At 43.4% G+C, this 64,692-nt stretch overlaps 2 protein-coding genes across 4 annotated transcripts; both read right to left on the reverse strand.

Moving 5' to 3' along the window:
- Positions 1–8,506: 8,506 nt before the first annotated feature.
- Positions 8,507–22,317, reverse strand: Cplx4 (complexin 4). The gene is made up of 3 exons (XM_005356212.2): positions 22,151–22,317; positions 19,384–19,471; positions 8,507–8,734 (listed from the first exon to the last, which is right to left on the reverse strand). Exons 1-3 carry the CDS (start codon positions 22,315–22,317, stop codon positions 8,507–8,509), a joined length of 483 nt encoding a protein of 160 aa, XP_005356269.1.
- Positions 22,318–27,890: 5,573 nt separating this feature from the next.
- Lman1 (lectin, mannose binding 1) lies at positions 27,891–45,901 on the reverse strand. Of its 3 annotated transcripts, none has more exons than XM_013349551.2 (14): positions 45,650–45,901; positions 41,815–41,969; positions 41,627–41,734; positions 40,909–40,970; positions 40,009–40,108; positions 38,414–38,537; positions 37,207–37,265; positions 36,705–36,837; positions 35,300–35,493; positions 35,135–35,205; positions 33,443–33,593; positions 31,276–31,397; positions 30,962–31,011; positions 27,891–29,845 (listed from the first exon to the last, which is right to left on the reverse strand). In XM_013349551.2, the coding sequence occupies exons 1-13, from the start codon at positions 45,885–45,887 to the stop codon at positions 30,975–30,977; spliced, it is 1,554 nt and encodes a 517-aa protein (XP_013205005.1). In that variant the 5' UTR covers positions 45,888–45,901; the 3' UTR covers positions 27,891–29,845; positions 30,962–30,974. The 3 variants fall into 3 exon arrangements, with proteins under 3 accessions (XP_013205005.1, XP_005356271.1, XP_026639289.1); XM_005356214.2 differs by having other exon boundaries at positions 30,949–31,011; XM_026783488.1 differs by having other exon boundaries at positions 27,891–31,011.
- Positions 45,902–64,692: the final 18,791 nt, after the last annotated feature.

Raw genomic sequence — 64,692 nt, forward strand, 5'->3', positions numbered from 1 at the left:
ACCTTAGTATGAGTGATAAACATGCTTCTTATATCTCTATTAACACTTTAAAACTACATTGAACTGAATGTTGGCATAAGAACATTGAAATGAATAATAATCCCTTCACATAATTGTGCCCAAATCATTCTGAATCAACTAGCGAAGCACTCCATGGAGGTGTTTCTGGCTCACACAGAGCAGAACGTAAGGGAGCAGCATCATCAGAGCAAAAGACAATTGGTAACTGCAGTGCTGCCCAGGGGAGGTAACAGCCTGCCTCAAACATTTTCCTTAAGCAAAAACAAAGACCATAGGTTTTTGCAGAGCACCTGGCAAGAGGCAAGAAACTTGTCCCGCTCAGCCGCTTCCTTGGCTTCCCAGATGCAATCATTTCAGAGCCAGGAGCAATTAGAGCTGATTTCTCATCTAAACACCTGTATTTCAGACCACACTATGTGGATGGCATGCTAGGTAGAAAGGACACCCTGGTGATTCTTTTGCTCTGTTCTCTCTCATCTGACACGTTCCTGTCTAGATGTGAAAATGAAATGGTTTACCAAGGTGATTTCGAACTTGGTAGTCAGGGTCAGAGTAGGAGGCATGAGACCCAAGGTCTCCAGGAATTCCCGTGGACTGGGGCTCTCCCTGAGGTAGCTCATGCTTACGTCAAGGGCATATCTGTATTGAGTCCTCAAGGTATAGATCTGTTGTGCAAACACAATTACATAGTCATTCACACTACACCTCGATTATTTACCAACTCAATTGTTTTAGTTCTGAGCTGGCTTTTATAACTCATGCAAGACCAAGGAGCTTCTGTGGAATAAAAATTCTCCTGGCAATAGTTTTACATGGCATTAGTGTGTTGGAACCAGTGCCCCCTGTCCTGTGAGAGGTGGAGGCAAGTTTTTCTGAGTTCTGATGTCACATTAGTAGTTCAAGATAAGCATTTTTACCTCAGAAATGGGCAAACATCCAAAGTCAGGGTGCCCCACCACCTGCTAGCACATCACAGTTCCTGTCCCTCTAAAGAATGAAGAAATCAGAGATGCCTATTAATATGTTTTAAAAGTAGAACAAAAGCATGATCTGATACATAAGAATGTTCTTTGAAAACGTAAATTTATATTCTCTCAGAACATGTGAATAAAAGGGAGGAATTCAACTATCTACCAAAGAAAGGACCTTTCGGGGCTGCGGGAGCAAAGCTACATTAAGGTAATGCCTCTTTGCTTGTTTTCTAATTAAACTAATTGAATTCAGAGTGTCTGGGGGAAGCACTAGAGACATTTATCTTGAGGGGATGATGATCCCGGAGCTCAGCAATCCTCTTAGAACACTAAGAAGGCAAATCCTAGGACATCGGGCCGGTTTGCAGCAGCCCTGACCACACCTACGGCCGGGTTTTTGTCCTCCCTTCTTGGTTTGGGAAGCCTGTTCCACTCACTGCCAGTCTCTGATCCGACACCCAGGAATATACTCAGACTTTATTCCCCCAGGGTCCCTTTTCAGACAAGAGGCGAACACATTCAGTTTTATTTGTTTAACTTGAAGTGTGAAGACAGACTCAGGACACAGCTAGTGTATGGGCCCATCACAAATGCAAACTTTCAAACATCAAGGCTGTCTTTTACCTCTTTCTTTGTAAACATGTAATGACATCAACTGCACCTTCTCAACCATTTTAAGTCTATAGTTTGTTGGTGTTAAGAACACACACACTTTTGTGCTATCATCTCCACTTTCCAGCTCTTCAGCCTTTTCATTTTCCCCAATCTGGGCCCACTAAATAATAACACCCCACTGTCCTCACAGCCCAGTGCCTAGTAACCACCATCCTACCTTCTGCTTCTATAATTTGACTCTAAATAAATCACGTAAGAGGAATTATATCTTATTTGTCTTTCCATGATTGATTTATGTCAGGTAGCATAATGTCTTCGAGGTTTAGCTATATTGTAGCACATATCAGAATTTACCTATTTTGGAAAGGCAAGATAGTATCATCTCCCATTGTTTATTATTACCCCCTCTTGTCTCTCTGTTCACGCACTGACAGACTCTGTGTTGCTTCCATCTTTTGCCTGTTGTGAATGATGCTGCTGCGAACATTAATTGCTATGAGTGTTTAAATCTCTACTTTGAAGCAGAATGTGGTGGCACACACCTAATCCCAGCACTCGGGAGGCAGAGGCAGGCAGATCTCTGTGAGTTCAAGGCCAGCCTGGTCTACAGAGTGAGTTCCAGGACAGAGAAATCCTGTCTGGAAAAAACAAAAGACAAAAACCAACAACAACAAAACAAAACAAAAAAAACCCCTTCTACTTTGAATTATTCTGAGGCTCTACCCCAAAGCAGAATTACTAGACCACATGACTGTCTAAGTTTTTGAGGAGCAACCAAATTGTTTCCTTCAGTACAGTCTTACATTCTTGTGAAAAAGAGTGCCAACTTCTCCACATTCCTTTCTTCAAAAAGGGACATCCTAATAAGTGCGAGGTGGTGTCTTATTGTGACTTTGATATGTACGTCCCTAATGACGAGTGATTCTGGACACTTTTAACATCCCCATTGGGCATTTTAATGTCCTCTTTGGAAAAAAATATTTCTTTAGATCCTTTGCTGACTATACAAATCTGTTAATACTTTAAAAAAATGATCTAGTTGTATGTTTCTTTATATTTGTTATATAGTAATCCTTTATCTGAAAAACATGTTTTGCAAATGTTTTTCTGTTTCTGTAAAAATTACCACTAGGCTCTTGGTTTGGATTGAATTGAAATACAATGTATCCTAAGAGACTACTACAGATAATTATAGACCAACAATTGGGAAGCCTAGAAAACATAGACACATTCATAGAAATATACAATCTACCAAACCAAGACTGAATTATGAAAACTAAACTATCTGAACAGACCAATATTACTAAAGGAGATGTAACCAGTGATTAAAAACATTCTCCCAACAATGAAAAGCCCAAGACCAGATGGCTTCATGGGTGAATTCTGTCAATTGATTAAAGCAGAATAAATGCCAATGCATCTGAAACTCTTTCAAAGAAATGGAGCCCCCCCAAAAAGGGGAGGCAGCTTACAGAACCAACATTTACTCTTAGATCAATCCAGAGAAACAAAGTGAAAGATGTTCATCAAAGATATTATATGCTGATATTTTGAGAAATATGGGTGAAAAAATTGTAACATCCTGGCAAACCCAATATAGCATAACACTACAAGTATCATCACCATGATCTAGAGGAGTTTATCTCTTGGATGCAAGGATGGCTTGACCCTCGTCAAGCATAAGATGTGATATAGCACATCTATACACTGAAAGATAAAAACGCAAGATCCTCTCAATGTACATAGAAAAGACAGCTAACAAAATCCAACATCCCGTTATTCTTCTTTCTCCAATTTAGTGTGGAAATGCCCTGTTTTCTAGATTAGGTCAATTTTCACCACCTTACGGTCAGGTCAAAAGTTCCTGCCCACTCTGTCTTTGGTCTTAAAGAATGGACCAGCCACAGCCCCTTCCTCCTGCTCGTGGCTTTAGTCCTGTCAACGTCATGGACACCTGGATAACACCGTTGACCCAGTGCATGTGTCACCTTCCATGTCCTGTCTTATTCCATTCTCACAGCACCCCATCAAGTCAGCACCCCATCAAGTCAGCACCCCATCAAGTCAGCATTATTGCAGTCTCTTCTTCCCCACGGCCCTAGCTCCAGTGTCTCTGCGAGCCCGTCTGCCTCTTCTTCTCTAACACAGTGCAGAACACCGTCCTTCTGAGGCCTCCTTCCTGTTGCTGTTCTTTCCTCCTTGCCACTCAGCAGCCAGCCAACTATTCAGAAACATAAATCAAAGCTGTGTGTGGTGGCATACACTTGTAATCCCAGCACTCGGGAGTCAGGGGCAGAAAGATCACGGTTTCAAAGTCAACCTCAGACACAAGTTCCAGATCAGTCAGAGCAACATAGTAAGACCATGTCTCAAGACAAAAACAAATTTAAAAAAAAATAAGACAGGTGAATACATTCCTTGACTAAAACGCAAATCAACTGTTATACTTAGGATCAAAGCAAAACCCCCTTGCACTGCTCTCTGAGACCAAACCTTTCCCAGATCCGGAATCCTCTCCTTTGGTACTTAGGGCCTCTCACATCCTCCCTGCCGCAGGATTTTTGCACTAACAGAGGAGTCCTCTTTCTAATTTTCTTATGTTCTTTATTGCCATTCTATTTTTCCTATAGCGTCAACCACCCTTCAAACCTGTGCTCCATGTCGTGGATATACCAGTTTGATGCCCAACTCTCACTGGAACCTACGCTATATGAAAATGTTGCCTATGTGACAGATGATTTAATGCGGTTATGAGGAACTCTATTTTATATGTGAGGAAACTATTAAGCAATGTGTCTCTCTCACACAGCTGCTAATGACGCAGGCATACTTTTTTTTTTTTTTACATTCTTATACTCAGTTATCTGGAGTTTTCTAAAATATTGTTTCCTGTGTGTTTGAAAATGTCAGACTTCTTTGCTTTCTCTCTCAAAGAGCCCACAGGATCCATCTGATCACTTTCAAAGGGCATCAATTCAGTCTACTCTTGTCTTGCTAGCACTAGTGCTGGCTGAGTTTCCCTCACAGCCTTTGGTGTGAACCTTTGTTAACAGAGGAGACAGGGCTTCCCTTGCAGGGCCACTGCCACCTTGCTGTAAGACCATGCCATCTCAGGGATGCTATTCTCTGTCCTCGGTGACTCTGACAACTCTACGGCGCTCTACTTGGGTAGTTAACTTATTTGGTTTACTGCAATTTTGTGGACGATTTTTTTTTTTTGGTCCATTTTCTTGTGCTTTCTCCTTTGACCCCTTAAGCCCTAAAAGTGCTGATCCTATATGTCCTGATGAAGCTAATTAGGCCCAGACGCTTTCACTAGCGGCTCGGAGGCTGCCCAGGAGTGTCTTCATTCAAGTGGAGGGGTTTGGGCACTCACTGAAGGCCTTGTGAGTTAAATGAAGGATCTTCAGTAAAATGCAGCTTGGAAGTCTGACAGGTTTCTGAAATGACTTACAAAAGCAAGCAAACATCAGTTGGCAAACACACTCCATCTTTCCATAGCTTGGAAATCACACAGCCTAAGAATGATCCTCTTTAGATTTAAGTGGAGCTGTGTAAATACAGTTTTCCAAGGCCAACAGCACTTTAGAGGTAAGTAAAGAAGCAAGAGTTCAGAATCTGTGGCTTTGTTACACTGTTCTATTTTGGATTAGGTTTGAATTTTTCATAACCAAGTTTTTTTTAAAAGATAATTTTAGAAAGTTTCTGAATCTGAATTTAATCTGTGATTCCACATTTTTATACCACTTCTCTTTCTAATGTTAAAAATCTGTCAATTATTCTGTTTGTGCAGATGTACTCAAAACAGAAATGAGTGGTTTGGAAAATAGCCCAGTTGGTAAAATATTTGTCATGCAAGTATAAGGATCAGGATTTAGTCCCCAAAATCCATATAAAAAAGCAGGAATTTTGGTAGACATTTGTCATTCCAGCGCTGGAGACGGACTCTGAGGCCTTGCTGGCAAGGCACTCAAGTCAATCAGAGAGTTTCAAGTGATGAATGACATCATCTCAAAGCAAATCAAAATAAAACAAAACATTGAACCAGATGGAGTTCTGAGGGATGATACCCAAGTTTTATCTGTGGCCTGCATATGCAAGCACACACATGCAACATACACAAACACACAGGGAGGAACTGGCAGCAGGCATTCAAGAAGACACATGGACACCCACATTCTTAGGACACTATTTGCAAAAGTCACAATTTAGAGAGGCATGAAGCGTTCCCTAGTACAAAACACCACACAGGACAGGAACATAGTAGAATATTACTCAGTCTTTAAGAGTGAGGTAAATCTCAGCTCAACTCTTCCAATCCACGTCCTGAAAGGGAGAACTGACTCCTGAAGGTTGTCTTCGGTCCACACACACAAAGCTACTGAGTGAGGATGAGACAGCAAAATCTAGGTAGACACCCCTCCAGCCAGAGGGAGGGCTTGGCTGTTTCTCATTGGCTGGAGGTACCCCCCATATCATAAGCTAACACAGTAATAAACGGAGTTCCTGCTTTGACTTGACTCCCTATCGTGTCTGATTGCCCCACGTTGTGGGGCTGCAAAACAGGCAGACAGTGTACTCCCCTTTCCCTGGGGAATAAGGCTAAGGAGGCCTGCCAAGTGTGATCTGGCATGGTATGCTGGGGTGTGGTCAAAGATGGTGCTTGGCATCTGTCCTGCTGATACTCAACATGAATACTCTTGTGTGGGGTGGTATGATGTGATGATTCTATTACGGGTTGTGTGATGCCGTGCTGTGATGTGGTGCGATGTTGTGGTGTTGTGGCATGGCACAGTGCAGTGGTGCCGTGTTGTGGTGTGATGCGGTATTATGCTGATGTAGTGTGGCATGTCGTGGCAGCGTGGTGTGGTGCTGTGCAGTGCTGTGCTGTGGTACATTGTCACTCATGTGGAATCATGCTCCGTCCTCTGCAGAGTATGCAGCTCCACTGGGACAATGACCAAATGGTACTGAGGTAGTTTGGGCTGTCAAGATGAAGTGATGTTCTTGGGCATGTTGGCTTCATATTTTATAAGAAAGCAAATCTTTGTGCCAGCCTGCAGCTGCTCTATTGAGTAATTAGACATATGCTTTATGACCCAACAAAATGTACAAATCTCAGGCTGACACGAAACCTGTCACCCAGCCCAGCCCACCCACCATGCTATTGATTATAGGACAGAGAGAGACATCATATGAGCATGCCATTTAGAACTATATTTTAAAGTTTCTTATATAAAATGAATCACAACTCATATTAATTCTGATAGGAGATGGGCATGGTTTTAGAGCGTGTGAGTGGCTGTGGCTGGCGACAAGGTGAATCAGCCTCAAATACCCATATTCCCCAGGAATGTCTGAGCAGAAGCTAAACACGGCAATCAGTTCTGAACTTTACTACTTGGATTAATTTGCATGCTTTTATAATATGACGCTGCATCTTATACACTGTATCCATGAATCCAGGTATGTACCCATGTTTTCATCTTATTACCCTCTAACAGAGAATTCCTCCTTGATAAAATTGTTCTCTACCTACCCCTACTCATGTCCTATGAAGAGATTCACTAAAAAGCTCCTTTTGTTTTGTTTTGGTTGGTGTCGGCTACACCGCTCCAAGTGTATCGGAGGCAAATCTTTGATTCGTTGTCTTTGGAAGAGTGGATATTAGAAAAAAGACACTGGTGTCAACCCAGAAAACTAGCTCAGAATGTCAGTGTAATTAATGTCCTAGAAAGCAGGCTGAAGGGTAGAATTTAGAACAACAGGAAAAGAGACAGGGAGGGGGAAGCTAAACGATAGTTTGGCTGAAGTTCTTAGTTCTTCAGTACTGTTTGTCTACCCAGGGCTCCCACTGCTATCAGAGTTCAGACAGAAGGAACCATGATCCCCTCACGGGTAGCACTAGTTGTCCTAGCATCCCTCCACCTTGAACTTTGCCTCTTTCAAGGTCATTCTGCACCTGCTGATGATTTTTTGTTCTTAACCACATCCCTAGCCACCGCTGCCATTGCTGAAATCATGCCTGTTATAGCTTAGACGAGTAATGTTCCCTCAAAGGGTCATGTGTCGGGGGCTTCTCCTCCAGCCAGTAGTCTTCACTGGGACAACAACAAATGGTTATTGTGAAATTTTGGGTTGTCTATATGAAGTGTTCCTTTAGTGATATTGTTGTTGAGGTTCTGGAAACCTTAGATGGTTCTCCACGCCATCCTCTCTCCTCCCTGCTCAATCCCATGGAACCAAGCAATCATGGACTGGACCTTCTAAACTGTGAGCACAAAGAAGTCTTTCTTCTCTTTACTGTGTTTATTTATGTCAAGTATCTGATCACAGAGGTGAAGTGCACAGTGTCTAAGAGGCAAATTTAAGAAAAAACATAGATATCCAGGATGCTGGGAGCAAGAGGTGGTGTGATGTTTGATTTCTCCGTTGCCTGTAGTCTTGGTACTAAGTGACCACACTTTATCCTGAGCCTTTCTCAGTAGGTAACTGGCATCACTCTTACGGTTGGACACCGTGAGACCCTGCTCACTAAGGAAGAAAGCTGGAGAGGAAAAGCTACTTGCTTTGGTTTGGCTCCTTCTGGTTGTCCTACAGATTTTGAACCAGATGGCTCTGCACCATAATTTATAGCTGGTATTTCTTAGTAACTTGTGGCTATAACAGAAAGGAAAGTATGTTCCTTGCAGCAAGGGCTAGTTAGTGCTCAAGTTAGTGCTAGTTAGACATCAAGATTGACTGAATTGTTGTCCACATGTTTGTAGATACCTTTCTCATCACGGTTTCCCTACATATATTTGCTATGTTATGATACATTATTGTCATCCCCCACCCCCAGGAGACCTGTCTTGCTGCAGGTGGCCTCCCTCTCTCTTCCCACACCCTCCCACCACCCCTCACATGACAGAACACTTCTGTTCCGCCGACTGCTTGATTTCTGTGAAGGTGGCTTGTGCCTTTTCTTTAATGGCATCCAGGTCCATGTTCTGGAGGTTCTGCAGCTGCCCCAGGATAGAGTCCTTCTCCTCTTCCTCATCTTGGTCTTCATCCACCATCTTTCGGAGATCTTCTGGCAAGTCCACATCATCCCCAGCCAATTGGATTTGCGTTTCATCCATTTCACTCTATGTGAAAAAATATAAAAAAAATAATACAGAGAAATAACCCTGAAACTGGCCAGCTGGATAACTAGCTGAACAAACTGTAAATTGCAGCATAAAAATAGAGGCCTGTCAGGAATGAGGCTTGGCTGTTGTGTTGTGGCCCTGAACCTGGAGGCAGCGACAGAGACTCCAGCTCCATGGTGGAAGGTCCTTCCCTCTGACTAGATCCTTCTATCCCCCAAGTTTTCCTGTTGGGAATATTATGTTCAGGTTGTTGTTTTTGTTTATGTTGCATTTGTTCAACTCTGTGAGCTCTTCTGCTTTGACTGTCTAGAACACCTGATGGTCTGAATGACCAACAGAGAGGCAGGAGAAAGGAGAGGCGAGGCTAACAGGCAGAGGGAATATACAGAAAAAGAGATCTGGGAGGAAGGCTAAGGAGAAGTCCAGAGAAGGAGAAGGGCATCAGGGGCCAGACATCCAGCCACACAGCAATCCATGGAGTAAGAGTAAGATTCACAGAAGTAAGAGAACCGGAAAAGCTCAAGGGAGAGGTAGATGGGATAATATAAGATAATCTAAGAAAAGTTGGCAAGAAACAAGCCAAGCTAAGGCCAGGCATTCATAACTAAGAATAAGCCCCGTGTGTGTGATTTATTTGGGAGCTGGGTGGCAGGTCCCTCAAAAGAGCCAAAAAGAGTAAAAAAACATCATACTACTATTGTGTTTTCATCTGTGCTCCCAGAGCAAACAGCACTGGCATAATCTAGAAGACTGTTAGAAATTCTGTGATCTTATTTATCCCAGACCTACTGGATTAGAAACCCTGGCAACAGAACCCATACATGGAAGTCCAGAAGTGCTCTAGCATTTTCCCCACCCTCTCTCTTTCTCTCTGACTCTATTTTTATTTTACGTGTGTGGGTTTTTGTTTCATGTATTTGGATCATGCACATGCGGTGCCTGGGACTGCAGTTACAGATGTTTCTGAGCCATCACATGGCCTCCACAGACGCATTCATGCCATGGTGACCCTGGAAGCCAGAACAGGACATTGGATCCCCAGGAGCCAAAGCTACAGACTGTTCTGAGTCACCATGCCAGGTGGGTGCTGGGAACTGAGCACAGGTGTTCTGGAAGAGCAACCAATGCTCTTAACCATGAGCCACATCTCCAGTCCCAGAAGCCCTCTCTGTCTGCACACAGAAGCTGGAGGTCCATCCCAGCTCTTTCTCAGAGCAGAACTACAAATTCTGCACAGCCTGTCAGCCTCATGCCATGACTCGCGAGTCTTGCTGACCCTCACTCTAGGGATGGCATTTGAGTTGGCAGTGACCACCCATGACCTTTTATATTTTAGCGGCAACTCCTGCTTAACCATTGCTCCTTCCTTTCCTGCTGCTGTCCTGGGCCCCCCTCAGGGACACAGAATAAGGTGTGTTATAGGTGTGGTTCCGTGTTGGCACTCTGCGTGACTGGCTCTATTGCCAAGTAACCTGGATGCAGCAGGATTTTCTAGTGTGCTGTCCCTAGGCTCCTGCCCTTTATGTTGCGGAGCTCTTATTAATGAGAAAAAGCTAAGGAAAATCAAAGTTCCCTTGGGAAAGGTTCAGAGTAGCTTGTGTCCCAGATGACAGCTTTCAGCCAGTTTTCTATCGCGTTGTAACGTATAGTGAACTTTATTTCAGGACGACAGAAGGGAAGTAAAGGGTATTAAAATGGGGATGATAGAAAAGGCCAATGTTAGTGCCCACCCTGTAGATTTTGCTCAGCCTTATATTTACTATTAAAGCTCATCAAGTCACTCATGGGGACATATGACTTTTAATCAGGTCACACTGATTTGAATCAAGACAGATTAGTGTCTGCTGAGCTCCTTGATAAAGTCACTACCTAAGGAGATGAAAGCGCCCCTCGCCTGGGTACCCAGCAGAGATGATCAGAAACCAATTGTCGCAAGATCTGGGAGGTACATTAGATAACACATACACTATCCTCTATCTCTAAATGGGCTTGAAGTCATCCCACACCTCTGATGTTCTTCTCTAGGGGAGCCTTGGGGATATAGAGCCCAGCAACCTTTCCCTCGGGTCCCAGTTATCTGGATCCAAGTAGAGTGACTGGCGAGTCTGGCCCCAGAATGAGCTTGGGAGACAGGTGCTGGATGCTTTGGGGGAGATGATCCTCCCGTAGGCCCTCTCTATAAACCTCCAACTCAGCCCCTGGAGATGACTTAGCCCAGTCCTGCACTTGGCAGGTGACTTAGCCCCTCCCACTGCTTAAGAGATTAATTAGTTCCTACTCAAAGCATTGTGAGAGTAATTAGTAAATCCCCAGGGGCTCCCAGCCAATTCTGCATTTCCATTTGTTTTTATTTACCTATTCGCTTTCCTTGTAGATTATCCTCTGGGCATTTCTGCTGGAGTAGTGAGAAAAAGACTTCATTCAATTCTCTTTGAGTTCCTGCAAAACAGGAACAGCGCACCCCTAATCAAATGTAAATGATTTAAAAGACAATCCTGGGGGTCCTGGCCTTTCCCCTGTGGTCAGGAGTAAAATCTCTGTACAGGGCAGCAGCAGCTCGGACTCTGGAAAGAATGCCTCTGGGCAGAGTGACCACTGTGAGCCTAGAGTTCAGGCACTGGAAGGCAGGGGGAACCATATGTGTGCCAGCCAGCCCGTGAAACACAGAACCAACACTCCTACAAAGGACAGGAATCTCGCAGCTCCATCTGCTTGGATGACCTAGCACAAAGCATTCCTCTTAAGCATCCAAGAAAGTGTCTTCATGGCTTCCTCCCTCATCTGCTTGTCCAGGGAAGATGGAATGTTGGGATCCACCCTGCCTGACAAGGTGGAGGAGGGGTCTCCATCACCCAACTTCCACAAAAGTTGCTCCCACAATGGGACTCCCTCTGGCAGCAACAGCATCACTGAGCCCTTCCTAAAAGTGAATTCTGGGATCCTACCCAGAGCTGCTGATCCAAACACTTAGGGCAGACTAAATTTGAACTAGCCCCGGTATTTCTGGTGCTACTACTCAAGCCTGGGGCCTTCCACTTTACAGTTTTTGAAGGTGGATGCAGCTTGCTCGCCTTTCTTCTGAGTTCAGCAGAATCTGATATGGGGACACAGATCATACCTGTTATTTGCTCAGAGATCCTACAGCGTCCTCATCACTATGACGGGTTCTGTCCTCAGGGCTATCTGCCAGGATGAGTTCTGTCCTCAAAGCTACCCAATAATCCTTATACTCACTTTGGGGGTCAAGTCATTGGCTGAAGAGTCCAGTTGCCCAATGAGACTGCAAGATACCCACTTACAGGGTGTGTGAGCTGCTCCACCATTCCCAACCTTTCAGAACTTTATTTCCTTCTATACAAACTGAAGTTCATATGGAATGGGATTGTTGGATGATCTCTGAGCTGGTCTTAGAGCTAAGGCTGGCTTAGTGGGTGTCATTTGTGAAATCTGTAGCCTCCAACTGTCTTCCTGCAAGGTGGCCTGCGGTATTCTGGAGGCTGAAGGGAAGCCAGAAGACCTGGGGTCAAGTCCCAAATCTGTCAATCACTCTGTTACCAGGGGAACCTTATTCTCCATGTCCAAAACTGAGTGGGAGGGTCACTCAGAGTATACCAATTAAGACTTGCCTTGAAAACTCCCTGCCCCAAGTTCCCAGCTCTGGAGAAAGGGTAGCTGTGGTTAGGAATACTTCAGAGGAAGGCGAGAAGCTGTGTTTAAGCTCCTGCTGAAAGGGTCCTTGGGAAAGAGAAGGCCTGAGGCAGACTAAAGCAAAAGCAAACAGGAGAGTGGGCAGGGTGGATGGAGCAGACAAGGAAGCTTTGTTTCCACCTCCCCTAAGGAACAGCCTGCCACTGGGACCTTGTCTACTCAAGGATCATGACTGTTTTATCCAGACTTCCTACTGCCCAGTGACAAAATGAAGGCTGGGAGCCCACGAACATCCTGACACTGTTCACACTCCAGGAAAGGCAGGCATGCCCATTACAGCCCCCTTTACACAAACAAGCACAAGTATAGATAAGAGCCAGGATTGCTGTGAGGCTTGGAAACAGCTCTGGGAGGGGACAGGATCTAGTCTAAAGGGGTTGACAAGAAAGTCAGTATACAACCAGAGGACACAGGGGCCATGCTTCATTCTTAGAGTGAGCCTAACCCTCGATCTCCAATTTCCTTTTCTCTGGTTTTGCCCCTTTATTTCTGATCACACTTGAGATGAGGTAATGTCATTGTACATGCTTCTGTCTTCATGAAGCCAAGTGTGACTAAGCCAATACCTGCTTGATGTGAGGGGGATCTGGTTCCACTTGAGACTCATCTGCTTATTTTGGGTGTGTGATATATCAAACAGCTGGATGGTAGATGTTTCCTGATATATGCCATCATCACCTTCACTAATCATTTCTTGCCACAGGTCCTATAAGGCAGATGCTTGCAAAAGCCTCATTTCCTGTGGGTGTGATGGTTTATGCCTCTAATTCCAGCACTTGGAGGGCTGAGTACAGAAGGATTGCCAACAATTCAAGACCAACCTGAGATACCCAACAAGACCAGCAACACAGGCCATCATTTTCCTTGTTAGGGATGTTTTTCGGGACTGTTAATCCAGCAGAGTGGCCCAGCAGGGCAGTATGGTCTGTAGGGTTAAGTCAGTTTAGGTTCTCACCATCCGTGTACAGACTGTAATTCTGAGGAGTTGCTTTGCCTCTCTGAGTTGGTATTTTATCTGACACCGATAGGCGTTTCAAGGCTTCAGTGAGAAGCTGCTGTGAATAAGAAAATCCTGCCTCTGTGTCTCAGGATGTCACGTCCCTCTGGATATCCAGACCACTGCTGCTCAGGGGGCTGGGGAGGAGGAGCAAAGGGAACCAGGGCAGGCAGAGGAGAGGGGCGGGGGAGGAGGGAGAGGAGGGAGGCAAGAGGAGGGGACTTCACAAGGCCTCCCTGAGAAAAGACTGCTGTAGAAGCCTTGAGCCATCTTTATTATTATAATTTGTTAAAACGAAGCAGACTTTAAATTAAATTCTAGTGGAGATTTCAACGGGACACATTTAAAGACCGCCTTGTTGAGAGACTTGCATAATGAGCCACGCCCTTCACGGGGCAGACAAACACCAGGTGTAACTAAGTCTCCCAGCTCAGCAGGGGGACAGCATGCTCTCCAGTGACTGACCCAGATTGACAATTCTGTTAATAGGATTGGGGCACACTGTGGAACTCTTTTCTCTTATTAATTTGCCCTGACTCACACATACAATCTGAGTCGACTGGGGACAGGGTTCACTTACTTTTAGAAAGACTCTTGTAGCTTTATGTTAAACATGTGGCTTACTGAATTAGAAAAATATGACATTTTAATTATAAGATCAAGTAGCCCTTTGTTGTGTACAACATTGTGGTGCCCAATCCAGTCCTATTCTTTGCATGGAAATGTATTTATATACTTCTTATGGCAGGTTCTTTCTGATGTTTCTAATATATTGTTCTTTGGGTATGGAGTATTATATTCTTTTCTTTTTCTGTTAGCCCAATCACAATCATTCAATCAGTAGTAGTATATTCTCTCGCTCTCTCTTTCTCTTTCTCTCTGCATATTAAAGGGTCACAGCATTAGGAAATTTGAGAACCACCGAGTTAAAGGAAGATGGAGCCTGCAGGCAGGAACCAAGCCAGGGAAGGCATGCATGTTCAGGTGAAAAGTGCTGCCTGCCTGTTTTAGATGGGATGGAGGCATTTCCCCCAGGGAGTCCATAGAGAAAGAGACACTGAAGGTGCCAAGCAAGGGATAACTAAGTGGTACAGGGGATCCCACCTAACATGAGCATGGATGACATACGCCATCATAAATGCTCCAGTGGTCTCTAGCCAAAAACTAGAGGAACCCAACACAGGCGGTGTGTACAACAATGAGCATCATGACAACTGGTATAGATGTACATATACATCAAGAACTGCAACATGCATCCCTTCGAGAGCTGCAACGTGGTTATCGCATTTATTATTTATTATTTATCTAACCACTGCAATTAACAATGGCCATCCAAAAAAAGCCTAAGCCGCTCCAGTTTTAAGAATCACTATTGTTTTTCCCAGCCAGTAACAGAGTAAAACCCTCTTTCCTAAGAAACGCCAGGCAAGTAACCTCTTTAGAAAGCACGGTTCTAATTCCTAAACACGACACAGCTGCCCTCATTAAACCTGACAGCTCCCGGGAAGGCATTTTTCTCAGATTTGTTCCTTGTTTGGTTTTGGTCAAGGGGACAAGTCTAAACTGATTCCTGCAGTTATGTAACTGCGGTGTTGGTGACCCTAGGGTATTGTGAGCGGAGAGACTGGGACATGTCGAATTCGTCCAGTTCCGTTTGGACTGCTAGCACTCGGCTCTGCCTGGTGACCTTGCGTAGATGTCATCAGATGACAGGGCTGCAGGAGCTACAAATGTTGTGTGGGAGGGGTGGCTGCTAGGAGTTCACGAGAGTCCAGCCGTTCTCTTCCAGGGGCCAATTTCCTTGTTAGCCCACCTGCTCTAAACTGTGGAGGAGACAGTTTAGAGAGCGCATGAGGAGATGGGGGCATGGAAGAGCACCGAATGAAGAGTGATTGTCCCAGTAGGCTTTGCAATCTCTCATAAACATCTCCATTTACGTGTCCTTCAGGATTGTGTATTGAGTGTGCATGCATGGCATGGCACGTGCTTCCCTGGAAGTAAAAAATAAATATATAAAAAAGTAAAAAGCTCTCAGGGGAGGGTGCCAAGGAGCTGAAGCCAGTTGGCCATCCTGGAACCCAGATCTATTCTAGGAAGAGAATAGTGATTGTTGGGGGCTGTCCATGATGGTGTGTTCTTCAGATGGTCTTGCATAGGAAGCATGCAGTGACTAGGTTCCTAGGGGCCTTGGGAGCTCCCTATCAGATAGCCAGTGACTGGAGGGCAAGTGACAAGGGAGTGACACTTGTTGGCAGTCCGGGGTCTCTGGCTTTTAAGTGCAGTGTCTACACATCTCCAGCTCAGATGCTGACTGTGGTATTCTGAAAATGCACCAAAGGTGCCAGTGAAAAGGGCCTTGAGGCACAGTCCAAGGAAAACTACAAGGATTTGCCTGTAGAGTGTCAAGCCCAGCAAGGTGGCCACTGGGACAACTTGACTGGAGACGATGTTGGAACAAAAGGGTAGCCTTTGTACCTACCTTATTCCCCCATTTTCTCTTGCAGTTGAATATTCCAGTCTGTCAGTTCACCCCCAATTAATGTCACTGCAGAATCTTACCATCCTAGCTGTTAAAACGGAGAGAGTTGTTGCTAGGACTCTCCCCCAGTATGCCACAGGAGGATTTAAAACGCACGCTCTCATCCTCGACAGCAAAGAGATGCACGTCCAGAAGGGAAACTGCCATCCAGACAGTTATTTTGCAGAGTCCTAACGCTGCTACCACCCAGGTCAGGGCTCTGCTTATAAAACAGGGAGAGCCCTTCATATGACTACCACTAGGGGGCACCTGGCATGGGGATCGTCTATGCAACCACACTCTGGGGTGAGCTCCGTGGTCAAGCCTGTAGGTGGCGCTATCCAGAGCTGCCATACTTGGAGAGAGCAAGCCATTGTTCCAGTGCTGATCTCGGCCAGTCTGTCTCCAGAGCTGCATTTGACCCTCTCGGGCTCTTGTAACTTTTGCTCCCTGAACCTCATCAGTGAGTGGGAAAGGGAACATGTAACTCAGGAGGCAGAGGAGGCCCCCAAGAGTGTGGCTAAATGGCATACCCAAGGTGCCACGCATTGAGGTTGGGGAAGTCGGTTACATCTGGTGCTACATAGACTAAGTGGAATATGACCTGATTAATTTTTTTTTAAATTGCAGTTTTAAGTCCTGTTTTCACAGAGAGCCATGCTGGATCCCAGTTCTACATACTTTACAAAAAGCAGGCAATCCTATCTATCACAAGCAGCGATTTCAGTGTTTCTCACACCATTGGGAATTTCTTAAAACACGGTATAGAATCAATTCTACAAAACAGAACCATAATCTAACAACACCACAGGGAGGGGAAGGCAGCTTGCCAATGAGCAGTGGGTGTACTTGAATGAAATTCTCATCTGTGTATTTGGAGCTGAGGCAGCCAGGGAGGCCTTTGCAAACCATCAGAACTTATGAAGGCAGAGGAACCTCTGGTGCTCATGGGAGTGGGACTCAGTGACTTGTCCCCCAAAGAGTCTGGTGCAGATTACCTGAATGTTTTAGTGCTGTTTTAAGACAGAGTTCCGAAATTGCCCTCAATTGTTTAGAGACTGGAAGGACAGACGCCAATACCATAGGTACAGGGACCTGAGTTCAAATCCTTTCGTGTTTCATTCTTGCATGTGGTCAGGAAGCCTGGGGCACAACCTGTTTTGTAACTCACTAGGCATACTTCAGACTTGGTTTTCCTGAGCTCCCTTAACTCTTCCAAACTATGAAAGTATTTTTCCCTTGGGTGTTCAGGGAGGTGACAGCATGCAGTTAGATGACCTTCCAGGCCTCCTTTTCAGGACTCATGAAAACAATCAGGAGCTCACTGGGAGAAATGGCTCAATGGCTAAAGCACTTGCCACACCAGTGTGAGGACATGAGTTCAGATCCCCAGAGCCCATGGAAAGCTAGATGCAGGTGTATATGCTGGGAGGTGGACACTTTCTACATGCTCACAAGCTAGCTAGCCTGGCATCTGTGGAGATAAGTGAGACACTGTCTCAAACAAGTGGAGGTGACAAGCAGCAAGCGAGGTTATCTTCAGACCTCCATACAGACCTGCGGCGCATATGCATACACACAGACCCGCGGCGCATATGCATACACATAGACCTGCGGCGCATATGCATACACACAGACCCGCACATATGCATATACAAAGACCCGTGGCACATATGCATATACAAAGACCCGTGGCACATATGCATATACAAAGACCCGTGGCACATATGCATACGCCTTTCCCTAGAGCCCCAGTGATGATGACAGAATGACTGTCAAAAATGAAGCTTCCAAAAGTCCAACCTTTGTGGAAGATACATGCCTGGGTTAGTGTGTGAGTGAGTGTGTATGCGCGCACGCGCGCACGCGCGCGCGTGTGTGTGTGTGTGTGTGTGTGTGTGTGTGTGTGTGTGTGTATGCATGTGGTGTTCGAGCTGTGTTCTTTCTGCTCCATTCCAAACAATGTTTGTACTGTTTTAATCCAACAGCCCCAAGGAAGATTGCTGGGGGTTTCTTTTGAGTATTGTACTTCACACACAGCCTGCCTAAACAGAACAGGTCACACGCAGCCCCTGCCAGCCCCAAGATCTCAGGAAATCCACCAGATGATGAGAGAGGAAGGGCAGGGGTTTAACAGTCCCCTCCTTTCTAAATGCAAGCCCGGTGGAGGAAAGTAAAGCTGAATGAGGCAGGGGTACTCGTCCTGATTCACTAGATGTCTGGGAAAACGAATTTCAATTTCATTGGCATTTTCTTCTCTTGCTGGGAGCACAGCTTTGTTCTGTGGGCATCTTGGGGATCTGCCATGGGATGGACTCTAACCTGCTGGCCTGAGCAGCTTTGACCTTGCCTCAGCAGTGGGCTTTGCTTTGACTAGTGCTCATGCTTTCTCTGGAACTAGCTTTTCCGGAGACCTCCAGGGAACCCACTGAAGGAAAGATTCTCTTTGTACTTTTTGACTCATGCAGACGTGGTCGTGGCTCATCTTTGGATGCACATAGGAGGACTTTTATGTTGGTTGTTCTGCACCTATGGCAGTCTGGAATAGACAATGCACTTTCAGAATGCAATCTTGTATACTCCCTGCATGGGGTGAAGGCAGGGCAGTTAACAGAATTGGGTAGTGCCTCAGGAAGTACTAAGGCTGGGTGGGAACACAAGAGATGGGTGGGAATAGCCAAGCGCTGGACCCTCTGCCACTAGAAAACAAATCCTGGATTGACATTATCTGAGCCAAGTGCCATAGCATGTCAATACATCCTCTCTCCACTAGCCAGGGACACACTGGACCACAGGGACTGCTCAAAAGGTTTGAGATGGAGCAGGTGATGCCAAGTGAGAGTCCCCACTACTCTATCATCTTCCAAAGTGAGAGACTGTTGTCCTTTTCAAGAGAGGCAGGAAGCTAAGGGAGTAAGACCCTGAGTGAGGGTACGAAGACTTTTCTTTGTCTTGTGCCTGTATCTTCTGCCAGAAGGTAGGGGTAATGAATTGATCCATGTGAAATACACTGCCCAACACCTAGAAGAACTTAACAAATGTCAGCTGTGACATTGTCCTCATTGCGTACGGATGTTCTATAATAACAAGGAGACCCTGCCTCAAATAAGGACCAGTTCCAATGCTGTTTTCTGGCCACATTTGAGCCGTCTCATGTGCATGCCCATATTCATACACAAATGCACACACATGAGTCTCACACACACCTACACACATACATGATCCTCATTTATCAGTAGTCATGCTTTTTGAGTCAAACAGGAAATTGATAGAAATTAGGCCATTTACATGAACTCCTAGTTCAATGCTCTTTTTACAATAGCACGTATGTAAATCAGGACATACACTTAATCATCAACGTGATCTTGCTGATAATCAAACATTCTCCATTTTTTATTTAGGCACAATGAGACCCTTTCTTACCTTTGGGAGCCTGTATTTGTCCCTGAGGTGGACTCGGAGGCATGCCCTCTCTGCCTTTTTCTGAGTAAATGCAGCATCTCTCTCCATCCTAAAAAACAGGTAAAGAATAGGAGACAGGGTCATAGGAGATAGAGAGCCCCATACCTTCCAGCTGCTACTCAGGGAGCAAGACCTTGGGTCATACTTGATTGCCACTGACCACTGACATTTGGAAAAATGTAGACTTCCCCCTCCAAGTCCCCAGTATCTGATTCTCTCTTGCTATCATCACGACACTCCAGCACTCCAGACCTCTAGGTCCTCAGGTAACCAGGGCCTGGGACTGTCTTCATGAAGCAGGCAAAGAGCATCAGAAGGATGGCTGTAGATAGGCCGCATGGTCCTGGACCCTAAGCCTCAGCATCCCTCCCGCCCCAGGGACGGCAGATTCCACACGTGCTCCTCCTCTGCTGCCTCAGAATGGGGAGGCTGCGTTTCTAATAAACCTCTCCCTGGGCATTTAGAGAAGCAAAACAAACAAACAAAAATCATCAATCAACCAAACAACAACAAAGCAAGGTGTCCTATTCTGGGACTGAGACGTTCTTTGGAGGTGCTTGTGCTATTTGGAGACATGACGCCAGGTTGTTTCCCATCATTGTCACTGATGCCAGGGCCCAGTGACAGTGTTCAGGCAGTGTTAGCTTCCCTAGTAGGAAGCGCTATCTACAAATGAAGGAGCCTTGATTCGCATCACACCAGTCTGGGCGCCTGCTCAATGGACGACCTAATTCAGAGGTTCTCATCCTGTGGGTCCCGACAGGACGGTACTACTCCTGTATTGTGGTGCCTGCACTACAGGACCACCATTCCTGAGCTGGGCAAGAGCCTGGAGATTTAAACACACAAAGACACACAGACAGAGGCACGAGTCATCCTTGAAACAGGAACGTCCCAAGGATATGCTCCCTTTATTGTATCCAGGGGCAGCTTATATAGGGATCCTTAACTGATAGCCACGCCCCAGCCAAACCCACCAGAAACCACTCTCCTGCCATCAGGAACTCCTGAGAGTCTCGTGCTCAGAGCAGCTGTAAGCATAACATGTTGTTTACAAGAAATTCAGGATCTGGGGATTCACAGCTCCCAACAGTGTCACATATCAGACATCCTGCATATCAGACATTTACATTTTGATTCATAACAATAGCAGCATTACAGTTATGAAGTAGCAATGAAAATACTTTTATGGGTGGGGATCACCATGAGGAACTGTATTAAAGGATCACAGCATTAGGAAGGTTGAGAACCACTGACCTAATTGGACCCATGATTAGGCCAATTTGAAATGGATTTCCTGGGTCATGATGACCTATATAAAAGCATAAAGCTTTGGGAAATGGGTGTGAAGCTCACACGAATTGCTTCCTTCCCTGGTTACCCCGAGAAGTGCATGATTAACGCTGAATTTGCCCAAAGGCACGGTCAACTGGCTGTATTGAAATGGACCAAGTTGGATAAAAAGAAGTTTCTTTGGGAAGCTGGGATTGAGACTGAGAAAGGCTGAGACTTGAATCATGGTTTGGAGAATAACAAGGGAGCTTGAAAGCAATTGGCTGGCCCTTTCCACTGCCCTGTGCTCTTAGTCTTCAAGTAAGGAGACAGAAAAGCAGCACCATGGGAACAGGACAATGGCAGGGATGGAAAGAGTGCTTGTGGCCCCAGTCAGCAGGCATTTGGGTCTCCCTGTGTGCCAAAGGCAGGCCTGGTAAGTGTTCTGCTTATAGACACTGTGGGGCATCTTTGCACAAAGCACTATTTGCAGGAAAATAAATCCTGTTTTCATTTTTATAGGTGAAAATTGCCTTTTTTTTTTTAAACTTGAAGATGTGAAGTAATTCCAAGCATTACACATAAGGCTGACTTTGAAGACAAGTTACATCTGAAGCAAACACTCAGACTAAATGTGCCTGGGACTCAAGTGGTCTTGCCTCAATTCTACCTCCAGAACGTTCTGGAATAGTCTTGCGACAACATTCTGTTCAACCTTCTAAGTTTTAGAGAATTAGGAAACAGTGATTTATCCCAGGAGTTAATGCCCTGCCGTGTGGGTAAGAAGCAGATCCTTCCCACTCAACATTTTATTAGGAGAACTTTCAGACAGACAGGAAACCTGAGAGAACCTTAGATTGGAAGCCACATTTCGATGACCTTGCTTCTCCATTTCGAATCCCATGTTTTGAAACACATACCTACCATTCTATCCATTTCTTCTTCTTACTTTTTGATATATTTAAAGATGAAAATATCAGAACACCTCCCCAGAACACTTCAGCGTGATATTATTATCCTGAGTTACGTGCTTTTATTTTGAAGAAAATACTGCATGCAACTCAGTTTCCCAAACGTTCAAGTGTACCATTTAGTGATGCCCCCAAAATGCCCACACCTGTGCAACCCAAGGCCTTTAATCCGAAAGATTAAAAAGCCACACTCACTGTTTTTTTTTTTACTTGACCAATTAATCAAGGCCAATTACAATTACGTGCCTAAACCAGGAAGTGCTAAGCTGCGTTAAGCGTGGTGAACAGACTCACTTAGCGTGGCTCACGCCCATCTCCATCGGTAGCGTGCAGAGGCAGCAAGCTGCAGGGGTCTCCTTAAGCAGAACCAATTGTTCTGTGGGCTAGAGGTGAAGGTCAAAGGGAAAGCAGCCTTGGAAGGCAAGAGCCACCAGCCTGGGCCGGGGTGGAGCTGTTCTACAGGGGATGGATGTCCCGGTACTCACTTCTCTTCAATCATCTGCTTCTGGTACTCCTCATACTCCTCTCTAGTCATCCCTTGAGCTGCTGCGGGGTCCGAGGTCCCTCCTTCTTCTTTCTTTTCTTCAGACCCACCTCCAAATCCTAAATTCTTTACCTGGTTACTTATCATGCTTTTCACAAAGAAAGCCATGGTGTCTCTGCCCGAGAGAACTGAAACCCAGGCAAAGCCTCACAGTAAACAGACGAAAGCAAACCCTCCAAATGTTCTCAACCACAGCCTCACATTTGGAAGCGCAGGATTTGCGCAGCCTTCTGTCCAAGGGCACAGTGGTAGAGAGAGGGCTTTTGCTAGCCGTAAGCTGGATTAGAGGGTGAACTCTTAGCGTAGAGGCAGATGGTTCCGATTACTAAAACCGGCAGTCAGATTCAACCTTCTGCCTTATGATTAATACACTCAGCTAATTTTATGGGGCAGAAACCCCACCCATTCCCTGCTCTGCTTTCCTTAGGCATCTAAATTTATTATTATTATGATGATGATTATTATGATTATTATTATTTGGGCAGAGATGGAGATTGAGCGCAGGACCTAGCAAGTGTCAGGCCAGAATACTGACTTTGAGCAACACTCCCATTCCCTAAAGTTCAAATTATATAGACAACAGGGCTTCATCAAGAGGCCCATTTCAATTATATTAATTGGAGCCAAGTGATTAGATGGCTGCTGTGGAATTTCCACATCCCAGCCCTGGAGTACAGCATCCTGTTGGAGACAGTCCAGTGAGATTCAAACCCCAGAATGCTTTATTAAGCAAAAATAACGCTTTTGATCCACATCTGATCTCACGGGACTCTAAGTCTCAGGCAAGCGTTGCTTTGGGGTTCCATTCAGTTTGGTCCAGCTTCACTGGGAATGGTGTCTCACACAGAATACACAAACCGGGCAAGAGAGTTCAAGGGGTGAGCCATGGTCTTTGGTTCACCCAGGGAGAGTTGCTTAGCTTCTTCTGCTGTATGGAAGTGCCATTCATCTTCCTGAGAAGCTGGCTTTGACACTCTAAGAGACAGGACCCCCGGTGAGTCAAGCCCTCGGTATGCATTGCCATTCCTTATCATTTGCACACAGCGCTCTTCCTGGGTGATGTGCTTTAGCTCGGCTACAACCTCCACACTGTGTTGTAACAGTGCATTCTCTCTGGCTAGGGCTTTCTTCAGCTAAGCCATGACTCTAGCAGTTCTCAACCTGGGGGTCATGACCCCTATGGGGGGTGTGTTGTATTAGGAGTGGTGGGGCTGCATCCCCGGCACCCGGCAGCCCACATGGCTAGCTTATGCCCCGAAATAATTACACAGAAACTGTATTCTTTTAAACACTGCCTGGCCCATTAGTTCCAGCCTCTTATTAGCTAGCTCTTACATATCAATCTAACCCATTTCTAATATCCCTGTAACACCACAAGGTGTCTTACCAGGGAAGATCTTAACCTGCATCTGTGTCCGGTAGGAGAATCATGGCGACTCCTTGACTCAGCTTCTTTCTCCCAGCATTCTGTTCTGTTTATTCCACCTACATAATTTTATGTCCTATTAAAGGGCCAAGGCAGTTTCTTTATTTAACCAATGAAATTAACACAAAACAGAAGACTCTCCCCCATCAGGGGTGGGGGGGGGTTGGAAGACCCTTTCACACAGGGGTCACATATCAGATGTCCTGCACATCAGGTATTTACATTACAATTCATAAGAGTAGCAAATTTACAGTTATGAAGTAGCAACAAAAATAATTTTATGGTTGGGAGTTATCATATGAAGAACTGTATTAAAGGGTCACAGCATTAGGAAGGTTGAGAACTACTGCTTTAATCTATGTTCAAATGATTCTGGTTAAAGAGCTGGGGGAGGGGGATGGACAGGAGCCTTATTTGTAATTAATGCTCATTATTTTCTCAACAGGAACAATCCTCCAGACATAGGCCACTCCTCCTAAGAGACACAGAAATAGATAACCTGGGTTTTTTGGTTTTTTTATATGTTTACTGTATATATTTCATGGCCTATTTTCCCTTCTACTAATCTGTTTTAAATGCTGCTCAAATAGCTTCAGCATTAAAGACCAAAATAGATAACGTGGAGTGAATTAGAAATTCATTGAAGACAAGTATTAACCCTTGCCCCCACTTTTGTTTTCAGAGAGGTTGCTGGGAACTTAGCACACTCAAACACTATCTCTAAACTCTGCTAAAGGTGAGCTATGTATTTCATCTCCCTGAGGGATCTCACAGAGCCTCTAAGGCTGTAAATTCTAAGTCTTAACCTTTAGACCTTGTGGGGTTTCCCCCTCTTACAGTTTAGTGCAAAGAAATCCTCTCTTAGAAAGAATTGCACATCCAAACACATTAGTGTTCTATAGCAAAGGACAGCCGGCTGAAGTTCTGTCCTCTGTGAGAGGTACAGTCAGAGAGTGAAGCCCCAGAGCTACGCCAACAGCCAATCTGGATCTGATGGGTCTGAATCAGAGAGTAGGTACTATACCTTAGCAAAACAAAAGTCCAAAATAATGAAAATTAAAACCCATTGTGTTAATACTGTTAATGAGGAAGGCATCCATTCTAAACTCCAAACTAGCCTGTTAAACATTTTCTCCTTCTTTCTCTGTTTCTGTCTGTCTCTGTCTCTCTGTCTTTGTGTATGTGTGTGTACTTACACCCAGCCTTCAAAAACTCTTAGGTGTCATCTCACCAGTGTGGAAATGGGATATCTCTTTCCAGCACTTTGCTTTGGGATATGGAATTCTCACTTGCTCCCCAGCCAACACTCCCACTGGCTGTATTGCAGCAGTGATTTTATTTGACACCCAGTGACTATGTTCTGCTGTGTGCAGGATCTTTGTAGAGATGGTTGGAGAATATTCTGTTCCTCCAGGAAAGGGAAATAAATTCTACAGGATGCACAAAGTGAGACAGATAGGTATTGCTGGTCCCATGGCTCCTTCTGCCCCTGGGTCCCTAAACCTCACTGTGGCCTGTGAGGCCTTACATTCTAGAAAGCTTCTGCTGTATTAGGTTTTCATACTAGCCCTCAAGTGACTTTAATTTTCACTGTCTGCTCCTATATTTCCTCCCTCGTCCCCCTCTTAGCTACCCCTCCACACTTGATCCTCCGCCCCAGTACCCCATCCATCCATCCATCCATCCATCCATCCATCCATCCATCCATCCATCCATCCATAGCTTTCTATTCTTTTTCCCTTTCCTAGGGAGAGCTATCTGTCCACTATAGTCCCTTACTCCATACCTAATCTCTGTGGTTCTATGGATTGTAGCTTGTTTATCATGGACTCAACAGCTAATATATAAGTGAATGCATATCATATTTGTCTTTCTGAGTCTTGAGTTACTTCACTCAGAGTGATTTTTTTTCTAGTTCCACCCATTTCCCTGTGAATTTTATGTTTTCTTTTTAACAGCTGAATAATATTCCATTGTGTAAATGTACCATATTTATCTGTTCATCTGTTGAGAGATAGCTAGGTTGTCTCCAATTTCTGGCTATTATGAATAGAGAAGCAATGAACATGATTGAGTAAATGCCCTCTGGTAGGATGAAGCATCCCTTGGGTATATGCCCAAGAGTGGTGTAGCTGGGCCTTGAGGTTGATTGATTTCCAGCTTCCTGAGGAACCGCTACACTGATTTCCATAGTGGCTGTACAAGTTTGCCCTCCCACCAGCAATTAATGAATGTCCCCTTACTCCATATCCTTGTCAATATGAGCTGTCATTTGTTTTACTGATTTTGACCATTCTGACTGATATAAGATGAAATCTCAAAGTAGTTTTGATTTGCATTTCCCTGATGAAAAGGATGCTGAATATTTTTTGATGTGTTCTTGGATTCAGTTTGCACTTTTTAAAATTTTTTTTAAGATTTATTTTATGTATGAGTGCTTTATCTGTATGTAGCCTTTTTATGCCAGAAGAAGACACCAGATCTCATTACAGGTGGTTGTGAGCCACCATGTGGTTGCTGGGAATTGAACTCAGGACCTCTGGAAGAACTGCCAGTGCTCTTAATCACTGAGTCATCCCTCCAGCCCCAGTTTGCAAGTATTTTATTGAGAATTTCTGCATCTGTGCTCTTAAGGAAACATGATCTGTAATTGTCTTCCTTTGTTGGGTCTTTATGTGGTCTTAGTATCAGTCTGTGGCCCTATAAAATGAACTGGGCAAGGTTCTTACTGTTTCGATTTTGTGTAATAATTTGAGGAATACTGGCATTAACTCTTCTTTGAAAGTCTGTTAGAATTCTGAGCTAAAACTATCTGGTCCTGGGGTTTTTCTGGTTGGGAGACTTTTAATGACTGCTTCTATTTTGGTAGCAGTTTTAGGTCTGTTTATATTGTTTATTTCATTTTGATTTAACTTTGGTAAGTGTATGTCAAAAATTTATCCATTTCTTTTAGGTTTTCCAATGTGGGTGAAGTAGAAGTTTTTAAAGTATGTCCTTTTGATTCTCTGGATTTCCTTGGTGTGTGTTGTATGTCTCCTTTTTCATCTCTAATTTTTTAAATTTGGGTCATCTCTCTCTCTGCCTTCCAATTTGTTTGGTTATTTTAATCATATTGCTTTTTCTCATAAAATCAATTCTTTGTTTCATTACTTCTTTATAAACAAATATATATATATGCATTTTATGTATATGAATTTTATTGGTTTCAGCCTCCGTTTGATTATTTCTTGCTACCAACTCTTTTGGGGTGTGATTTCCATTTGTTCTAGAGCTTTCATTTCAGGTATGATGTTAAGTTGCTAGTATGAGGTCTATTTTAATTAAATAATTAAAAAAATTTATGTAGGCACTTAGTGCTACGAACCTGCTTCACAGAACAGCCTTCATTATGTCCCATACGTTTGAGTATGTTGTGTTTTCATTTTCATTCATTCTAGAAAGACTTTCTTAATTTCTGTCTTGGTCCATTATTCATGATTTGTGAGTTTTTCAATTTCCATGTGTTTGTAAGCTTGCTCTTATTTTTGTTGATATCCAGCTTTAATCTGTGGTGTTCAGATAAGGTATTTCAATTTTCTTGTATTTGTTGAGCCTTGCTTTGTGTTTGAGTATGTAGTAAATTTTAGAGAAATTTTGAAGAGGTGCTGAGAAGAAAGTATATTCTTTTGTGTTTGGGTGTAATATTCTATAAATATCTGCTAGGTCCATTTGGTTTATAATGTCAGTTAGCTCCAACATTTCTGTTTAGTTTTTGTCTGGATGGCCCATCTATTGTCAAGAGTGGGGTATTGATGCCACCTCCTTTATCACTGTTTGAGGGGCAATATGTGATATATAAACTATAGTAATATTTCAAGAACGGGGTGTCTTTATGTTTGGTGCATAGAAGGAAAGAATTGCAGTGTTCCCTTGGTGGGTTTTTCCATTATTATGTAATATCCTTCTCTATCTTTTTCAAGTAGTTTTTGTTTTAAGCCTATTTTGTTAGATTACTAAAATGGGTACACCATCTTGCTCCTGACTGAATGTGACTAGCTGCTTCAAGTGCCTGCCATGACTTCCCCAAATGATGTGTTCTAGCTGGCTATTACAAGCCGAATGAATAACCCATCTTCTCTTAAAGCTGCTTGTGGGCAACTGGGAACAGAACGGCAGGGTGCAGATCACAGATAAATAAAATACAGCTGCAAAACAGGGCCTATTTGGAAAATAGCTACGTAGGCCCCAACATCATATCAATGAAGGAAAAAGTCAGTTTACTAAAATATTTCTTTTATTTGAATAAGGTCATTGACATTTCCTGAATTCCAGCTAGCATCAAGTAACAATCAGAAAAGCAAAACAGAAACAAACAAACAACAACAACAAAAAAAACCTTGACAAAATGTTATATAATTGAAACTGACAGTGGATAGAAGACCCTTTTAAACTTTAACATCATAAAGGAAATATCTTAAAACGGGCAACATACAGATTTAAAAGAGTTGCAAGAGCTGATCTCACCCTAAATCTTACAAATACAAAATTCCCATGACTAATTTGTTCATCACCTTTCTCCAGCCAGCACGTGGGCACTGCCAGGGCCTCAGACCCCGGCGACCAATCAGTTCTTTAGAGACCGATTCTCAGCAGAGCAGCAGGTGAGCGAGCCCTGATTCAAGTCTTTTCCACTGTTCTCAAGTTATCACATGTGCAGCTGTCTGAGATAAAACCTGGAGACAATCAGAAGGCCACAGCTCCAGCAGGCTTCCTGATGAGCACGCTTATGCTTCGCCATGAGCCAATGATTCTACAAGGTTCAAAGTCATCACTGAAGAGCCAAGAGGTCAGCTAACAACCAACCTGCGGTTAGTTTGTAGTTTCTGATGAGCAAAGAGCTTTAACAAAACAAACAGTAGCAAACACAGAAGAACCAGCAGAGTTGCTGATCTCATGACAGCGAAAACGTGGGTAGCTCAGCTTCGAGCCAACAAAGACCCACCACACATACGCCTTTCCTACTCCTCATTTTAGTGGTTCTCAGCTGTCAGTGTGCTATGTCTGTGGTGTCTGTGGAACGGACACTCTGAAGCCCCACATGCTTAGTGATGTGGCTAGATTGGAATGGAGCCTTGGAATCTGTATTCCTCGTAAGCATTCCAGGAACTGAATGGCTGGTACACAGGCCATGTCCTGAAAAACACTGATGTGCCTTCAATACGTGACAAAACAAACACTGCTATTGTCTATGACTTCATGGGAAGTTTTACGCTAAAGAAAGCATTCAAATAATTGTAACAGAAACAGCGCATTACACAAATCTATCAGCAATTACATAATTGAGATTTCTTTTAAAAGTGGCATCATAAAATTACATTAACGTTTTAAAATAAATTTTGTTTTAATCCAAGGCACCTGTAAAATACTTGCTGGTGTGAGAAGTGAACTATTCCAGTTACACAGAACACTACAGAACGGAGGAACTCTGGCAGTGATAATTTCCTCCAGAGCAGGGTTTTGCTCAGAAGATTCAGATTTAATGATCTTGAGGAAAACAAAGACAGACATACTGTGTGAACAATCTCGCTGAGTGATTTTTAAGCAATTAACAAGTAAATGATTCCTGCTCCTGCTTCAAGGGCTAGCTGCAATCACGTCAGGAATAATCGGTGCGCTTCCCCTGGACTTGAGCCTGAAAAGTGTACCCTGCCCTGATCTGGGGTTCCTTTAACGTTCAGGCACACACGACTGTGGACTTTGTAATGTTGGCTTTGGCAGCCTTTTATCTCAAGAAGATACCCCAATGCCTACAATTTGGCTTTTTTTTTCTGAAAGTTTTTTTAAGAATATAAGTAAATTCTGGAAGATGACACTTGTGGAGCATGACTTTCAGAACGTCAGTTGCAGAGGGGAAAGAGAGAAATAAGTGCGCATGCTGCAGTTTCTGCAGCCACTGCAAGGGCACGGTCTGAGATCTAGGAGGAACGCCAGCAGAAAAGGCAAGGCGAGATTGCACACACGGTGCCACAACAGAGTGCTCGTCATAAAGTCTTCACACAGATTTTAGGCTGTTAGCCCAATCTGCAAATAGCATTTGAGGGAAAACTTACGAAGGCTTAGAACAATTTAGTTGCATATCTTAAACAGTGTTGTTCTGGATCCCATAGCAAACGAGATCATTACTTTAATAAGAGGTAAATTGTCTTGAAGCCAGCAGAAGTCCTAGCTCAGCTGTGAAAAGAAAAGTGAAATCTGCACTTGAAAATGTCACAGGTGGTTCCTCAAATACCTACAACTAACTGTGCGCTGCTATCAGCTCTTGAAGCCTAATGTTTCCTGGTTAATTCACCAATGGACACTTCACGGCATCCTTATAGCCAGCATTTAAAGGAGAAACAGGGAAGTATTTACTTTACAAATTTGTTTTCAAATAGCGCAGAGCTGCTTCTGCTATAGCCCCCTCAATTTACATTTGAAAGTCACAAACCAGAGTAATATAAACCAGAATGTATTGTAACTCTTGTGAATTTAAAATAGCTGTAGAACATGCAATTAGAACTAACTACATGTTTGACAGATTGGGAGAAATGAATTCCATAGATTAAAAGTATAAAAATTATTTCTGTAATATCAAATTGACATTATTGGAACAAAGATATTTAAGAAAATGGACATCATGAATGATTATACCAACAGGCAAAATATCCATTAAAAATCATCATCATAAGACTGTTCTCACCTAAATGATGTAGGCAAAAAGTAGTTATTCACTTCCCACAAAAATTTTTTTTAAAAGTGAAATACACATCCAAGATTGAGGGGGAAATCATTTCATTAAATGCTTCAACGCCTGGCATCTAGCCTCAAGCTCTCAGACCAATCATTGATCCCAGAGGGAGATGTGTTGGGACCAAAGGACTCTAGAACTCACTCTTGTATTGGGAATTCTCACTTCTAAAAATGACTTTGGTTACAAGAGTCACATGAACAGCATGCTCTTGTTTAGATCTCATATTCTGGGAAAAAAGGCAAGTGTTTATATAAATATAGAACCCTCCGATAGCGGAGCTGGAGAGGGAATGCCCACAGCCAGTGGCTGCCCCTGTTTTATGTCTTGACCTGCCATTATTCTCTTCAGTGGTTACACTCTGCCTACCGGAAGCTCGCTGACATGTAAGGACATATAGTACTATGAACAAAAATGTGGTTGTCTTGAAGATTTATTCTTACTGAAAAATGAATGTTATTTTATACAAAATTTAATAACTTAGACTATGGATCAATTTAAATACTAAATCCCCTCGAAAAGACAACATTTGCACATTCATACATACATGATGTACATACAGGAAAATGAAGGTCAAAAGAATTTTTTGGCAGCTGCTTCTTGCTGAGTCCTAAAAAAAGAAAAGGAAAATCAACAGATGCTCTATATACTTAACTTGGGAAAGAAACAGGATTGTTTAAATTAAGCTATCAATGCCCCCTGAAGTAGAAAATACTGAGATAAACACACTCTAAACATGCACACCCAAGAGACTAGTGAACAAGTTTGCTTTACCCTGAATTGTCTGTTAGTGAAAGATGCATTAAGGTCCTAGTTAATTCCACAAGTATTTTATCCCTAAAGATGTGGGGTCAAATGTCATCAAGAGACTTACCTGTACATGATATAGCCAATGAACAACACTGTCTGCACGACTACAAATATCACAAAGTGGACTGTGGATAAACATGACGGAAATGGTGGCAGTTCTGGGCATTTGGGTTTGTCATTAGACGGCTGCAAAGCAAACAGTCTGTATTACAGTTAGTCAGACATGAATGTGTAATTGTATAGAACGCACAGTCTGTTAAATAAGCAAGTATTTCATTTACTCATTCCCCTAAACATTTTCTACCTATTTAACTTTTACTATCTTTTAAAAATTCTTTTTCTTTCAAAGAGCAACTGACCTAAGAAGGACCCTGTGCCAACTTGGTACCACCTGCCCCGCCCCAGCTTCACTACAGACCATGATTTCAGTGCCCTTCAAGGCTCCAGAGAGCAGGGCTCCCACAAACTCCTACAGCTCTGGATGCTTCCAGTTCACAGGCTCTGTACTGGCACAGTAATCAACAGCACAGACCTCATGCTCAGTAACGTTCCAGTCCATATGAGAAATTACATGCACCCTACTAACAAACTACTCAAACAGAATTTTGTTTCCTGCCTTTGCAATTTCATGTCAAACCTGACTGACTTCTGAAAACTGTCCATCTTCTGTCTCCAAAAGACAAGGTATCTTAAGGGGCTAATTAAACATCAGGGACAAAGATGTCACCCATATAGTGGCTTCTAGGATTGGCAAAGGACCCCATCATTTAGACAAAGCCTACAGAATGGGAAAAGATTTGTTACCAACTACATATCCAATAGAGGGCTATCTAAAATATACTATCTAAATATATATAAATATAATATCTAAAATATATATAGAACTTAAAAAACTGGACATCAAGAAAAGAAATAAACCAAGTAAAAACCAGAGTACAGATCTAAACAGTGAGTTCTCAAAAGAGGAAACTCAAATGGCTGAGAAACACTTAAAGAAACATCCTTTATCAAGGAAATGCAAGTTAATACTTTGAGATTTCTTCTTTTACCAATTAGAAAGGCCAAGATCAATAAAACAAATGACAGCTTATGCTGGCGAGCATAGAGTAAGGGGACACTTATCCACTGCTGGTGGGAATGCAAACTTCTATAGCCACTATGGAAACCAGTATGATGGTTCCTCAGGAAGCTGGAAATAGACCTACTTCAAGATCCAGCTGTCCCACTCATGGGCATATACCCAAAGGATCTACATCCTGTGACAGGGACACTTTCTCAAGCATGTTCACTGCTGCTCTATACATAGTGACCAGTAACTGAACACAAACTAGATGTCTGTCAATGTATGCATGAATAAAGAAAATGGGGTATATTTACATAGTTGAATATTACTCAGTTGTTTAAAAAAATGAAATTCATAGGTAAATGGATGGATCTTAGAAAAAAAAATCTTGAGACCACAGGGCAAAAATGCTAGGCATCTCCTTATATATAGATGCTAGCTGTGAAGTCCTTGGTAAGCAGGCTACAAGTCATACAATCATCAAGGTTACAGAGTAAGGAAGTAAGCGGGAGGACTGGGTCACGCTAGGAAGAATAAATAGAATAGACACTTATGGATGGGGAGGGGGAGGGGCACTGGACCTGTAGGATCAAAAGGGGAGAGCGAAGGAAAAGGAGTTGAGAGAGGAAAATTGAGGAGGGACGGCTAAAACAAGGCCCCCTGAAGGGTTGTATAGAAACCTAATACAGTAGCAGCTTCCTAAGATATATACACACACAAAGGTGATCGAAATGTGCTTGCCAAATAACTGGGAAGACAGAGCCCCAGCTGAACATTTTTTGTTACCAAATGAAGAATCCTGGAGGAGTTCAGAGAGGGGAAACTATTATCAGACTATATTATACTAAAAAAAACCAAAAAAACAAAAAAAAACCAATAAAAAAGAAAAAGTCTACCTCATACAAGCATAAATCCTCAAGCAAGTTCAAAAAACATGGATTACAGAGGATATTAAGATGGAAGTACAAATATTTTCATCGCCTGGTAATACAAATCCCATACCCCAAACCCTCGTTGCTTGCTCTTGCCTAGAAAGCAATGACAAGTGCAGACACCGAATTCTGCTTTCTACCTAGGAAACCCACATCCAGCGGCTTTCAGAACCTATGGGACAGTTAGGCCAAAACATGAGCACAGCTCAAAACCATGGCACAGGGAACCACCTTACCATGCTGCGCTGTGCCAGGCTGTCGATGTCTCTCTTCACGACATGCAGGTGCTCTTTGATGTCCATGAAGTGCTGAGTGGTTTCATAGACGCCTGCTGAACCAGGGTGCTGTATGCCACTGACCAGCCGCACCGTTTCACTCATGGAGTTCCTGGAACACAAAATCCCTTTGAAATCACAAGGGTTTTGTTTTTTGTTTTCAGTTATACATTTTACCCCTTTTAAGCTCAACACATCAGATTGTTAAAAAAAAAAAAAAAAAAAAAAAAAAAAACTCCAAAGAAACAAATACAAAACCGGAAGCCAGACATAGTAGCACATACCCATAAGCTCCACACTTGGAGACTGAGGCAGAGGACTAGGACCGACGCTCGCTTCCTATCTGTGGGTTCAAGGTCTAGTGATAAGCAGATGAGGTGGGAGCAGGAGGTAGCAGGTCTGAAAGGGGTAATACGTACAGTGTGTGTGTGTGTGTGTGTGTGTGTGTGTGCACGCGCACACGCGTGTGCTGCAGCTCAGTAATGATGGAGGGCCCACTAGGTCATTTGTTCAGTTGATCATATAGTATGAATGTTAATTTCCTGGTTCTTACATTTTGGTTATATAAAATATCAACATTAAAAGATGGGTGAAAGATACGTGGAAGCTTAATGTATCAGTTTTACAGCGTCTAACATTCAAACTCAAGAAAATAAGGGGCTTGAGAGATTGCTCTGGTTAAGAGCACCAGCTGCTCTTCCAGAGGGCCTGAGTTTCATCCCTAGCTCCCATAATGGCTCACAACCATCTCTAACCTCAGTTCCATGAAATCTAACACCATTTTCTGGTCTCTGAAGGTACTGTATGCACATGATATGGACATACATATAGGTAAAACCAGCCAATTACATCAATAAATAAATCTTGAGAAAATAGTATCAAAATAAAAAACACTACATTATAGAACCCAGTAGACTTCTAAAATAAATCTATTCATTTAGCTAAACTATTTGAACAAGGTAAGTATCCACTTTGGAATTGAGAACCGACAACAAAAATGTTTCTTAAATGCAAAGCTAAGGAGCAAACTACAAATTTCCAGTCATCAGTCGAGTCCTTGTAGCTTCTGATCTTCTGTTTAACCTGGTCCTGTATGGTTGTTCAGCCCTTAAGACTCACTTTGACACCTCCTGTCAAGGGTTGTACCGGGTGGGAACACTGACACATTAGTTTACAAAAACACACATGGCTGTGTCCTCCATCACAGACACTGAGAAGGTTGGCTCTCTGTGTGAGTCAGCCATTGTCACTGGAGATATGTCATTCAACTGTCCACACTGTCTATTCCAGCTCTGCCCAGCCTGTCATAGGGCAGAAGGTGGCATCAGAAGTTGTTCTGGGCAAGCATGCCTGCTTTCCAGGCCTGCCACAGTAAATCCTTCCACCCCCAGCATTTCTCAGTGCTGTGACATCTCACTCCAGTCCCTAATTTCCAAAGACAGGCACTCACCTGGTCTCCACTCACTACAGCAAACCTCTTTGTTTTTAAAGACACTAATACTGGCACATTCCCCCTGCTTTTCAGCTTATAATGGCTTTTAAAATTTAGACATTTGTAGCTTACCCTCCTGAAAGACAGACACGGGAGAGCAGGCACACAAGCTTCTTTAGGACAAGGGACAAGATGCTCACACATGACTGCTGTGTACTTACTTCATCTCATTCACTTGTCTCAAAATCTCCTGCTGGGTCTTCACAATGGTATCCAGTTCCTGTTGAGAGACCTGGAGGGAAGCAAGACGAGCAGCTTAGCTCCCATGGGTCATGTGAGCACAGCCCTGTTCTGTCTCTGGCTGGGGTGCTGTGTTGGAAGTTTACCTGCCCCAGCTGCCCTGGGGTCCCCGTTCCTCTCCTGGAGATCTCCTCTGTCAGGGAAGACACGTATCTCCTCTGTTCGTCAAGGATCATATCCAGCTGCCTGTTAAGTTGTTTGATTTCCAGATGGATACGATTCTGTCCCTCAAAGACCTGTCTGAGCTCGCGATCTCCTATGCTCTCGAATATGTCATCCGCTGTAAAGCAGTTGCAAATTAGTCAGTACAATCCTCCACACCTGTAGCTTTGAAACACTAACAGGCCAAGTGCTGACACATTCCAAAACCAGAACATTACCAACACGGGGTACAAACTTCCGACAGTTCAGTCATAACTAAATTACTATTTTAGTAATTACTAAATGAATATTACAAATTACTATTTGAACCTTTTCACTTAAAATAATTTTTTGCTTTATATATATTGTGTAATTTTTTCCTGTGTTAGTTTTAGGGAAAACTAACCAGGAGTAACAGAAATCAAAATAATGACAGGCTATGTGGAGAGTGGGTTTACGGAATCAGAGAACTTTCTGGGGTGAAAAAAGGCATTCCAAGCACGGACACAGTGATGTTTAGGTGGAAAACAACCAACTGTACACCTACTTCAAGCAGTTTCAGGTTATGGTCACAAATGGCATGCTAGTTATCATACCACTGATAACTGTGAGAACTGTACATCACACAGCATTCAAATGCTAGACATAGGCTTTACCAAGTAGTCTCTATCATTCATGCTGGTGGGGAACAGACCAGATATAAAACTAACAGTCAGTCTGTTTGGCCTTGACACTGTTACATTTTTGAGAATGTAACAACATATAAGGCCTCAATTTTTTTGGCTTACACTAGCACTTAAAGTGTAATCCATTAAAGTCCAGGATTCTCAGTAGTAAGGGGAAGGTACTGGGAAAGAGGGTGTCATTTTCTTCAATGGTATGGTCACTACTGGACTAGCTGGAAAGAAAGTGTTCAGAGGGAAAGGAAGGTAACAAAGGAAATGTAGCAATATTTCTAATACATTGTATACATGCATAAAACTGTCCAAACTGTTCAATAAAGCCATTGTGTAACACTGAAAGGAGAAAGAGAGCCCCCCCCCCTTTAAATAGTTTTACTTAGCAGTCACCCACGAGACCAGCACTGTCTCTTGTTTTTCATTTGTTTGGTTCACAGAACACAGTGGTGAATATGTCAGTGCCGTCCTCACTGGCTCCAGCACAGGGGCTCATGCTCACTCACAAAGCTATGACGCTCTTCATGCACACCTTACAAGCCACACTCTCAGGCCCTGAGGGGCTCTTGCTTTCCCACTGTTCCCAGCAATTCTGAGTGTGCTGAGACAGCAGAGATAAGGCAGACAGTACACACCCAGGTGTCCCCACAGAGCCGGCCCAGCCACAACTCACCTGGCTGCCCCTGGAGGTCAGGGTGGTCCTTCTGGAATTCCTCCTTCTTCTTGTCCAGTTCTTGCTGGAAGTGCTCAAATTCCTCTTGGTACTTTTCCTTTTCTTTTTCTGAGATGTCTTTCTCTGGCGTAGGCTTTTTCAGAGGAAGAAGAGGTCATAGGGAAGGGAACTGGTAAGACATCTAGCATCTGTCCTTCTCCAGCTCACTATGGCATCACTGGCTTGAAGGCTGTCCCTTACCTAAACTACAGCTAGTTTGTTCTTGGTTTTAACAATACCAAAAATCACAGTAACAACTGCCGTTCAGTGAGCATTTACTATACGCACACTGGTCTCACTTAATCCTGACAAAATCCAGAAGTTGCCTCTGAACAAGCATCAAGCATGCTACAGAGGTTCAGGAACTCACACAGGACCCAGACTGACATCATTCTACTCAAAACCCACAGTTTGGACACCACTGAACACTGGAAAGTAACTGCTTGCAAAAAAGTGTACTTACTGGCTCTTTTCCAGGCTCAGTTAGTTGGAAAGTCAAGAAAGAAAGAACATCATGGTCATCTACAAATTAAAAAAATAGTTTCAAGAAATGCTGTAAGTAATTGTTTATAGTTGTGAGTTTACTTGACAGGTATATATGAAAGCCTGACTTCAGAACTACTCTAAACCAACTCCAGGTCAGCAGTGAAGCAGGGTCTAACTGGAGCGAATGGGGAGTGCCTGACAGTGAAGGATGCTCCTGCATGGAAAAAGCCCTGCTCCACGTGCACAAACCCCGTCCACCTGTGTGCAGGGCCCTTCCTGTGGCGTACACCGCGCTGCCCTTTCATACTTGCTTTGCTCAGCTGGCTGATAATAATACTTCTATTTTATCTAAACCATGCAAAGTTAAATTAATACCAGGTTGTTTAAGCTAAAGGCAGGTCCAAGGAGACTGGACCCCACAGCAGTGAACTGCTGTGCCAGTCCTGGCAGCTGCGTCCATACTGTGGTGTGGAGAGATTTATTCCAAGTGCTCAGCACCCTTCTCCTTCTGCCTTTCCTGGGGAGCTCTGAGGGGAGCTCTGAGGGGGAGCTGGGTAAACAGAGTCTGAGGCACTGCAGACTGGGTAACCTGAGGAGAGATCATGTGCTCAACAGCCAGGAATCACAAGTCCAGACCATGACTTTCTGGCGCTGACTATGTGACCCCTGAGAAACTTGGCAACACCTGAAAAAAATGGGGATCCAGACCTCCTCCTTCTTTGCTTGGGTTGTACAGAACAAGCTGCAGTTTGGGAAGTATTTCAAATGGTGATGTGCCATTGAGTACAAAGCAGTACTGGTGTGGAGGAGCTTCATTTATCAATATACATGGAAAATAACAGCAATTATTTTCATTTAAGGTTTGCCCTAAATAATATTTCCTTGGGTTTCCAAAGCCACTTGTATATGATACAGCAACTTTTAAGGTTCCTAAAACACTTAGGAATTAACTTTTTATATCCACAACTTGAAATACGTCCCCTTCACTACTAAATGTGCCTAAATGAATGGTGTAATTTACATACGTCCATGCAGCCAACACAGCCAAAGACTGGTAGAATGGGCCATGGGAAGGCTCCAAAGGATGGAGGAGTGAAATGGAATCGAGTCAATATACCTCACACATACTATCAACAGTAAGAATCATCCACAGGCTTTCAATATGAAAAGATAGTGAGATTTACCTGCAAGACCTCCTGTTGCCGCAGATATCCCAAAATGCCCTTGTGGGGGGATAATCATATTTTCCACTTTGGCGCAAAATTCATAATCATTTTTATCTGGTGTAAAGCCATTATTGATCATGACCTGGGAAGACATACTACAGTTGTAGATTATTTCAAAATAAATTTCAGCATTTTGTGATTAATAATATTCACTCTTGCTTCCTTCTATTGCTATAATTCTTTTTGTATGTGGATATTGTGTGTGTTTGTGTTTGCATGTGGGTGTGCATGTGGAGGCTGAAGTTGACACTGGGTATCTTCCTCAACCACTTTCCCCTTTATTTACTGAATCAGGGTCCCTACATTGATCCCAGAGCTCAGTGATTGTCTAGACCAGCAAGGCATCTTGCCCTGGCTCTTGAGTGCTGGGATTCCAGGTGGCCACACCCCTTCTCAGTTTTTACAGTTTCCGGGGATCTGAGCTCTGCCTCTCAGACTTACACTTTATCCACTCCCCAGTCCTACAAAGGATAATTTGCGATAAACTTACTTACTAACCACCATTACACAGTAAGAGCATTCACTTAATTTTTTTAACCCATCATTTGTTAAAGGCTCAAAAAGAGAAAATGTTGATAGTTTAACAATCTTTCTACAGTGAAGTAAGTTCCTCTCTCGCAGAGCCTTAGGGGTCATGGTCCTTCTGAAGAGACCACAGCAGGAGTTCAAAGCTCCGGTTACCCTAGGTTAGCAAATGACAGTGCTGCTCAGCTCTCCTCTGTCTTCCTTTAGGCACCTGTCACCTGAGGTCTGGTAGTGAGTGGAGCCCTGTGGATAGGGCGGAGCTGTTCAAACTGTAGTCTGTCTGAGTTACTTAAAACCTCCACGTTCAGTTTCTCCAGAGAGCCTAGCCCTTTGCAAAGCTGCATTTAAAGCACAAAGCTCCAGGCTAAGTCACTGGTTAAAACTGCCTACACTACAATTCCACTTCCTGCTGAGAACACCAGCTCTCTTAAAGCTTCCTCACAGGAGGGTCACTGTCAGGCCTTCCACCCCACTTCTGGGATGTCTCTGTCTTCACACTTGAGCAAACTACAAGCTCTCTTAAATGTTCATCTTCTTAGAGACCCTATCTGCTCTCTGTGCCGGGAACATACACACATTCCTAGTCCTGCTCTGAGGTGCGTCTCAACTGAACCACTTCTGGACTTTTCCCAGGGTCATTTCTCAGGGTCCAGGTTCCAAGGTCTCATTTCCTTAACACTATCTCAATTCCTTAGCCCTTGTCACACAGCACAGTGACGCTAGTTTCCTCGAGGGCCTGCAAGCTCTTCAAGGAGAAAGGTCTTTGTCTTACTCATATTGGTATCCTGAAGACTTGGCTATGTGCTTACGGTATCTTTGAGCTGGTGCTTAAATCTCCTCTGACCAAACAGAAACTTACTAACAAAGCTCACTGCAGGAAATAACATACACCAGATGACAAACTTAACTCTGTTCTCAGGGCAACGCATACAGATGTGCGGATACCCATGTTTAAGTACATTAACTTCTGTCAGGAATTCAAAAGAAAAGTCATGCTAGAGTGTTCCTTATCGGTTACTGTCACTCACCGTCAGCGTTTTCTGGTAATAGGTAATTTTTGCCCGGACAGGATAGGGTTTATTACGAAAGTCCCTCTGACAACTCGCTAAAGCTTGAGAGGCACCATCACTGCAGGTGGAGGGAGAAGAAAGGAAGGCTTTTAGTATTTAAGATTCAGGAAGACTCAAAAAATATCAGTTACAATGAAGCTTATGATGGCTCCTATCAGTCAGCAGACAGAACTCTGGCGACACTGGAAGTCCCAAGGCCACTGGGTGCTGAAGGGAGGAGGATGTGTTACTAGGAGAGAGGACAGCGTTCAAATCACTTGGGGACTTCATAGTTTATTTTTGTGGTATTGGGAACTGGACCTAGAGTCTCACACATGCTAGGCAAGGGCTCTACAACTGAGCTACATCCCCAGTCATTCCTGGAGTCTGTCACCTCCACCCGAGCTAGCTGAAGCTGAATCTAAAGGAACCGGCCAGGCACTTCTAGTTTAAACCAGTCCACCAGGGATGGCAAAGAACCACCACCATAGCAACCACCGAGATAGGAGAGGGCAAAGCCAGGCGTGGGCAAAAAATTTTCTTCCACTCAACACCTGGAACACTGTAACGCATGGACAGTCGTAAAGTGACATTAGTGTTGAAAGCGGTGACACATTTAACGACTGGGGACTCATTAGTTGGGTGAAAGCTAAATTTATTTTTTGAAAGATCTCTTTCAATAAACATGGAAAGGTTGGCTCACAGAAAAATACTTCAAGACAGGAAAGGAAAAGTAGAACTTTTCAGTGAGTTACAATATAACAGTTCAAGAAAAAAAACCATCTTATTTTGTTTGGAGCGTGCTGAGATTTGAAGCAATATATTTCATGAGGTTGCCAAAGAAAAGCTGAATGAGAAACAAGGCAAAATCCCACTTACTTTTGATGGTCATAATTAATTTGTCCATTGTTGCCTATAACTACTATAGCAGGATTATTTTTCTAAAAAATAAAGAGAAAATATTTTAGTATGTTTCATAGAAAATTTCATCATTCTTCATGTGCTATGAAAACTCATCTGCTAAGATTCCAGGACTCTTAAACTTCTGAAATAGTGTGGCCTAAGCTTTCAATGCATCATCAAAATTTCTTTAAATAGCTGACAGCAACCTCTGGAAATTAGTAACAACAAGCCAAAGGGAAGACCACCAGCCTGAAAGCGTCCAAGCCACAGGTTAATGCTTCAGCATCTAAGTATGTTCTACTTTTCAGATGTCATCAGAACGGCCTGACCAAAAAGTAAATAACATAGGAGAGCTGAGGGTGAGGGTCATCGTGCCCAGCACTAGAGTACCGCCATGGCATCACTGCCCACGTCTAAAGATTCATGCTGTTTTTTTCATTTACTAAGCACACACAGGGTGTGAATCACTAACAGGTCCTCAGAGCTACGTCTGTAAATTAGTGTGGGAAAAACCGTGTCTGCACAGCTTTCAGTATGAGATTCTCTGCTACTAAGACTAATGACCATGCTCAGACTATCAGCCACGTTCTTCATTATTAAATTTAAGGTGTCAGGCAAGCTACCTTCCCACAGCCTAACTCTGCTAAAATACATTAAACGGAAAATGGCTACAGTTTTAACAAAAAAAATATACCTTTCCATCATTGTCAAAAGAATCAAAAAACACTCCAACACCATTCCACGTATCAGCTGATCCAAACACAGGGCCGTCCAAACCTTGATTTTCTGTATACCAAATTGCCTGAAAACACGTAAGAGAGAACAGTTAGGAACCAGTGGTTTGTGCAGCTAGACTGGCTTAAGCAATAGAAACGGGCATACTAGGCCATCAGCTCCAATTCGACCTCTTCCGGTCACTCGAAATGTCACTTCCACCTCCCAGTTCTCAAAGGCTGCTTTCGTTTTTGTCCACACCGAACCTCGCTGGCTTTTTAATGATGGTGCTATTCGAATCTGATCTGAACTTGGAATAGCATCTACGGCAAAAATGAGAAAAGGAGAGCTTTCAGTTACAATTATGCAGAATTCAACACTCACCGCTGAGTTGCTAAATATAGCTACAAAGAAGAAATTTTACCTTCTTATTGTACACAAGAATCTTTGTTAGACATGGTTTCAGGCTGGCAGTATGACTTTGAAACGTTAAGGGAGCCATATCTCTTCTGTCTTTGAACAGAGAAATGCACCTGCAAGCCTACATCCCCATATTACACAGTAAAAGTCCCAGAGACCAAGACTTCAAACTTTTGCTTTTATATTATGGTTTCCAATCTTGTGTTTTTATGGGTTTTGTTTCTGTATATATGTTTCTTGTGATTTTTTAAATTCTTTTTGTGTTTTTCTTTTTTTTTAAAATTCTGGTTTATGTTTTCTCATTAGTTTTCTAAAGAGAGAAAGGGCACAGAGATGGATGGGTAAGGAGGTGAGGAGGATCTAGGGAGGGTAAACAGTGCTCAGAATATATTGTATGAATTTTTAATAAATAGGAAAGCTGTTTACTTGATTTTCCCAATCTATTTTTAATAAAAATTTCCCCAATATTAAAAGTCCACGTGTTTTACCAGTTATATACTACAAACTGTATAAATACAGTCATAACATTAGAAAAAAAACATAAGAACCAACACTAGGGATCAAGTTCAGCTGTGATTTTGAACGAATCATTCCATATTCTATTAGTTTCATCATTTATGTTCATCTGTAAAATGAAAGGGGCAGGCCTGAGAACTGCTCTAAACATTGCAAAATCATATGCAAAATATCCTGCATATATGCATTTTCCTAGGAAGAGGGCCAACTAAATAAAACAATTTTTTAACTATGGTGGACTCTCAGAGAAAACAAGGGATTCTCAGGAGTAGCCAGCTCAAGTCCCAGTCCAGGCACTTGTGGCTGCCGGATCTTCAGCGTGTCATTGGTACACAATGCATAAGAACATACACGTAGGTACAGCACAGGGATATAGCTTGCTCGGTTTCAAACAATCACAGCAAAGCAAGGCAAGCAACTTTGGGGGTTTTCCAGATCATCTAAAAGTTAAATCTATACAATATACTGAGTGTGTAATAGTATCATATTTAAAACAGCAATAAGCAGGCTTCAATTTTAAAATACACGAAGGAGTTGGCACATGGATTGGTGAAAAAGCATGTCTTATCACTCATGGGCTCTGTGTTTGACTCCCGGGACCTCAGAGCCAGAAAACAAAACCAACAACGTCACTGATAGGAACCGCTAAGGCTCATCTGGTGACACCGGGCAAGCAGCATGGATGGACAGACTGCTGAGCACACCCAGTCTGTAAAAGATCAAACCCAGGCTCCGCAAAAGCCAATAAACTGAACCACAAAAAAACAAACATGCCTATAAATCCTTCAATCCTCTTACTATTGGCTAATTAACAAGGTATGTGAAAAGGCCTACATGTCAAACAATTCTAACATACTCTTTCAGACTGTAACCGTTCTGTGAGGACTCCACTTTGTAGGGAGGAAAAGAGAGCTAGGATACTTTAGTAGACTCTCTGGCTCAAACACTCACAGGGTGGGGAGAACACTATGGAAAAGGCCTGCACAGAGAAACGGAAGGTTTGAGAAAATGTCCCAGAACCTTTGTCTCTCTGTAGTTCTTGCTCCATCTATACAGGAGGTGCCTGGCTGCCTACTACAGCTCAAAAAGAAGAACGAAGGGGAGAGCTTTGAGAGTTATGAACAGTTCCAGATTATTAGCATTTCTTGCCCTTGTGAACCTAAGGATATGTACCGACAGTACAAAAGGACTAAGATTTGAAAAAGAGAAATAGGTAATCCTAATTTAGGGCTGAATGTAATGGGCTGTGTTTAAACTAAATCCTAAGTTTCTTTATTTTTCTCGTTTCAAATGATAGATTGCAAGAAGAAATGAGAAGGGAGAAAAATGACCAACAGCATTAATAGAGTAAGATGAAAAATTATAGTAACCACGAAAGCAATGGATTTCCACATACCACTGAGTGTCAAAGTCAGTAAACAGATCAAGTCATGACTGAAACAGTAAAATACTTTGGCCACACACATGCATTGGGATACAACAGAGAGCACCCTCCCCTTGTACACCCTGTCTTTCAGCCAAGGATGACCTTGAACTTCTGATCTTCTTGCTTCCACCCCAAATGTAGTTAGCACTGGGATCAAGTGTGAACCACTACACCCGGCTTATGGGGTGCTGCGGATTGAACCCAGGGCTTGGTGCACGCCGGCCTAGCAGCCTACCGATGAGGCTACAGCTCCAGCCCTTATCCTGACCTCTTTCACAGGAGACTAGATCTGTTGCTTGTGGCTCTGCAAAAAGAGTGATGATAAACTAATTTCAGTAGCTGATTACCACTCTGCATTTGCTGATGCGTGACTGCGGTGGAAAAGACGGAGAACAGCAGACAGGTGGCAGAGAGGCACCCACCAATTCACCGCCATTTCCAAAAGTCTTAAAAACACAAACAAAAGATCTGAAAACCTGTGCTTGGAATCATGACCCATCATCTTTGTGTACGCGGGGTGATGTTATCACGATACCACGAGCCCAGAAGGCTTATAATAAACGAACTGAGTAACAGCATAATTGCATTGCACCCTGTTTCAACTACATAATGACTTGGTCATTAAGTTCAATGAAATTTACACCTGGTAATTGCACATTAATTTGAGGGAAATGGCCTTTCCTGGAAGGGTGCTTTCTATTTAGCAATTATTTTCTAGCAATGAAGCGCTTTGTTTCAGCCACTGGACAATCTCGTGACATATAAAAAAAAGCCTTCTATAAATGATTCCTTAATTACACACAAAAGTAGACAGTATTTACTACTTGGATGTATCGGGCAGTCACCGAGGAGCTTACTGATACTCTTCGGTCAGCTGTGACACATCAGCACTAAAAGTGTGTCCCCGTTTTCGTTTCACTGAGCGGTGCTCAGTCACAGTTCTGTCATCTGGGTCAGAGTGAAAAAAGTCTGAGGCAGAAACCACCTCATTCTGAGAGGCTATGACTATTCTTAGTCCCAAGTTCAGAAGTCATCAATACAAAACTCTGTCTCCTGCACTAACTAAACAAAAGTTTATAGTGTGAAGATCAAAGACCACACACACCGTCAACTGAGAGGCGATTCTATGGTGTAACCCCAACACTTTAAGAACGACATCCAAAGACCTAAAAACCACTCTAAGACTCTATGGTATCTTGGAGCATTCGGGAAATAAAGTACAAATCTGGTCATTGCTAACTCCCTAAAACAAGCAAGCAGAAGGCTGCTGGAACTGGTCTCAATTGCTATGGCCAGGCAAAGTGCACCCTTGAGACGTGGCATCAGGGTATATTGTAACGTGACACCCAGAAGCTGGTTTGAGTACAGAAAGTAACAAAACACCTCCGAATCAAACAAAGTGCTGATGAGATTAAGAAAGGGAAGATTGGGAAGTGGGTGGACAAGTTGGGTGAGAAGACTCAGGACGCGCGGGGGACCTGCGAGCCGGGGACCTGGAGTAGGGGCTGCCTGGGGAATCCTGCCCCAGCGCATGGGTCGTGCAGAGCTGGAGCTGACCCTCGGCCCTGCAGGGCATTGGGGAGATGGACGGAAAGCAAGCAGGGAACCCAGCCCCCGACCCCCGGCCCGGCCCCAGCTTACTCCCCGCGTGGGCCCAGAAGGGCACAGTCCCATCGCTCTGCACCAGATGCGGCCCTTTAAAGCTGTATTTGTACTCGAAACGGCGGTGCGGCAAGTCGGCTTGGGTGCCCGCGGCGCCGGGGGCCGCAGCGTCGCCTCCCGTGCCATCGCTCCCGACGAATCGGCTGAAAGACAGCAGCAGGGCGCAAAGGAACGGCCGCGCTCCAGCCTGGGAACCGCTCCGTCTGGACCCCGCCATCTTGGATTTGGGGACGCAGGGATCGGCGGGAGAGGGAGGGGCGCTGGAGCGGCGGATGGCCAACAGGGCGCTCTCTGATTGGTGCAGCCTGGGAGACCCGAGGGCAAGGGGTGAGCCCCGCCCCTGGCCTCCTCTATCCCAGGGCCCATTGAGGACAGAGCATCTATGGGCGGGGCTACGGAAGGGGTGGGGCAAGACTGGGAGCTCAAAACTACAGCCGGGTGGGCGGGGAGGAGAGAGGGAGGAGAGGGGGGGGAAGAGGTGCCGAGATCGGACCTTGGGATGCCAGGGGTCCCAAGCTCTAGAGTGCCTGTTGGGAAAGTGATTCCCACTTTTTCCTACTACCAGGTTTTCCAGGCTCCAGAGTAGCGGTCTCCCTTCTGTGGTTTAGAAAGACCTTGGAAGCCCTAAGACTTGTGGAGGCAGCCCATAATAAATTATATTTAGAATAAAGACACTCATTATTTAGTGGCTGGTTTTCCGTTTGTGAACGGTCCAGAAATAAGGCGGAATCATGAATACTGACAGTCTCAGCCCACTGAGAGCATCTCAGAAGAGCCCTAGGATCTTTTAGATGGTGGAATCAGGGGGCTTTATATCAAATCAACTCTCATTTCTCAAAAAGTGATTTCAAAGACTTTCCAAATTTTTGAAACCATGGCAACAGTGCATTCATATAAACTTGGTAGTTTACAAGCTTATATGCTATGAATAGAGTTGACGAATAATTTGCATTTTATTTTACTTTTTGGTTTTTCGAGACAGGGTTTCTCTGTGTAACAGCCCTAGCTGTCCTGGAATTAGCTCTGTAGATCAGGCTGGCCTCGAACTCACAGAGATCTGCTTGCCTCTGCCTCCTGAGTGCTGAGATTAAAGTCGTGAGCCCCAACCACGCGGCTTTATTTTATTTTTATTATTTTGTGTGTATGTAGTATGTGTGCGTGGGCATCACGAACTACAGCACACATATGGAGGTTAGGTGACAACTTTCCTTTGGAGCAGGCTCTCTCCTTCGGAGCAGGTTCTCTCCTTCTGTTTATGAATATTCCGTTCTTGGGGTTAAACCAGATCCTAACATTTTCGGAGCATCTGTATTGTTAGCCTATTCATGGTCATCTAGAGGTTTTTGTTTTAGTATGATTTAAAACAAAACAAACCGAGAAACAACAAAATAATTTTACATGCAATCCTAGTTTATCCGGGCTGTTAACAGCACACACCCTTTTTAGGGATGTGTGATCGATTTTTGTTTGTTTGTTTGCTTTTTGCTTTTGTTTGTTTGGGTTTTGTTTTTTCTAGACAGGGTTTCTCTATGTATCTCTGGCTGTCTTGAAACTCACTCTTTAGACCAGGCTGGTCTCAAACTCACAAAGATTCACCTGCCTCTGTCTCTCTGAGTGCTGGGATTAAAGGCGTCTGTCACTACCTCCCGGCTTGACTGTATTTTTTTGACCTCTTGGTTTCTCCTCTTCAGACTCCCTAGCCATTACTAGTAAATCTCTTTCTAGAGTACCAATCAAACCTTCATTCTGAATGTAACCACATACAAGGTTTTCTACCCATCATTTAGATGGAAACTCAGTTCTCATCTACCAGAGAAATAAGCTTCTTTAGTCCCCTCTTGGATACATCAGTAACAGACATTTATAACTGGGCATGCTTGGGCTGTGTGTCATTGTTCTGAGTGTTATGGGCTCTTAATTCCACATCTTCTCCCTCTTCAATCTTTGATCTCTTGAAACCATCACTCAGATTTGCACAGTGCTCTTTAAGTATTTATGAAGCAATCATGACGTTAATAAAAACTGGCAAACTCTTACTGAGGCCTTACAGTGTGGCTGCAGCTGCACCAAGTCCTCTGTATTAAAAGTAGGTGCTGTTGTTAGTGTCATCGTTACAATGAAGGAATGGAGGCATGAAGTGCTCAAAATTTTCCCAGTGTCACACAGTAAGAGTGGAGAGGGTTTTAATTCCAAGAATTCTGTTATTAAAGTAATCAGTATTAAAACTCAACAAATACACAGAGTATTTTAAACTTATTGCTATAATGGTTTTAAACTTAATGTAGAGAGAGATCCAAATTCCAAGAACAAGAAATGCAAACTGAGCAGGAGAAATGCTCAGTGGTTCAGAGAATTTGTTCCTTTTGCAGAGGACCAGGGCTAGTTCCCAAAACCCACATGGTGACTCACAACACTGGTAACTTCAGTTTCAGGGATCCTATGACTTCTTCTGGCCTCTATGGGAACCAGACCCATACATCATACACACATGCAGACAAAACACTCCTACACACAAAAGAAAAAAATAAATCTAAAAACCAAAAAAGAAACACAAGCCATAATTTGTAATTTTCAGGAACCAAAAACATAAGTTATATGCTGTAAGGCTGCAATTTTTTTTTAATGTCATAGGTCCTAAGAACACTGCCTAAGGGATCGCCCATAGCAAATGTATCTTAGGTAACCAGCATTCAATTTAAAAAGGAAAAGCAAGGGGACACAGTTCTACCTTGTGCATCTGTAGAAGCAGAGTTGCTGGGACACAGAAGCCACCCTGGTTTTGCAAAGCTTTTGAACTGACTGACATCCTACCAGGAGCCTATTAGAACATAAGCTCCTGACTCTCTCTCACTCACTTCCAGAAGTTCTTTCTTTTGGATGTCATTCTTTGGATATATGTTGTCTCAGATAATTTTCTTAAATATTGTCTTTTAATCAACAAAAGTTTATAATTTTAATATACATGAGTTTGTCAAACAAACCCTCCTTTAATTAGTCAAGGTTTTCTATTTATAAATTGATTTATAAATTTCTTTATAAATTGATTTTCTGTAGGGATGTGCATATTCAGTTGACTGAGCAACATTTGTAAAACTATCTACCCTTCCTCGCTGGTCTTTGGTGTGGTTTCTGTCAAATGCCAGGTGACAGACTCATATGAGTGTATTTTTGGACTCTAGTTCCACGGGTCAGTTTGCTTATCACTGTGCCAGTGATTGTGGCTTGCCAAGCATTCTTTTTTTTTTTTTTTTTAACATATGAGTGATCTGTCTGCACGTATGCCTGCATGCCAGAAGAGGGCATCAGATCCCATTATAAATGATTGTGAGTCCACCATGTGGTTGCTGGAAATTGAACTCAGGACCTTTGGAAGAGCAGCTACTGTTCTTAACCTCTGAGTCATCGCTCCAGTCCCCCAGTGATTATGTCTCAAGTGCAGAGTGTTACACAGGCTGTGGTATGTGGCCAGTCATGTAAGTCCTCCAGTGTGTTCTTAAGCATGAGCTATTCCTGGCACTTTCTTTTCTTTTATTTAAGCTTTTCTTTTTTTTTTTTTTAATTTTATACATGAGTACTGTATTTACGTCATTCCTCTCTCCTGTGTCCCCTTAAATAACTGACTTTTTTTGTTCATGTTATTGCTTTTACCTATATATACCTATTTGTATGTGTATAACCTGATGAGTCCACTTAGTGTTGTTCATACGTATATGTGTTTATGACTGACTGTTTGGGATTATATAATTTATCAGTTGGCTCAGTGCTGGAGAAGAATGATTCTCCCTTTCTCAGAAGCCATGGCTTTTCATCTAGGCTTGGGACTATGTGAAGTATCCCTCATCTGTACTGCAGTGTTACCTGAAGATGTCCTTAAGCAGGTCCTGTTTAGGTGATCGCATTGTTGAGATTTTCATGTACAAAAGACACAATCTCACAGAAGGCATCTAGTCCTCTGTATCTTAAATATCTGCAGTATAACCTGAGTCTTGAGTATAATGGTTGCATTGTAGAAATAACACCTGGCTTGGGTGCCCCACAGTCTCTTTTTCGGGTTTTTGTTTGTTTGTTTTGCATTCTGACCGGTTATGGATTTCTGTAATAGTTTCCATTTTTTGATGAGGGCTAAGAGTCATACTTATCTGTGTGTATAAGAGTGAGCATTTAATTCACAATTCCGGAGAACCTAGACTACAAAGGGGATCCTAAGAGGGACATACATGGATATAGTCTACATAGGAAGTAGAAAAAGACAAGTAAATTGGGAGCATGGGGACCATGGGAGAGGGCAGAAGGGGAGGGGAGAGGAAGGTAGAAGAGTGAAGAAAAAAGATAGCTCAGCAAAAACAATAAAAGAAAAAACACTAAAAAAAGAATAAGTATTTAGGAAAGGATAAATATTGAGAATGTAGTTGGACTTATACTTGGTTCAGGAGAGTGGCAATGGTATGCTCCTCTACAGAACCTATAACCTCACAAGTCACAAATACATTACAAGGCATAAATCCCTCTTACCGGAGGGAAGCTGGTCACTAGGGAAGCAGGTAGGCAATCCCCAGACCTTCACTCCTCCGTCTCTCCTCCAAATTCAATCCCCCAGTCTCATCCCCAGTTCTGCAGCAGACCACCCGCTCTGCTCTCTCTTCCTCTCTGCTCCCATCTCCAGGGAATCACTCAGATTTTCTCCTACATACTTCTCTACCACCCCGTCCCTTTGTCTCAGTCACCAACTCCAGGAACCCATTGACCAAGCGAAGCAGGGTAGGTGATCTTTAGGTCTTCAGTCTCCCTCCTACCCCCAAAGCCATCTCCCATTGTCATCTCAGACTGCCTGCTGTGGCCTCCTTCTCTGCCCCCATTCCCAAGGGACTAAGCAGATCCTGGTGGCACACCTTGCTTTGCTTCATCCTCTGGACTCCCTAACCTTCCAGTCCTAGCTCATCCTCATTACTATCAACACCCGGTACCTAGAGAAGCATTCTACCTGGAACCCAATACCCAGAAATACATTCTTCTTGGAAACCAATACCTAGAGAAACAATCTACCCAGAACCCCAGTGGCCACACCTGGCAGAATCGCAGAAGCATTTCCTACCTGACAACTCACAGCCATCAATCACCCTCTCCTAAGAAACAGAAAGGGCAACAGAAACCAAGAAATGGAGCACCCATTCAGCAAAAACAAGATGAGATATGAGCACCTAGAATTACAATCATCCTAAACCAGAATATCTAGATGTCTGCACGCCAGTATAAAGACACGGTATCAATCAGAACAATATATACCCACGATAGCCCAGCAACCCTACTACAGAAGGCTCCAAGAAATGCAGTATAGCTGGAGCACTCAAGGCAAGGGCTGTAAAATAGTCTTTATGGATATGTTAGAGCTCCTTAGAAAGGAAGTGAATAAATAAGTTAACGAAATTTATAAAAACACAAACAAATAGTGGGATGAATTGAAAACAGTTCAGTACATGAAAGTAGAAATGGAGTCAATAAAGAAAATCCTAACTAAGGGGAAAATGGAAATAAACAATTTTAGAAACTAGAACAGGAACCTCAGAGGCCAGCCTCACCAACTGGACACAAGAGACTGAAGAAGAGAATCTCAGGCACTGAAAACAAGATATAAAAAATGGATACCTTGGTCAAAGAAAATATTAAATCTAAAAAATCCAGACACAGACTATCTAAGAAATCTGGGATGCTATAAAAGGACATACAACTAATAGGAATAGAGGAGGAAGAAGAAACCCAGGTCAAAGGCAGAGGAAATATTTTCAACAAAATCATAAAAGAAAATTCCCATAACCTAAAGAAGGCGTAACTCCTAAGGCACAATAAGGATGGAGGACACCAAGTAGGCTGGACCAGAAATGAAATTCCACTTGGCACATTATAATCAAAATACTAGACATACAGGAAAAAAAAAAAAAATAAAAAAAGGAAAAAGGAAAAAACAAAAAAAAATACAAAGGCAGACTGTTAGAATATTGATTGACTTTTCAGTGGAGACTCTAAAAGCTGGGAGGGGCCTGGACAGATGTTCTACCAACTCTAAGAGACCGCAGATGCCACCACAAACTAGTTGACATAGCAAAACTGTTAATCACAATAGATTGAAAAAGACATTCCGTGATAAAATTGAATAGCATTATCTATCTACAAATCCAGCCCCACAGAAAATGATAGAAGAAAAACTTAAAACTGAAAAGGTTAACCACTCTCCTCAAAATCCAAGGAATAAACAATCCCAGACCAGTAAATCAAAAGGCAGGGGTGAGGGGGAAACCCTACACCATAGCAACAAAGTGACTGGAAGCACCAAACACTATTCGTGGATAACCCTTGATGGTTTTAATTTTCCAACAAAAAGATGCAGAATGGATGTGAAAATGGGATCCATCCTTCTGCAACAGTTAAAAAGCACCCCTCAATATTAAGGACAGACATTACCTCAGGGTAAAAGGATGAAAAAGATATTACAAAAAAAATGGACCTAAGATAAAAGCCAATGTGGCCATTATAATATCTGACAAAATAGACTTAAAACAAAAACTAATCAGAAGAGATAGGGAAGGACACTAAATACGTATCAAAGGAAAAGCACACAGAAAGCAGGCTATTGCAATTCTGAACATTTATGTACCAAGCACAAAGGCACCCAAATTCATAAAAAAAACCCACTACTACAGTTTAACTCACATATTGACCCTCACATTGATAGTGGGTTATTTTCTTTAAAAAAATAAATATTTATCTATTTATTATGCACAGTGTTCTGTCTGCATGTATGCCTGCATGCCAGAAGAGGGCACCAAATCCCATTATAAATGGTTGTGAGCCACCATGTGGTTTCTGGGAATTGAACTCAGGACTCCTAGAAGAAGAGCCAGTGCTCTTAACGTCTGAGCAATCTCTCCAGCCCATGGTGGGTTATCTTAATCTTACCTCTCACCAATAGTCAGGCCATTCAGACAAACACTAAATAGAGAAACATTGGAGCTAAAGGATGCCATAAACCAAATGAAACTAACAGATGTTTACAGAGCATTTCATCCCAACACAAAAGATACCTTCTTCTCAGTAGTCCATAGAACTTCCTCCAAAACTGACCACATACTTGGACACAAAAAGAAAAACAAATAAAAGAAAAATTGAAATAACACCCTACTTCCAATCTGACCACTATGGATTAAAGCTGGACCTCAACAACAGAAAAAGACTAAATGCATCAACATGAACAACTCACAAAGAGTGGAAATGATCCAAGACAGAAATTAAGAAAGAAATGAAAAAATTTCTATAATTGAATAAAAATGAAAATACAACATGCCCAAACTTATGGAACACAATGGATGTGGTTCCAAGAGGCAAGTTTGTATCACTTACTGTTTATATTTTAAAAATTAGAGAAAGCTCATGCTTAACTTAACAGCACACCTAAAAAATCTAGAACAAAAGGAAGAAATCACACCCAAAATGAATAGATGCCAAGACATTATCAAACTCAGGACTTAAATCAATAAAATACAAACAAAAAACTAAAACCAAAACAACAACAAAAAAACAAACAAAAAATCCACCACCACCACCAAAAACAAAAACAAATAATCAAAATAGTTCTTTGAGCAATGGCACTGGGTTTTGATCCTACTGCACGTACTGGCTTTGTGGGAGCCTAGGCAGTTTGGATGCTCACCTTACTAGACCTGGATGGAGGTGGGTGGTCCTTGGACTTCCCACAGGGCAGGGAACTCTGATTGCTCTTTGGGCTGATGAGGGAGGGTAACTTGATTGGGAGAGGGGGAGGGAAATGGGAGGCGGTGGCGGGGAGGAGGCAGAAATCTTTAATAAATAAATAAATTAATTAAAAAAACAAAATAGTTTTTTGAGAAATATCAATATGATAGATAATCCCTTAGCCAAATTAACTAAAAGACAGATAGAGAGGATCCAAATTAATAAAATTAGAGACAAAAGAGGGACATAACAACAGACACCAAGGAAATCTAGAGAATCAGTATGATATACTTTAAAAACATCTACTCCACCAAATTGGAAAATCTAAAAGAAAAGGAATATTTTCTTGATATAAAACACCTACCAAAGTTAAATCAAGATCAGATAAGCAAGTTAAACAGACCTATAACCCCTAGTGAAATAAAAGCAGTTTAAAAAAATCTACCAACCAAAGCAGCTGTACCAATTTGTACTCCCACCAGCAATTCAGGATTGTACCACATACCCCACAACCTCTCCAGCATAAGTTGCCATCAGTGTTTTTGATCTTGGCCATTCTCAGAGTTGTTTTGATTTGCATTTCTCTGATGACTAATTATGTTGAGCATTTCCTTAAATGTTTTTCAGCCATTCTAGATTCCTCTTTTGAGAGTTCTCTGTTTAAGTCTGTATTCCATTTTTTTAATTGGGTTATTTGTTTTTTAGATAACCAATTTCTTGAGTTCTCTGTATATTTTGGAGATAAGTCCTCTGTCTGATATCAGTATGACAATCTCTCAGAAAATTAAGAAACAACCTTCCTCAGGACCCAGCAATACCACTTTTGGGTATATTCCCAAAGGATGCTCAATCATTCCACAAGGACATGTACTCAATTATGTTCATAGCAGCTTTATTTGTCATAAGCAGAACCTGGAAACAACCTGAATGGCCCTCGATCCAAGAATGGACAAGGAAAATGTGGTACATTTACACAATGGAGTACTACACCGCAGAAAAAAAAATAACATCTTGAAATTTGCAGGCAAATGGATGGATCTAGAAAACATCATATTGAGTGAGGTAACCCAGACCCAGAAAGACAAATATCATATTACTCACTTATATGTGGCTTTTAGACATAAAGCAAAGATAACCAGCCTACAATTCACAATCCCAGAAAACCTAGACAACAATTAGGACCCTAAGAAAGACTTATATGGATCTATATAGGAAGCAGAAAAAGACAAGATCTCCTGAGTAAACTGGGAGCATGAGGGTTACAAATTTCAAGTTCTCATTACTTTTTTCCGCTGTGCAGTACTCCACTGTCTCTCCATAGCTATTCAATATAGTACCTGAAGATCTGGCTAGAGCAATAAGACAACAAAAGGAGATCATGGGGATACTAATTGGAAAGGAAGAAGTCAAACTCTCACTGTTTGCTGATGATATGATCGTGTACATAAGTGACCCACAAAGTTCTACCAGTTGGGTTTCTTAAATGCCTTTTGCATGGGTGACTATGAAATCCCAGACCCCGTACTATTCCAAGTTTGAGGTTCTAGTGGTGAGAACAACTCGTATAAAGTTCCAAGGTAGCATTCTATTTTCCTTCTAGAACTCTCCCCAGTAGCTTCCCTTACAGCCTAAGAGGGTAAACATCTAAGAATGTTCCATGTTGTTCATGATCATTCGCATCCTACGTTTGCCTTCACTAAGTGTGGTATTTATTTACACAGCAAAAAGTGTTTGAAGGGGATCTCACTAGGAGTGTTCCATCCCCCGCCTTTCCCTATAAAATCTTAGGGAGGACATGCTAGCAGTGCCCAGACATTTTTTTCCCAACATGTTCTCCTTCTGTGTTTTCTATTAGTTCCTAGCTTGTCCCAGTTCGGGACATTAATTACAGAGGTGCAAACACGGAGTGAAATGACAGTTACCGGAGAGCTATGGGCTGAAGCCAAAGCATCAGTCAAAGACAAATGGATGCAGACTGGCTGCGGAATGAGTCTGCTCTATATTGACATGATGAATTGTCATGAGATTAAACCACAACCAGAAAAGCAGGCGGGGGAGGCTGTGTGAGTGACAGGGGCTTTATGGGGCGCCCTGCTTCCTAGTGAGCGAGTTCATCTTCTGACTCAAAGAGACGCCTTCAGGGATCACGTGGCTTGAATCCCCTCTGAATTCAGTGTCATCTTAGCTTGACCAGTTCTGGAAGAACATATTAACCTCTGCCTGTGATTTCCAGAAAACCATTCTAATTTAGCAAGTAATTATGGGTCACATGTAGGACAAAGAGCTGGATAATCTTGGATTACCCACAGGAAGCTTTGTCTCCAAGGCAACCCCCCAATGGTGGGGTTGCTGATGCAAAGGCCAGTCCGCTAATGAACTGGGAAAGATAACTGGCTCTCCCACCCAGCGGAGCCAAGGAAATGGACACAACAATTAGAAGGCTATTGAATAATTTGGTGTTAGAGAATAAATGCCTCCAAAAGCCAGCAGAGAAAAAAAAAAAAAAAACATTTAAGGAATGGAGATAATTATCACTGCTCCGCTAGGCCAGGGTTATAGGGCTCCACTTAGGCCACGGTGAGCTCAATCCAGGTCAAGCTTTACGAGTTTTGCCAAGTGTCCTGCTAAATCTCACCTTTCTATAACCTCGTCACCTACAACCTGGTTTACTCCGCTGAACACCTTACTTACCACCCTAGGCCAGGAGAGTGACCCAAGGGACTTGGAAAAGGAAGGCAGAAGGAGTGTTCTCTACCAGAGTCTCCATTAGCCCAGGGGAGATTGAAAATTAAGATGAAATGGCGTGAGACTTTTAGGTCAGGTTGGTAAAGGTGGATGGGTGCGGGTGAGTGAGCCCAGGAGATGCCACCACAGACGAAGGGAAGGCCAAAAGCAGCGCGAAGGGAACCCGGAGAGGTGGAACAGAAAACACCCCCCTCTATTTTCTCAGTGCTCCCTCTACTCCTCCCTAACACCGCTGTCCACACCCCTGGCAAGGTTAACTCTTCACCAACTCCAGTCTTCCCTCCTGCCCCCTAAGCCACCCTTGACCCCTGTGAGACCTTCACATCCCTTCTCTGGCGGCTTCTGTACCACCCTGCAGTCCCAGCCTCAGGCGCTCTTTCTGAGTTTGCGTGTTGTCCACCTCGCCTAGGTTTTCGATCTTGTGGCATTTAAATGGAATGTTTATGGAATAAACTATGCTAATGATGAAGGGACCGCTGTGGTTTGGGTCTGAAGTGTCTCTCAGGGCCAGATGCCTGCTGTTTAGCGCTCCGCCTTTTGCCATTGGGAGGTGCTGGAATCTTTTGGGGGAGGTGATGTCTAGGGGGTGTTTTCCAGCTAATGAGGGCATGTGTTTGAAGGAGAAAGCGGGACCTCATTCTTGCTTCCTCTTAAAAAAAGCTGTATTTTATTTTTGTTTAGTGTAGGTGTGTGTGGGCGTGTGCACATGAGTCCGAGTACTTGCTGAGGCCAGAAAGGGGCATTCGGTCTCCTGGAGCTAGAGTTACACACAGGCAGCTCCAGACTCCTGGTATGGGTGCTAGGGGCAGAACTCCAGTCCTCTGCCAGAGCAGCAAGCTCTCTCCACTGCTATGCCATCTCTGTATAGTGTCTGGTGCCACATACTTCCACCACTTCTGAAAGCCCAGAGCGAGGGGAACAATTGTTTGTGTCCTGAAACGCCAGCGACGATGAGAGAAATCGTGTTTTTCTCTTGGTAAGTTAATTACCTCACGTAGGTGTTGTGGTGACGGAAAGTTGGCCAACACAGGAACGAGCCCTAAGCGTTGACTAATAGGAAAGGCAAAAGGAAAGACGCCTGGTTCAGCAAAGCTTAAAACTTCTGGGGAGTTGAGATCCAAATAGGATTACTGAATGAGAAGAAGCAGTCCAGAGAAGATCTAGAAAAACATGCAGTCATTGGCCTAACAGTAAAACATTAAAATGAGGGGGCTGGTCAGACAGCTGAGTAAGTAAAACACTTACTGCTGAATCCTGAGTTTCTGGGACTCACGTAGTAGAGAGAGAACTGACTTCTGATAATTGTCCTCCAGTGTCTACATGAGCAGTATGGTATATATATATTCACACACACACACACACACACACACACACACACACACACACAAAGTAAATAAATGCAAAAGAAAATAAAGGAAAACAGAGATGCCAATTTCATAGAGGAACATGGAGAAGATTTACTTGTTTGTTGAAAACACATGGATAAGGAGACACGTGTGTACTCCTCAGGGCTGGGACGAGGGAAAGCGTGTGTACCCTCCTCTGAGGCGTTTGAAGGGCTACGTGTGTTTACACAGGGAAATGGAACGGGCAGAGAGAAGGGGGCAATCTGTTCTTTCTCTGAGTGTTTGTAAACAGATTTAGAACTCCAGGGCAGACAGTAAACTTGGGAGCACAGACAGCCATCGGATCTGCTCGGGAGGCCGAGCTCACCTGCAGTGGCTTGTCTGCTGGCTGCGGACACAGTCCAGGAGTCTGCAACAAGGTGTTCCGCGTATATAATGCTGATAATAACTTCAATTTCTGGAGTAAATCTCAGATGTACGAGGCTATACCTGAAACACCGGAAATATGCCAGAAGAGAACCTGTAAGTTTAATTACTCCATCCATCCATCCATCCATCCATCCATCCATCCATCCATCCATCCATCTGTCCATTCATCCACTCGTTCAGGCGCCTGTCGTCTACTGATACCAGAGAGATCTTTCCTGGCCGGCCTCCCGGCAAAGGTAGGTGAAGGTTCTTTCCTAATGCTTTCAGGCTTTATGGTTGGCTCTCAGGTAGTAACATTCCAGCTTCTGGGGTCTGCCTTGGGGAAAAAGAAATTTTGGATTCTAGGTTTGTGTTCGGTGGAATGAAAGAGGCAAGACAGGAATGGAAGAGAAAAGTGGAGAGAAACTTTGTTTCTGAGGTTGGAGCGTTACACTCGGAAGCCCGACACGATAAAGATGTCAACAACTTCAAGGAAATTTCAATTTATGAAATTGTTAAGTGTCACAGAAGCAAGCAAACAAATCCAGAGAAAAGGGACAGAAAGCAACAGAAAGTGGGACCGTGCAGGAGGAGATCGGGGCCCTTCAGTGGGCAGCTCTCAGAAGTCCTCCCGTGGAGGCCACCTGATCCGAGGGACAAATGAACCCCAAGTGAGGAAGGATAAAGGGTCAAGTGTCTCAGAGAAGAGACAGTAAAGACATCTGTCTCTATCAAATAAAATAAAATAAAAAAGAGTAAATTGAAGAGGCACTGGCATGCACACATGCACTTGTACACAAGAACACACAAATACAGAAACGCATACACACATACACCAAATAAAATGGGAAAATCACAAGTGCTCGTTAGAACATGGAGAAATCTGAAGACTCTTACATTGCTGGCGGAACTCTCTATTAAATTAAGACTCTACCCTTCTCAAGCTCTAATACTGAATATTCAGTCCTGGCTGATCTGATACCCCGTCCTCATACGAAGATTTTTCTAATAAGGCCAATTGAACGGTTTTATAATTAAGTTCAATGTAATGTCCGTGCATGCTCTTTTTGCCAAATTAATTTACAAAGGAAAAACACTGATAGATTGTGTGTTCCGGGTTTTATATGACTATCAGTGAAAATGTGGTCACTGAACTGATGGAGGCCGCATGGACCGACCCTTCTGCTGGCTTTTTCAGAAGCTGCAGCCAGCTGGCAAATAGCTTCCCCAGCCTCCTGCTGGAGCATCTGCTAATGTGTGGAGATTATCAGCCCCTCCCACCCGCACTGCTCCCTACCTCCAAGCTCAGGCCGCTCATTAACTCATTAGAAGCTGCTTCACTAGTAGCTAGGGGGGCTCTGGTGGCCGGTGACTGCGGCTTGGGTGTTGGAAGCACCTGACTTGGTTTGAAGTCTTCAGATGACCATCCGCTCCGACACCGTACACAACCTCAGGAATCAGTTTATCTGGGTGAGGAGATCTTATAGTAATGTCTGCCTTGTGCACAGGACACAGGCCAGGTTTCATTTATTGTGAGAATCCCAAGTTTTGGTGGATGCTAAACGCATGGGTATAGGAACGACCAAGTGAATCAAACTGACAAACACAGTGGCTGTCCTCTTAGGTGTACATTTGTCCCTGCCAATGAAAAGATCCTTGCATATGACTGATTTGGGGCTGACTTAAAGTCTAGGTGGCAGTACATTGTATAAGTATATGTAGTATACACAGACATATGGTCTAATCTTATATACTCAAGAACCTCATGGCAGGTGACTGGAAAACTCTTCAACTTGTGAGTCCACACCCTGTGCAGAAAAAAAAACAACCAAAAACCAACCAACCAACCAACCAACCAACCAAACAAACAAACAAACAAACAAACAAAAAAACAAACAAACAAAAAAACAGTATGGGGCTGGAGAGATGGCTCAGCTAAGAGCCAACAGCACTTTCTGCTCTTGCGGTGGACCTGGGTTCGATTCTCAGGATCAAGATGATGATCTATAATCATTCATAATTCCAGTTCTTGGGGATCCAGAATCCTTTTCTGGCCTTTGTGAGCATTAGGCAGGCATGAAGTGTACATATAGGGACACGAAAGACAAAGCCCTTATACACATACAGCAAAAATATATCTAAAACAAAGAAAAACAGTTGCAAGTTTGCTGGTTGAAGCGGATCTAGAATTTAGTGCAATTTAGCCACTTCCTCTGACCTGGAAGATTTTGAACCCATTGCTTAATCTGAGGAACAGCATTCAGAAACACCTGGCAGGTGTTTTCTGGCCCTGTGGGCAGTGTTCCCTCTCTGTATCTCCTAGGTTCTCTTCTTCAGATCTACAGTTTCTACGTCCGGCTCACCTTTGGTTTTGCACAAATTCTTTTTGCCTACTGGGACTCTGTTCCTCAGCTTTATTTCCTCCTCCCAATTATCCCGTGTCAGCTCTGAATTACGGACCCTCGCTGCAGGTCAGGCGGGGCTTGAAGGATTCTTCACAGGACCCATTCACTTCCCAAGGATAAAACCCAACTTTGTTTACTGAGTGTCTGCGCACATCACGTGCTCAGATTTACAGGCTGACCCAAGTCGTGCTAGTTTTGTATTTGATTGGCTGGTGTGCTGCAGCGTGGGTTTTACACTAAGGCAGCATGGAAAAGGAGAGAATAGAAGACAAACACAGGGTCGCTGGTCTCGAGTGGGTGACTGCTGTGTCAGGAAATTAGCCTTCAAGATGGATTTAACCACAAGTGAGAAATACTCTAAGAAGTGCTAACTCTGTGGCATGCTTTGCAAACCCGATAAAATACCCCACAGACACCTTACAGACCCTCCTGGAGGTCAGGAAACAGACTGGGAGGAAGCAGGATAAAGCACTTGCTTCCTGGTTCACCCTCAAACTCACGGTGTCCTGATTTTCCGGGATCCTTTGGCAGAGCTGGCCAGGCTCAGTGCCCTTTAAAAGATGTTTCTGTACTGGATGGTGGTGGCACACACCTTTAATCCCAGCCCTTGGGAGGCAGAGGCAGGCAGATCTCCGTGAGTTCTAGGCCAGCTTGGTCTACAAAGAGAATTCCAGGATAGCCAGGACTGTTACACAAAGAAACCTTGTCTAGAAAAACCAAAAGAAAGAAAAACAAAAAGTTGTTTCTGGAAGCTCATGTTTGCACTACACAGGCTCCTCTCTGCCTGCCACTACACTGTGCTGTCCGTGATACAAACAAAACAACACAAAAACCAAACAATTAGTGACCTTGAATGCAAGTACCTGTTAAATGTTTTGTTTTTTCTTTCTGCTAAATGTCTCTATTTATTTATTTATTTATTTATTTATTTATTTATTTATTTATTTATTGTTTTTTGAGACAGGGTTTCTCTGTGGCTTTGGAGCCTGTCCTGGAACTAGCTCTTGTGGACCAGGCTGGTCTGGAACTCACAGAGATCCGCCTGCCTCTGCCTCCCGAGTGCTGGGATTAAAGGCGTGCACCACCACCGCCCGGCGTAAGTCTCTTTTTAGAGACTTGGAAAACATAAAAAAGCAAAGAGGATCAATAATAACAACAACAGCACCCCTCCCCAAAAGTAAGACCCCAAATGAGAATAAATCCAACTCAGGGTCATGTAGGTAAAGCAAGCCTGGGTTCTTGTCTCCACCTTGTTGAACGCCATGTTTCCAGTATGGGGGAAGTGTACCGAAGATACCTTTCTCATAGCCTATGGCAAGCCACTTCCAAAGGGCGCAGGGAAAACTTTCTGAGAGGCAAGATGCTGGTCAGCCCAGGCTTGCTGTTGCCCACTGACAGCTGGCATCTCTTCCTGCAGTTCTGAAAGGGAACTAGGGAGTTGGGACAGGAGTTCAGGTGCAGAAACTGCCGGACTAAGACAGCACTCACTCTTTTCTGGAAAGGTTTTAAACCGCCCTGGGCTCTTTCCCCCCTTGCAGCAAACTTCCCTCCGGTGCACAGAGACCCAGTTTTATTTTTGTTGAGCTACATAAGGTTTCTCCCTTCACTCTGTCTCATTAACTCCACTCCTTCAGATTCCCTCGCTTTTCTAACGATTAAAGTCGTGGGCTTTTTAAAAAAGGCCTCCAATTAGCACCTCATCAGCTCCAATTAGAGCAGACAAAAGCAGTGTAAAGATAACTCAGTGAGAGGGGCGGGCACAACATCATGTAATCACTTAAGACAGGCATTGAGCATTCTCCGGGCGACCCACACTAGGCCTATTCACCTTTCTTTCTTCCCTTTGGATGCATTTAAGACTGTTTGGCTGGGAAGACAGGCCCCCCAGGAGTCTCATAATTCCTCATTCAGAGGCTACCTGTTTACTTCTCTGCGAGTCCAAGGACCTAAACAATCCCATATTGTATGCCTGCTTCCTTAAATTCCAGATCCTTAATAGTGTGTTTTCGGTGGCCCTCAGAACAAGTTAAAGGCCCGCTTTATACTCCCAGAGGGTCCTCCTTGTACTGTCTTCTAATTACAGGAGAGAGTAACAATGTATTTTTTTTTTCAATGAGAGTTCTTTGGAGCAGTTAATTTGGTGCCTGTACTAAATGCCCCCAAACATTAATTAGGGTGGAAGAAACCCTAATTTCCCCAGCAGCTTCCCCTCCATTTAGTTCCCTCGTTTTCACATAGGCCTGGACGAGTCTCCATAATGAAATTACCTCATTAATGCCTTTTTATTCTTCACAGTAACTCATTCAAAACCGACCATTTAGCTTTAATTGAATGCTGTCAAAAGGAAAAAGGTGCATTCATGGCTTTGATTAGCAAAAAATTTTCCCCCCTGAGGGGCGGACAGATTTAAATTATGAAGACGGTGAGCAGTGAGCTATAATTGGGTCCAAGCAGCACTTCAGGCAAGCTGAAATGCTTTCAAAGCCGGGACTGGCCAGCCTGTGGACTATTAACTATGTCCAGGGCCTTGTTCTCTATTTGAATTGATGGCAACTTAACTATCCAAAAGAAAATGGGGTTTACTTTTTGTTTAATACACAGTGGGGTTCTATTTACCCACAGAGCGATCGTTTCCCCATGAGCCCCATCTTTGTTCCCTGGATAATTTATTATTTGTGCTTTCTAACACGAGTTCTGGAGGGTGCCATGCACGGTGCTGTTTCCAGGGAGAAATTTAACGATGGGCAGTACACATACTGAGCAACCAACTGGGCTGCTGGCCCAGGACCTCACCGGGGCAGGCACAGGAAGGTGTGCTCCGGTCAGGAGCAAGTGGATGTTACAGGACCTTGGGAAATAAACCACCCAGAAGAGAGGTTTCTTATTTGATGCAACAGTTCTGGGAAGATGTCAAGTGTCAACGAAAAGACAGAGTTTCACAGGCCTGAGAAAGTGACCCAGATTCATGGTGAGGGCAGGTCCAGAGGCTGCTGGACCAGCAGATCTGGGTGAAGCACTGTACTTTCAGTTTTGAAGGCAGGGCTGCTTTCTGGTAACATCTAGAAAGGGCAAGTGCATTGAAACCAGCTCAAATTTAATATGTGTATGCAGAAGGCAACCAGCATCACCAGCAGTATCGCTCTAGTGCTAATGATATCTATGTTCCGTGTAAAGTGACATACCACGTGTGTCATGATGCATCTGAGAACCAGAAATACATGGTATGGGCCATGCTGGGGCCAAAGTGCCAGTTCATTATGAAGCATGAGGGATAGAGAAGAGGCAAGAGGAAGGGAGGGAAGAGAGAGAAGAAAGGAGGAACTAGGGAGAGGAAGAGAGAGGGAGAAAAGGAGAAATGCACAAACCTCAGAGTGGCTCAGTCGATGATGGAGAACCAAAGAGAAAAACCCAAACAGAAACAATGCTTCTGTGTCCTTCAGAGCCTGAAATAGTCAACAAAGCGGTGTGGACAGGCAACAGTATGAAGTCGGATAGGTCTGCCTACTGGTCCAACCTCTGATGGATTCAGGTTCTTCACTTTTGCTCAGCCATTTAGTTTCTTCATTTGTTCAGTGGAGATAATCAGCTCATGGGAGAACATACGGGAAGAATATGACATTGGCAATCCTTGTAATCTCAGCCAGCAAGGCAGAGCTGGCATCAGCAGCCACCAACCCAAGCAACTTCAAACCCTCAGAAAGGACCCAAGAGGCCTTGCTTTCTACACATTGGCATTGATTCATATATTAAATATTTATGATTTACCAGATAGTATTTAAGTGAGAACTATTTTTAAAGCCATGTTATTAAAAATGCTGTATATTTCTAAGCAAGGGTTGCAATATTTTGGACACAAAACTCCTATGCAGGTATCTCTAAGGCTGTAGAAAACACCGACACTGGGGAAAATGTGTTTTCCTACATGGAATCATAGAAACTCTGTCAGATAATTAGTATGTATTCACTTCCTCATCAATGCTCAGACCAATGTACTATTTGCAAAAGGCCCTCTTATTGATAAAAATGCCAGAACGTTAGTTTATTGTTATTTAGCAAATAGCCCACGACACCAGTGTGAGAATCAGTTGTTTTTGATCTTTGTCCATCATTCACCAGGCTTGGTCACTGTTGAGGTGGCTATCATACATCCGTGATTTAAACCATTATGTCACCAAGGTGAAATCATGTTCAGGTTTTGTGAGCATTGGGAAACACAGACCTGCCGCTGTGATCTTTCCAGGGCAAAGGTCCTTTGTGATAGCTGCTGGCTTTCTCCTTACTCAGCAGAATGGCTTCTCCTTCATCTATGTTCTTTTCCTTCCTTCCTTCCTTCCCTCCCTCCCTCCCTCCCTCCCTCCCTCCCTCCTTCTCTTCC

Source organism: Microtus ochrogaster, chromosome 18 (genome assembly GCF_000317375.1).
Source record: "Microtus ochrogaster isolate Prairie Vole_2 chromosome 18, MicOch1.0, whole genome shotgun sequence".
NCBI classification, from domain to species: domain Eukaryota; kingdom Metazoa; phylum Chordata; class Mammalia; order Rodentia; family Cricetidae; genus Microtus; species Microtus ochrogaster.

Coding starts and splice junctions, on each gene's coding strand:
- Cplx4 (XM_005356212.2), bottom strand. CDS start 22,317: ATGGCTTTCTTTGTGAAAAGCATGATAAGTAACCAGGTAAAGAATTTA. Junction 19,472..22,150: donor AAGCAGATGATTGAAGAGAA/GTGAGTACCGGG, acceptor CCTGTTTTTTAG/GATGGAGAGAGATGCTGCAT. Junction 8,735..19,383: donor ACAAATACAGGCTCCCAAAG/GTAAGAAAGGGT, acceptor TTTTTCACATAG/AGTGAAATGGATGAAACGCA.
- Lman1 (XM_013349551.2), bottom strand. CDS start 45,887: ATGGCGGGGTCCAGACGGAGCGGTTCCCAGGCTGGAGCGCGGCCGTTC. Junction 40,109..40,908: donor ATTAATTATGACCATCAAAA/GTAAGTGGGATT, acceptor CTCCACCTGCAG/TGATGGTGCCTCTCAAGCTT. Junction 38,538..40,008: donor ATTACCAGAAAACGCTGACG/GTGAGTGACAGT, acceptor ATGTCTTCCCAG/GTCATGATCAATAATGGCTT.